Source organism: Coffea arabica, chromosome 11e (assembly GCF_036785885.1).
Source record: "Coffea arabica cultivar ET-39 chromosome 11e, Coffea Arabica ET-39 HiFi, whole genome shotgun sequence".
Classification (NCBI taxonomy): Eukaryota; Viridiplantae; Streptophyta; class Magnoliopsida; order Gentianales; family Rubiaceae; genus Coffea; species Coffea arabica.
Genome location: NC_092331.1, coordinates 37,930,315 through 38,002,403, shown reverse-complemented (window position 1 = coordinate 38,002,403; position 72,089 = coordinate 37,930,315). Strand labels below are relative to the sequence as shown.

Sequence of the window (72,089 nt, the reverse complement as noted above, 5' to 3'; positions counted from 1 at the left end):
TAGACGATGAAAAACAGGGATCGTACTTCTACAACCCCAGAGGAATCAGGGACTTGTTGTTGCTCAAGGGAGTAAACCCGAGCTGGCACCTTTGGCTTTGTCCCTTCTACCTTGGACTGTCCCGAGTTAGCCTTCGACGACTGGGTGGTTACTCTAGCCTCCCGAGGTAACACCGGACAGTTAGCTATTTGATGCTCTGCACTCCCGCAGCGCAAGCATTTCCTTTCTTTCCTCCAACAGTTGTCCTCAGTGTGGTTGGGTTTCCCACAAAATCCACAGGGTCCACGTGCAACTGAGGCCGAACTTCCTTGTGAGACGCTTCTCTGTGGGCCTCGTCCATTGTGACCACCCCTCGGCGGAGTCCCTCGCGTCATTCTCGGTTGCCTTCCTCCTCCGGCTCCTCTTCCAAACTTCGGAGGGGTCCCTTTATCCCCTTGGTTCGAACTACTCGCAGAGAACCCCCGTTTTTTCACCTGAAAGTTTCTTACTTGAAGCCTGGCATTTTCCACTCGCAAAGCTTTCTCCACGGCGTCACTAAAGATATTGATCTGGGCTACCGCCAGATCCTTTTGAATTTCCACATTGAGCCCTTGAATAAAACGCCGAACTCTCCTTTGCTCCGTTAAAATGAGTTCAGGGGCGAACTTAGATAAACGAGTAAACTGGCTCTCGTACTCAGCCACCGATTGCGTCCCCTGACGGAGTCTAATGAACTCGTCCTCCTTCTTTTCCTGGACTAGAGGGGGAAAGTATTTCGCATTGAAGTCCCTCACAAAGTTTACCCATGTTCTTGGGGTTTGTTCCCGGTCCCACTTCATTCGTATCACGTTCCACCAAGAACGCGCGGCCCCTTCCAGTTGGAATACAGCGAAAGTAACCTGTCTCTCTTCTGAATAGTGTAGGGCGGCAAAAATATCTATCATTTTCTCTAACCATTTTTCGGCCACGTCCGGATCTGGCCCCCCCAGAAATTTTGGCGGAGAGAACTTCTGAAATCTCTCTAGGGCCCGATCTTCACTCTCTACTACATGGCCAGGGTTCCCAGGTTGCTGGATAGGAGGTTGGCCCTGCTGTTGAACTACGTGGGCTAACAAGTCGGTCATTTGCTGCATAGCAGCAGCTATTTGGGCATTAGGGTCAACCCTAGGTTCAGGATTTGGTTCAGTCGTGGTATCCCTAGTACCCTCGTCAGTTGTGGGTTGCCTAACCCCGCGCCCGCGGCCTCGTCCACTACGAGTGCCTTCCATTACTCTAATGTCACTCTAAAGTCGAGGTACAAAATAATATTAAAAGTGCATATAAATATAGTCACATAAGCATGATCGAAGAACCAAAAATAAACAACACGTAAGATATGTATACACATAGAACAGTTATACACAGAACACATAACTGTGACAAACAGTCATACATGAGCAGTCAAGCAAATATATACAAAAGTACTCCCGTGAAGCCAAAAGAGGGTCTGTCAAAATACCCTGTACAACCTAGGCCCCAAAAGGTACAAAAGGTACAAAACAGCTAACCAAAAGCTTCTCCTAGGTATCCCTCACACGGGATCAAAACAAGGCTCAAAACCCTAATCTAGTCCTCGACGGAGCCAACCGACTCCCCCCCAGAGCTAGAGCTAGGGGCGCCTCCCTGACCTGGAGCTCCGCCACCTGGAACTCCCCCTGGCGCATTGGCGCCAATCACTCCCTGGATGAGTGCCCCACACTCATCGATAATAGCGCCGGACCGGTCTCTCACCTCCCGGACTACCCCAGTGAGGCGGTCGTTAACCACCTGCAACTGCTCTCTCAGAGCGTTCGTCCTCTCCTGCTCCATGGCCACGTCCCCCTGGAGCTCCCCAATCCTATCGGCCTGCATCCGCGTGATGCCCCTAAGCCTAAGGGTCTCAGTGCGCTCCCTGGCGGCGGCACATCTAAGCCTCCGTCGCTCAGCAAGCACTGCCACAACCACGTGGTCCGCGTAAGAGTAAAACTGGCAATGCCTACAGCGGCGGGTCCGGCTAGCGGTATACCACAGCCGGATCGGACCTCCTGGTCTCTCCTGGTAGTCGATAACCCGTGGGCGCCTCTGAGGTGGCTCGTCTCCACCCGCTCCACTAGTGCCAGCCATAACCTACAAAGATAGCAAAGGTTTATAGCTTAGACAATATATTCACACTTAATGGCGTCTAAAAGCAATCCCAAAAGTTCTAAGGACCAGGTTTTAGGTTCGCCCAGGGTATTTCTAACCTAGGCTCTGATACCACCTGTGACAGCCCCACCTTCCCCTAAGGCGTACCAAAGGGGTTAGCGGACTGCCTGCCCAGCTCTCGCCAGGACTACTAAAACGGTAAAACAGTAACTCAAGGCGTTCGGGAATCTACTAGCGCGCTTAACCAAACCAACAAACGAGAAACGGAAAAAGTGGAAATCCAAAACGTAAAGCAAATAGAGCATTGCCACGTCACAAACCACCAAGGCCCAACTAAAAACAGGTAACTTTCAACAATCCCCAAAAGGTATATATACAAGCCAAATATATTACATAGAACAGGAGTACACACACATTGTTACAAACCACATTCGTGGGTTTACAAGCCAAAAGGAAACATTTAAAATCCAAGTACAAATAAAGTTTCCAACTATTGAGGAGCTATACAAAATCTTTCAACTAGCTCTACGCAACTCATCTTCAAACTCAAAAGTCCAAAAGGTAAATCCCTGTAAGGAAAACAAAATTCACGGAGTGAGCTTTCGCCCAATGAGGTACCATCACCAAAATATACCAGGATCACATAAACACAAGAATATTCAGTCCAAATCGCACGTCAAGAAAGTAAAATCAACAACACCCAAGTGTAGGGAATAAAAGGATACGAATGGCTCTCAAGAGCCCTTTTCCTCTTTTGCCATGCTTGATCTTATCTCATTGACTCTCCGTCAATGTATACCAGGTAATCATGACCGTAGACTCCTCTTTACTCCAATTATCCGTCCACCTCACTTTCCCCTTACCGGGCCCGAACACCAAACAGTACAGAATTGGTATTACTCGAGTATACCGGAATCAAGGGTCTCATACCCAAAGATTCCCAAATACAGTCCCCATGGCTTGTCAAATGTCCCCGACCAAGTCCTTACTGGCTCGAGTCCATTGACTTCCAATGAGGTAGAGCTCAGAGTGAACAGTAAAGATTGGTATCCAAGCGATACCAAATCCAGTATAGTCAAGAATATTCAAGTCATATCATAAACAGTCAAGTAAGCTTAGTAGAATAACCAGTCAAGAAGGCCAGAGAGTACGAGAGTGGTAAAGTACACCCTCGCCTCACCTAGCTCAAACAATCATCACAACTAGCCCAAATCACAGAATTCAAGTACAAGAAAGCCACAGAATAACAAACATGTGAGTAGTACACTCACCAAGTTTAACAAAGAAATTTCACAAGTTTTCGCCCGACGTGAGCCTCGGATCACCGGCACGCCCTATAACAATCAAGAAAATACAATGAAAACTCAACCACAAGTCGAATACCTTTTTCTAGGAACTATTAAGGCAAGACCCAAATATAGCTTGGAAATGAAAAATACATAACATTTAGGGTTAAAAGTAGAAATAAACCCTAAGATTATTCACTTCTATCACATCTCAACCCAACACATAAGAATCCAATACCCTAGACACTTGGACAGCATTTCCCCTAAAATTTCAGCTTTTCCAACCTACAAGACAACCAATAAAAGCCATCCAACACAACCACAAGCACCCAAACAAGTCATAAGCCATTCAATATACTTCATTAGGGTCACAATACCCTTCAATTATAGCCAATTAGAAGGTCAACAATCAACTATAAAAAACCCCCAATTTGAAACCCTAAATCTGAAATTTTCCGCACAAACGGAAATTGTCCGCAATTAACCACAATGAACGCACAAGAGAGCTATAAAATGCCATTTAGAACCATAAATTCCAGCTCAATCATCTCAATCATGGAAAACAGAAAAATTCCAAGAAAAATCAGAAAATTAGGAAACTTCACTCCAATCCACCAAATCTTCCGGAAAATCACGTATATAACTACTATAAGGCACCAATTGGCCAAAATTAAAACCAAAAGATGAGTTCCAAGCAAGATACCTTAGATCTTCAAGAAAGGTTGAAGCTTAGAGGGTTTCCTTCCAAAATAACACCACCAAGGTCTTCAAACACTCCTAGCAAGATGATTCTACGGACTAATTCAAGAAACAATCGGTTGATTTTCAAGATTGAGCAAGGATTTGGAGAGAGAAGGTTAAGGAATTTTCCCTTTTCTTGCTAGAGGAATTTCGGCCAAGAAGGAATGAAGAATGAAGATGATTTGGTCCAATTTTTGACTTTTATGTAATAACAAGAAAGTTAGGCAAAGTTAGGTAGCTTGGTCCAATAACACTTTGACACTTGTCACTTTGTTTTGTTTAGAGTTATCCTCTTGTCCCTCATGGCTAATCCATCTAGGCAACCTCCAATTATCTCCTAATACCTAGTAACAACATCCCTTTACGCAAAACTTTAACCTCATGGGCCGAATTTCTCTCACTAAATGCACTAGCGGGTCCCACGTCCAAAATACGTTCCAAATTTCTCACAAACTACCCTATACTAGAAAAATTATTTTAAAACTATATTTATGGATAAAATGTTGAGAAAAGTAATATAATAAAGAAATTAAAAGAAAACAGGTGCACAGGAATAAAATAATAAATAAATAATAAATTTTTTTTTTTTTTCTGGGTTCTCACAGATTTTCAAAATGATGTCTTCTGATGAATTGTGGCATTTGGAACCTAGTTTCCAACCCCAACAACCATTCTCAATTTGAGTTTGTATAGAGTTAGATATGGCTTGATTTTGAAAACGTGACAAAGCTGGAAACTGAAAGCTTTTTCCTTTCTTGCTGGCCGAATGGTCAAACCTGTTTTGGGAGATTATATTTCAAAAATTTTAGTGTCATTTAACCATGAATTATTTTTAAATGTTTCTGGAACCTTGGTTGCCAAAATGGAGTGAATTGAGGTTGATTTCATTGGACAAAAACCTTTGGAAAGAAAGACAGAGTGGGTTGGCAGATCTGTTTTGAAAATTTCATGAAATTTAGTCGTTTTGTTAACTACTTTTCCATGCAAATTTTTGTCTAAATTTTGGTAGAGAATTAGTCCTCATATGGATTTCTAGGTGTACCAAATTTGGCATAATTTCAATGCCAATTCGATACCCAAATGATGCTCCAAAGATTGCTCTTCAAATCTGAAAATTCAGTGTTCAAGTAGTGAAAATCAACCGACTTTAAGTTGTTATATCTTGTTGCTCAAAACTCCGAATTTAGTTTCATTTGTTGTGTTTGAAACCTTGTTTGAAACTCTTATTGTGTTACGAATTTCAAAGGATGATTCACTTTATAGGAATTTTATCGAATTTCCAAATATCGCCGAAAACCAAGATTGGTTCTGTCTTGCTTGTTTAAATCAGCAACATTGAGCTGAAAAATGAATGCTTTCCGTTTAGAATCTTAGAAAATTATTTGCTAGGAACTTTTAGTACTTTAGATCTAGTTTCCAACGGTATAAATTTTTCCATTTTTGGATGTATCAAACTCAAGATTTGATTTTACCAAGTTTGTCGCGCAAAGCTGAAAATTCTTGATTTCTTAGGAAATGAGTTTTTAAGAACTTTTCATTTCCTTTTGATATTGATAGTTCATTTTGAATCCGATTTCATGGAGGATATGAGTTATCCCTTGTGACTATGAACTCTCACTTTTGAATCTTGAATTTCAATGGAGTGAAACTCTTTTGAGACATTGTTCTAAGTTTAAGCAAATACATTTCCTTCCTGGTAGGTTAAATGATTGTGAGTATATGTGAGTGATAATTGCTCACTATTTCTTTAGGCGCTCAAGAGGATTGAAGGAAACCTCGTAGCGGAACACTAAAGGACTTATTTACTCACTTATTTTGAATTGGTGAGTGTTCCTTGTATGTGTTTGTGACTTGAATAGTTTTGCTACATGTTTGCCGCATATTTCTTGGGTGTTTAAGTGTTAAGTGTTCCCTATAATTGCTCCTATGTAATTTTCCACCGTTTTATGGCGAGTGTGTACTTTATCTCATTCGACCTACTAAAATACCAAATTTCAACCGTTTAACCCTGAATTTCTACCGTTTACCGGTATATTTGATTACTTGTGCATGTTGTAAGCTCTTAGCTGACCTGGACCCTGCCCTTGGTTGCTAACCTGCTCGAGTTAGGACTGGGCTCGATCGGGTCGGTTGGAACCCTGGGCTACCATTTCGGTATACTCGAGTATTACCACTGCAGGAATAAGCCGATGGCCAGACAACCGGGGAAATTATTGGGGTTATAAGGTGCAGCTGACCGAAACCGTTCCACGTGAACACCGTAACCTTTTAATGTGTGTTTATTTCTATACAATGATAAATGTCTCATTTTAATATGCCAATGTGAAACCATGAACTATACATGTGTTATGCTTAGTTTACTTGATTTATTTGAACTGCTTATGTGTTTTGGAACCTCACTGGGCTGTTTAGCTCATTCCACGCTTTTGTTTTCCTTAACAGGGTTCAAGACCGAGAATGCTCACGAATAGTACTAAGTTGTTTTCTTTGGAGACTTTAAGTTATGTTATAGCAGATGGCTGTAGTACATATTGTGACGACCCCACCTCCCCCTAGGGCGTATCCCAGGGTTTGGCGGACCGCCTGCCCAACTCTCGCCAGGACTCGTTCACTCTTAACAAATAAAATAAGATATAACCTCAAGAATAAGTGAAGTAACAGTTCTCAAACTTGGAACGTGGACTTACATTCATATGTTTCCCAAACATTCAGACAATCTCAAATATAACAAAAGTTGTGAATTCCAAATACATTCAACCCTAACCGAGCACTAGCGCGAGTACAATCACAAAATTTCCAAAAACTAGACTATACTAGCCTGTACCAGTCTCACGTCTCACTCGTACCCCCTATAAGGAAAATAAATGGCGTGGAATGAGCTAAAAGTCCAGTGAGGTTCCCAAACAAATAACCAGGTATAGAAATCAGGGAAACGTTACATTTAACAATTTGCACGTTTTGCACGTCATTCAAGAAATAAACACTTAATCATTGGAAGGATACGTGCTCACTTGGAGCCATTCATTGAAGTCATTCATTCATTCATTCGCCAATCATTTTCCTTATCCCTCCGACATTAGAAAACATTTGCAAGTGAAAAATCCTCCGGTGTTCTTGACATTCATTCATTCATTTCATTTCCCGCCACTAGCCAATTCATTGACTAGTCTCCACCAATCTTCACGATCATACTCGAGTATACCAAAACACTGTCCCAGGGTCACCAACCGTCCGACCGAGTCCGCTTCTAGCTCGAGTCGGCTGGCAACGAAAGGCAAGGGTCCAATTCAACTAAAAGACTTACATTCATGCACAAGTAGCATTCAATCATTGAAAATTCAATTTGGTTTGGGTCGAGCGCGATAAAGTACACACTCGCCCATCGAAAATCCATTTAGTAATCCTTAGAAAGCATTTAACATTCAAGCAAACATTCATAAATAGTCACATAGTCGCTTATTGTACAGACACACAAGGAACACTCACCAAAGATTTAGTACTTGTCAAAATCATGTTCAGGTGTAACTCCTTGGTTGGAGTCCAAATTTGCGATACAATATCATTTAAAAGTTTGAAATCAACTAGGGTTCGAAACATAAGAGTTTCGCTTTAAACAGATCAAGTAAATGAAACTCATTTAGATAGTATTCATGTTACTTATCGAACTCTAGAAAATTCATGCTCGCTCTATTGGTGTGGCTAAAGAAGCGATTAAAACTTTGGAAGTCACATTTGAGTCTAAAAGACGAGGAAAACATATTCAAAATGGTCACTATTTTCATTTTTCCAAGGGTACGAGTTTCAGCTAGATTTCAGCTTATATACCTTTACAAAAGAAATCTCGAATACCATAGACAATCCAAAATTCGACCTCAAATCTTAGTTCAAGTCGCGAGTACAAACGCTTAATTCTCGAGTGAAAATTAGGGCAGCACGCCATTTGTGTTTACCTATTTTTCAGCCATTTATGGCTTCATTATTTTTCTCAATTCAGCCTCAAAATCTCACACAAATAATCTTACCATAGTAGCCTTTCAATAGGCTCAATGTCATTCAATTACAAAACAATGCTAGCAAATTGATCGGAACTAATGTATAAGACAAATAACAAAATAACAGGTTTGACATCTCTTAGCATTTCGGTCACAACTGAAGTTACGCTTATCGGATTGGGGTGTACTTTATACCGTTTCGAAGATAAGCCAAAGGGTTACAACTTTCATGAAGACAACTCAACCTAGTTCATAGTTGATCTAGGTCGAATTTGCAGATTACAGAACCAGAATTTCATTGTCAGTCTGGTTATCAGCCCTGGGTTGAAATGGCAATAACTCAAACTATAAAATTCCGATTGAGGCATTTTCAGATGCGTTGGAAAGCTGAGATGTAGGGATAAAATTTTTACATTTTGGCCAAATGCTGATTTGATATGGATCAAAGTGAAAAACGAAGCCAAAAATGTGAAATCTCAAAACTGCCCGCGGAAAAGAATATTTGGCAGTCAGGGGTATTTTGGTCATTTCATATGTTACAGTACTCCAATTGAGTTGAAATTTTACAGGCAGCTATATAACACCATTTCCTACAATGTTTATGTTTTGATCTAAGCCTAATTCGGCCTCTAACATGGACGAATGAAGCTGGTCAGAAGCAGGACAGAATTCTCTACTAAAGCTGGAAAATTCTTAGTTGGAAGCTAAAAGGCATATTAAGCTAGAAATCATTATATCAGCTCTCTCAAGTCTATAACAAAGCAGGATATAACCATCTCATGGTTTGGAAAAATATGAATCAAAGCTAGAAAAGTTTCACCAACTTCACAACCCATGAAATTTTTCATAGAATCTACCACAAACAAGCATTAAATCTACTAAAATGCAAGTTAAAAGTGAAGAGATGGTTTCTAAACATGATTACCTTTAAACTCTATGAAAAGAGCAACCATAAGCTTCCTTGTCTCCCCAACTTTCTCCACCAAAAGTCTTCTTCCTTCCTTAGAGTCACTTTCTATGGTTTGGATTACAAGCTTAGGATGAAATTTTGAAGATTCAAGTAAGTGTTGAAGTTGTAGTATGAAGTGCTCTTCCTTGTTTTTCCTCTCACCATTTTCGATCAAGAAAAGGAGAAATGGAGCATCTTGGTCAGCCAAAACAAGAAGAAAATGAAGACATCTTGGTCAAATTTTTGTTTTAGGAAAGTTAAAACAAGTTGGTCAAAGTCCAACTTTCATAGGTTTCATGACACTTGGCTTTTTCTAGACTTTTCTCTTATTTCTTTTGGTAAAAAATTGTGGCTAATTTAAGAAATATTGTAGGGTTAATTAACTAAAATAAAAGCAAGGCTAGTAAGGTAATAAAGTAGTGTTTAAGTGGTGCACTCATTCGGTAACAAACGGTACCCATCGGTTCCAACCGTTTTCCCTTAACTCGCACGTACTAAGGTTTTCACTTATAATTCACTAACTTATTATTATGACTTCTAATCACACACTTTTTCTTATCTAAAACTCACTCTTAATCACCAAATTTAGTACACACACCTCACCAAGTGATCACACTACCAAAATGCACCAAAGACACACCACAAACCCTAACTTATGCCCTTCCTTTAGAAAAATCATAACTTGAGTTATAAATATAAAACATTCATACAACTTAGCCTGTTAAAAACTAGACTTCAAATACTAATAATCTTTAGAAGACACCTCAAAGAAATTCAGCTCATAAGTTGGTCCAAATTGAGCCATAAGCTACTACAACATTCCTATGTTTACTTGTGCAGGGCAGAATTTTCAGTCAACTTTGCAAATTTTCTGGCATTTATAGAGATTGAATCAAACTCTGAATTTTATACCGCAGGAAGCCCTATGAGTCTAGTTTCAAATGCAACAAACGGAACTCAATTCTGACTTTCCTATACGAAGTTATAGCCAATTTCCCAAAACTGCGCAGAGCCTCCTGCGAAAATTTCTAAATTTTCTAATAACTTAAAGTTATGAAACTTTTGTTAACAAAATTCACTCCCTTGGCTCACATTCAACCAAAGATATAAGGCAAGTAAGTTCAAATGAGACCTATAAGGACAGGTAAAATTTCGGAGTCTCACACATATTCTTTTGGATTGTATTTAAACTTGAAAGTTAACTAATGGTAAGTATGAAATGTTTTGGAGTATTTTAAATATATACTGAAAATATTTGAAGTATTTCTAGCTTTGAATTATGGATTGTAGTGAGCACTGGCGAGAGCTAAGCAGGCGTTCCGCGGATACCCTAGGATTCGCCCTAGGGAGAAGTGGGGGCGTCACAGGTGGTATCAGAGCCACTTCGCGTGGTCTCTGCGCGGGGTGAGCTTGGACCAATGGGTGTTATGGTCTCTATTATGTGAATGAGTAAAGACTCGAGTACTCTTTTAGAGCGTAAGCTGTGAATCATGAATGTGATAGGTATAAACCCTTTATCTTGATACTTGGGGAAAATACGATATGTATGTTGGGTAGGAATCTCGAATGTGGTGATTTACTCTTGGGACCGGCCGGCTCAAGTTGTGAATTACTTTATTTCGGATTCTTGTACCTGAGTTCGTAAGAGTTGAGGGCAATGTTATGGACTTGAGATCTCCGTTTGTGGGGAATAAGAACGGGTTAATGTTTTGCGAGAGCAAGCGCAAGAGGTTAACGGATGTCTAGTTCGAGTAGTAAGAGAAATGAGAGATCGGACGAAAAATATCTTAATCGAGTGTGGGACAATATCGGCCAGAGAGAAGTGGAATGTTGTTGAGCTTGAGAAAGAGGTGGAAAAGATCGTGGCCTAGAGAATCCTAGTGTGAGAATGAAGTTGACAATGTTAGGGAACGGGAATCATCTAGTTCCAATTAATCTAGTGAAGCACTATTTTTGATCCTTTGTAATGGGATGATGGGAATAGGACTTAAGAGTTTGTATCTTGGAGATGCATGTACTTTTATTAATCACCTGTTTACTTCCGTTTACTGACCTTGACTTGGTATGTACTTTACTTGACTGTAACTTGTATTATGATCAAATGAACTCTAGTTTATGTTTGACTTGTACGGTGATAATGTTATTTGTGGAAGTGATTTCATTTTTCTTTAGAGTTGTTACTGGTATGTGTGTGTAGTTCGATTATGGTTTAGTATGGGGTTTATGCATGTGCATCTAGATTAGCTGCGAACATGAAAACTAGAGGACGATGAAAGGGACATTAGCCCAGACAATCCCGAAATCAAAGGGTAGATAATGAGTCTGCTACTGATCAAAACGCTGAGCCAAGGGTTGGGGGAGGAGATAAACAAATGGGATTAGTTTTAACTCGCATGACAGATGTACTAGAACTCTTAGTGGCCCAACAGGGCCAGGGGTTGGACAAGGAAACCAACGTGGAAACCAAGAGATAGGAGAGGATCGAGCTTTGGAGCGGTTTCAGAAATTTTTCCCACCCAAATTTTCTGGAGAACCTGATCCAGAAGTGGCTGAAAATTGGTTAGAAAATATAAGGAATATATTCGATTCCTTGAACTATACAGAAGAAAGACAAGTCACTTTTGCTGTATTTCAACTTGAAGGAGCAACTAGAATCTGGTGGAATGTTATAAGAAACAAGTGGAAAAGAGATCAAACTCCAAGAACTTGGATAAACTATGTACGGGAGTTTAATGAGCAATTTCTTCCTCCACTAGTCCAAGAAAAGAGAGAAGATGATTTTATAAAGTTTCGTCAAGGAACTTCGAGTGTGGCTGAGTATGAGACATAATTCACGAAATTATCTAAATATGCTCCAGAATTGGTGGCTACAGAGCGGAAGAGAATAAGACGGCTTATCCAAGGATTAAATTTAGAAATCCAAGATGCCCTTGCCGCAGTACAGATTGAAACATTTAGTGACGCTCTTGAGAAAACACAAAGGGTGGAGAGCACAAAATCCCAACTGAGAACCTTTCAAGCGAGGAAAAGAGATGTATCCGATAGTAGTCAGTACCTTGAAGTACCAAGAGAAAGTGGACCGCCACTTAAAGTTAGAAAAAGAGTGTATGGAGTAAGACAACCACTTCCTTCACCACCCATGATAAAGAAGCCTGAAGGAACTATGTTACGAGGAGCTCTAGTAGGACAGATACAATTAAGGGAAACTTCGCAGGCAAGTCAAGTCACGACTCCTTGTCTGACCTGTGGATATTGTGGAAGGACGAATCGTACCGAAGAAAACTGCTGGGTGAAGGGGCGAAAGTGTATGGGATGTGGGAGCACCAACCATAAATTTCACGATTGCCCAAAGAGGTATCCACGAGAAACTACTATTCAACAAGGAAATAAAACTATCCCTCAACAAGTCAATGAAGGAGGAAACCGACCAATGGCACTTGCAAGAATATATGCAATGATCACACAACAAGGTCCAGAGTTATCTGAGATTATGGAATTTATGAATTTCGAGGACGAAATTCTTTTAAGGAGGGAAGGTTGTGAGGACCCGAATTTTTTTTCTTATTTTTATTTTATTTTACAGGCTTATTTGATTATTTATTTACCCGTGTATCCCAAATAATTTATTTTATCCGTTTCAAGTCCATTTGTGTCCAAAAATGTCCCTTTTATACTTTTAAAACGTTTTGTTAACAAATTTAATTTCCCTACGACTCGTTTAGCGAGAAATAATGAGTACACATTTTTCGAGACTATGTTCGGTCCCACAGTGTAATAACCTTGGAGAATTAAGAATGATCAATAGTAGACTAATAAAAGTTAATTGAGGGATTAGAGGTGAGTGAGTTCCAATTAAGCTTTTACCGCGCGCGCGTCGAAAATTTCTCGAAAGTCACACCGCACGACTAATTAGAGATTTGAGGATTTAATATTAGACTAGTAAGTATGAATAATTACAATATTAGAGGATTTACATTGGAGGATTATTGCACAAGTGTATCAAATCCGAGAGAAAACGGTGGTACGAAACTCTCGCGCGACAACTATTCCTGGTTGACTTTTGGATTGATTAACCCTTACTTTTCTTCCCAAGCTTCCATGACAAGCTAAAAACCATCTCACACTCTCTCTTACCTCTCCATTTTCGGCCAAAGCAAGACAAGGAAGAAGGAAGAAGAGAAACTCCATTGTTTAGCTTCAAATCACTCACTAAACCTCCAACAAATCGTAAATAACTTGGAGTAACCTTCCATCTTGGAGCAAGGAGCAATCTTGTGGACTTTTCTTGGTGGAATTTCGGTTGAAAATTCTGGTTTCACCTAGGGTTTGAGGGGTAACCATCTCATCCCTTTAAACTCTTCATTTCTTCCAAGTTTTAGCGGTTAATCTCCGTGGGTTTGAAACCCTAACCGCGTATAGCTTAACGGGCTTGAGGACAACCATTTATCTTACTTTAATCCTAGGCTAGCGGTCTTGAGGAGGCTTGTAGGTAGCTGACTTGAGGATTAAAATGCTTGATTATTATTGTTTATGTGTAATATATGAGCGGATTACGGTTAGAAGGACGAGAGAAAGTTGGAAAAACTTTTGGGATTCAAGCTGGCCAAAATTTCTGGTCTTATTGTTCTATTTTCATTTCGAATTTTTGATGCTTGGTGGACTGTGAAATTGATGGATATATGTTGTATATTGTGTGTACAAAGTGTCTTTCAAAAATCGTATCATTTGGTTGTGCAAAACGTGAGTTTTAGGAAGAGTTTCAAATCTGGAAATTGATAATAGTGCACTCGGATAGTGCTTCTTTGTCCGAATGTAACTCTGTGTACAAAAGTAGAAATTGAGTGCCGTTTGTGGAATTCAAAACTAGACATTCTTAGCTTTCCAACGGTATAAAAATCTCCTACTAGTTCGTTTTGAGTGAACCGCAGTGAGTCGGCAAAGTCGGCTGTTCTGTTTTGACTATTCATACGAATGAAACTGGAAGCTGCATTTTGTGGCTCAATTTTGTTCCAATTGTGAAAAGATTTTCAAAATGATGTCTTCTGATGAATTGTGGAATTTGGAACCTAGTTTCCAACGCCACCAACCATTCTCAATTTGCATTTGTATAGAGTTAGATATGGCTTGATTTTGAAAACGCAACAAAGCTGGAAACTGGAAGCTTTTTCCTTTCTTGCTGGCCGAATGGTCAAACCTATTTTGGGAGATTATATTTCGAAAATTTTAGTGTCATTTAACCATGAATTGTTTATTAAATGTTTTTGGAACCTTGGTTGCAAAAATAGAGTGAATTGAGGTTGATTTCATTGGACAAAAACCTTTGGAAAGAAAGAAAGAGTGGGTTGGCATATTTGTTTTGAAAATTTCACGAATTTTAGTCATTTTGTTAACTGCCTTCCCGTGCAAGTTTTGTCTAAATTTCGGTAGATAAGTAGTTATCATATGGAATTCTAATTGTACCAAATTTGGCATAATTTCAATGCCAATTCGATACCCAAATGATGCTCCAAAGATTGCTCTTCAAATCTGAAAATTCAGTGTTCAAGTAGTGAAAATCAACCGACTTTAAGTTGTTATATTTTGTTGGTCAAAACTCCGAATTTAGTTCCGTTTATTGTGTTTGAAACCATGTTTGGAACTCTTATTGTGTTATGAATTTCAAAGGCTGATTCACTTTCTAGGAATTTTGCCGAATTTCCAAATATCGCTGAAAACCAAGACTGGTTCTGTCTTGCTTGTTTAAATCAGCAACTTTGAGCTGAAAATGGAATGCTTTCCATTTAGAATCTTAGAAAAGTATCTTCTAGGGAATTTTATTTCTTTTGATCTAGTTTCCAACGGTATAAAGGTTTCCATTTTTGGACATACCGAACTCAAGATCTGATTTTACCAAGTTTGTCGCGCAAAGCTGAAAATTCTTGATTTCTTAGGAAATGAGTTTTTAAGAACTTTTCATTTCCTTTTGATATTGATAGTTCGTTTTGAATCCGATTTCATGGAGGATACGAGTTATCCCTTGTGACTTTGAACTCTCACTTTTGAATCTTGAATTTCAATGGAGTGAAACTCTTTTGAGACATTGTTCTAAGTTTAAGCAAATACATTTCCTTCCTGGTAGGTTAAATGATTGTGAGTATACGTGAGTGATAATTGCTCACTATTTCTTCAGGCGCTCAAGAGGGTTGAAGGAAACCTCGGAGCGGAACACTAAAGGACTTATTTACTCACTTATTTTGAATTGGTGAGTGTTCCTTGTATGTGTTTGTGACTTGAATAGTTTTGCTACATGTTTACCGCATATTTCTTGGGTGTTAAGTGTTAAGTGTTGTCTATAATTGCTCCTATGTAATTTTCCACCGTTTTAAGGCGAGTGTATACTTTATCGCACTCGACCTACTAAAATAACAAATTTCAACTGTTTAATTGTGAATTTCTACCGTTTACCGGTATATTTGATTACTTGCGCATGTTGTAAGCTCTTAGATGAACTGGGTCCTACCCTTGGTTGCTAATCTGTTCAAGCCAGGACTGGGCTCGGTCGGGTAAGTTGGAACCTTGGGCCACCGTTTCGGTATACTCGAGTATTTTCACTGGAGTAATAAGGCGATGACCAGACAACCGGGAAAATTATTGGGGTTATAAGGTGCAGCTGACCGAAACCGTTCCACGTGAACACCGTATCCTTTTAATGTGTGTTTATTTCTATACAATGATAAATGTCTCATTTTAATGTGCCAATGTGAAACCTTGAACCATACATGTGTTATGCTTAATTTACTTGATTTATTAGAATTGTTTATGTGTTTTGGAACCTCACTGGGCTGTTTATCTCATTCCATGCTTTTGTTTTCCTTAACAGGGTTCAAGACCGAGAATGCTCGCGAATAGTACTAAATTGTTTTCTTTGGGGACTTTAAGTTATGTTATAGCTGGTTGTTGTAGTACATATTCTTTTGGGTTGTATTTAAGCTTGAAAGTTAACTAATGGTAAGTATGAAATGTTTTGGAGTATTTTAAATATATATTGAAAATATTTGAAGTATTTCTTGTTTTGAACTATGAAGAATTCTAGGGAGAAGTGGGGGCGTCACACCACAACAACTACAATGCATTGGGATGCCATTCTTGCTAACTTTGTTAGATTGTTGGTTCTCATAAGGCCCTTTCTTCTTTTCTTTTTTGGCCTGCCAGGTATTTTCTTAGAAAAGGAGGGCTTACTAGGTCAAATTTAGGGTCAACCTATTTGCTTTGATCTGGAATAGGTACAACAAGGTTCATCTAGGCTCTTTTGTAGGTTTCCACAGTATAACAATCATCAACATAATTAGCTGGTTCTCGATCGCTATTCACAATAACAACACATGCATGAACAGATGGGATCCCAATCATATCCCATTCCTTACACATACAGGTTGTGAGAACCCTAACTTAAAAACAAATTTTTCGTAAATCACTTGCCTTGCCCTATGATTAAATCACTTAAAATGTGTCCTTGCATTGCATTCTACTTGCAATATAACATTTCCCTTGTATTGCATTTCATTACTTTTACTTGAATTAAAGCATTTCCTTGACTTGGTATTATTTTATTTCACCACATACTCCATGACCAAATATTTTTTTTGTTGTGGTTGGGACTTTATATGATAGTTTAGGGGTGTTAGTAAGACAATGGAAACAATCGGAGGATAGAAACATGATTTGGCAAAGATTAGAGAGAGAATGGCCAAGATTGAGCCATGTGGCAAAACACCAACCATCCAACTTATTTGACCAAAGAATTTGAGGAATTTTAAACCAAACTTGGCTCCATTTTTCTTCATGTTGGCCGGCCCTCTTAGCTTTCAAGAGAAGGAGAGAAAACTCCATTTTCATAATTTGTAAACCTAGTTTGATCTTGAGAGAAAAATCAAAAGTGAAGGTCTTGAGTTAGAGAGTGAACTACTTCCAACCCTAGTGTGTGATTTGCAAGCTTGAAGCTTTTGGTTTGGTGGTTGTTTTGGGTGACTCAAGCTTCTTATAAGAGAGGTATATGATCTTTAATCCTTGGTTTTATGGTGTTATATCAAATATTTAAAGCTTTGAGGGTAAACTAGAAGTTGTATGGATGTTGCTTATGGTTAAATTTCTTGAACTAATTAAGTGGTAGTTGGGTTGGTTGGTTAGCCTACCATGTGTTTGATTAATTGTTAAAGCTTTGCTTATGGTTTATTTGATGTATTAACATGATTTGGATCCTTTTTGAGTTAAGGATAACACTTGGTATGATGTTTAAGTTAGTCTTCATGAAAGGATGAAAGTTGGTGAAACAAATGAACTAGTGGACTGTTTTCTTTTCCCTTGGCTGACCGGTTCTGAAAGGGGAGGTTTCTCTGTGATTTTATGGTTCATGTGCACCCTAATTAAGCCTAAGAAACTTGGCTAAACATTGGTTAAGTTTACGTGTGAGTTGAGATGGAAATTAAGCAAGAAAAATGGTTGTTTTGGGTAAGAAATGGACTATTTTGGTTCCTTTTTGGTGGCTAGACTGTTTTGACTCTTTTAATCATTTATGTGTATTGCATTTGAGCTCCAATGGTATTAGGTAACTTGATCCCCTGTATATGAACTTTAGGAGGTTGAATCGAATGAATTTGAGCCAAAACAAGTGAAGTTAGCATCAAGAACTAGTGTAACTTTGCTAGGGTTTTAGGGCTGATCAGAACCTGAAAATTAGCCAACTTGCCCGAACTACTGGTACTGATAGGAGACGAACTAGAGTGTGGATTTGGTACCGTTGGAAAGTCCTTCGAGTCTAGTTTCCAACGCCACTAACGGCACCTGATTTCAACCTTTCTACAAGACTTTGAACTTGAATGAAAATTTTCTTTTGCCCAACTTTCTTGCACTTGTCAAACTTGTTTTCACATGACCTTTTACTGCATTTTGGGCCTAACTTGCATGGTGAATTGAGTAGATTTAACCACTTATTTAGTCACCTAATGAGCTCACATTTGGGTTGGAAATGAACCTAGATTGTTAATGATTTCACTCGTTGCCCTAGGAATGGGAAACGGAGGTGATCGTAGCCAAAGGACTTGACATTTGATTACTGCATTGCTTGACAGGTGAGTGTTCCACTGCCCGTTAACTATCTATGTGAAATACTTGAATACTTGATTTGCGACTGGTCGAACCAAACATTGTTTTGACAAAATTGAGGCGAGCGTGTACTTTATCATACTCGACCTCCTTTGATTTCACTGAGGCTCTATATACTACTATCATGAGATATGATTTCTCTATATTTGACTGTATGTGAGTTGTTTGGGTGATACCCCATCAACTACTGTGACTGTTTGGGTACCCAACCTCATAGATGAGTCGGTTGTATCGAGCCAGCAAGGGCTTGGTCGAGAAGGCCGATAAACCCTGAGGACTGTTTACTGAATCTGGATCCGATATACTCGAGTATTACCTAATTACTGTTTGTGGTGTTCGGGCCCGGAAAAGGGGTTGTCTGGTGGACGAAAATCGGAGTAAGTGGTGTTCTACGGACATTACATTCTTTAAATGCAAACGTTGATAGAGAGTCAACGGATTCTTGTTATGATCAATCTCAAGTGGATTTGGCTTTTGAAAGCCACCTGTATCCTTGAATTGAACTATGATTTAGTTATTATAGTACAAAAAGGTGGTTACTTGTTTATATTACGCCTTTAATTGGTTATGTGCTTACGTGTTTATTTGGAACCTCACTGAGTTTTAGCTCACCCCACTCCTTTTGTTTTCCTTAACAGATCGAGGATGGACTCATGGTCGAGAACTTTCATAGTTTAACTTTTATCTTGAACTTGTACTTTGGCTTGTAGCCCTTTTGTTTAGAAGACCTTTACTTTTGACTCTTGTAAGCTTGAATTTGTAAGTTCGACGTTTGTCTTGTAAATTAAGTGTGGAATGGTAAGTTTGATATTTGGCTTTATATTCTAAGTTTGGAAAGTTGATATGGTGATTGTATTTCCATTAGGGTTTGTACTCCTTTCCTTGAAGATATTTCATTAGTTATCTTGAGTTACTAGTTCTTTATCCGACTGAGCCCCAGTGAGAGTTGGGCAGACAGTCCGTTGATATCCTAGGGTTCGCCCTAGGGAGAGGTGGGGTTGTCACACAGGTACCTTCATTAATTGAAACCATATATGTCTTAGCTGGTTCAGCAACTTCCCATAGCCCACTGCCTGACTCCAAACATTCAAAAAAAAAAAGCACTTGGTACTTGTACTCTTCAATTTTCTCCACTATTCTATGATATATTCTAGACCTTACTTTTTTAATTCACTGTCTTTTCTCATGAAATCTACATATGATCTGTCTCTTGATACCCTCAAATATTGTCAAAATAGGTTCTTGCCTTGCTTCTTTGATATACTGATTAAAACATTTGCAAATATTGTTGCTTAGAAGCTCACACTTCGTTCTAATGGAGAAAGTGTGCCTTGCCCAAAGACTAGTAAGAATAGTTCTTAACCATTCATGAGCTTCTGGTGAAATTGCTTGCATTTCTCTCATGGCTGCTTCAAATCTGTCAGGCACATATGCTCTAGTAGCAGCTCACATGATGTTTCTTAGCTGCTTACCTTTTAACTTTAACTTAAAGTTTGCATACATATGCCTAACATAGTACCTGTGCTCGACTCCAAAAAATTTGCTTTCTATTGTGTCAATCAGACCTTATACAAAAGTGGCCCTATACAAAAGTGAACAAATAATAAATATTAGATTCTGTACAAATACATAATCATATATATTAGAAAATAAATTAGTCTAACCTTCTGTCTGTCAGATATGAAAATTCAGTCCCTTTCACTCGGCTTCCCAATATGGTCCGTAAGTGTTTCAAGAAACTAGCCCCAACTATCTTTGCATTCAGACTCTACCAGTGCTATGGCCAATGGGTACATCTGGTTGTTGGCATCTCTACCAACTGCAGCCATCAACTGCCCTCCTAGTGTGCATTTCAAATGACAAGCGTCTAGTCCTATTACAGGCCTACATGCTGAAATAAACCCCTCTTTTTGTGCAAAAAACATTACAAACATCCTTTTGAAGATGGGATTTTGATACATGGGAAATCTTTCAGTCACTACAATAGCAACTGAGCCCAGATTCTTTAGTATTAAAGTAGCACAGTAGTCCCACAATCTCCAGTATTGTTGTTTATGTTCACCTTGAATCACTGTTTTCGCTTTACTCTTGGCCCTATAAAGTTGTTGGTCACCCACATTAACGTTGTATTTCTTCTTCATTGCTTTCTTAAGTACCTCAATTTTCAAAGATGGATCATCAGTAATGTCCCTAACAAACATTTGAGCTAACCATCTTACATTAGCACTCTTATTCTTATAGGACCTTGGACACTTATGAGGAAGCCCTTCTAACATTTTTATTTGAAAGGTACTAGTATCCCCACATTTACTAGCATGTATTCTCCAGTCACAGTTCATACTACATTTAGCTGTTACCCTATCACTATCATTCTTAATAGGCTTCAGTTCAAACCCATTCACTATAGAGTGTTGTCTTAGTGCAAGCCTGAAGTCTTGCATAGTAGTGAAAATATGCCCAACCTCAAGTTCAGCCTTCTCCAAGCCCTCCTCAATATTAAACTCAGGAAACTCAGTAGGTTGTTCATCATCAAATGAGTTTAATGCAACGTGCAATATTTCATCATCACTAACATTGTCCCTTTCCACCATTTTTCCTTTCTCCCTATATGCAAGATAAGCCTTATACTCATCTCCAATTAACTTCCCGTACTCTCTATAATCTGAAAATTCATGATGATGATCCAGGCCCTCTAAATTTTCTCCCTCATATATTGGGTCACAATAATCACTCAACTTATCACCATCTAGGAAAAATTCAAAGTCAGAATTATCACTTGATTCTACTTGAGAAGCATGATATGTTTCATCAAATATGTCACTTATATTACCCTCATGCTGAATAGGTTGATCAGCATTTTGAACTCCGTTACCATTTTCCAAAGTACACATGATTGTATAGCTAGAAAATGCAACAAATAGACTATATAATACACATATATAATCAACAAGAGAAGTATTAAAATCATAAAAGTAGTCCCCTAATTAACAATTCAAATCACATATGGAATTAAAAAACCAACTTTAGCAGGTAACGCCATTTTTTTAAATAGAAAATTAAGATATTAGTTAGAGAAAGTTCGATCATGTAGTAAGTGCCAAAAATTGTGGTTCAATGACCAAAAAAGAGCAAAAAAAATTAATCATCTCTTGTAGTACTATTTTTTTTTCAATGTCAAATTCTTTTGCTTTTTTATATTTCGAAGAAGTTAATACTATTAGTAGAGTAGTATTTCTTTTTCAAACATAATCCAAACTAATTATGTCTTCAATTTCAACAACATTCTACTTTTACCAAATCCCAACTAAATCCAATCAAGTCAACAAGCATTCCGATGGCAATGGTGTTAGGAACATGGTACTCCCTCCGTCCCGTTGAAAGTGTCATTCTTTTCTTTTTTGGCTGTCCCAAAATGTTTGTCATGTCCTATTTTTAACTACTTTATACTCTGAAATTCCCTCCATACCCTTCATTAATTATGCATAAAGAATACTATAGCTTGGCCCCCAAAATGCTATGGGTCCCACAATCATTGGTTTCAAGACAAAGTGCATCTCTTTTCTTGGTTGTAGGACAAAGTATATGGGTCCCACAATCATTGGTTTCAAGACAAAGTGCTTCTCTTCTCTTTTCTCGGTTGCAGGACAAAGTGTGTATCTTCTTTCCATAATTTTAATTAGAGATCTACAAATTAAAATTCACATCTTTTTGTATGAAAAAATAAAAATTCACATTGGCACAAACGGAGTAAGAGAAGTAGCCGACACCTATTACTCAATTAAAATGATCCAGGCAATGAGGGAAAAAAGGCATCAGCATACAAGATTCAGCCAAAAACATTCAGCCAAAATGATATCAAGGCCTTTATATGGAGTACATGCTTTACAAAAGTCACTTTACTAAAGTGAGCAAAAACATTTACTATAATTTACAAATTGGTAAGCACTTTTACTACTCCAATCTTTGCACAATTAAAGTACTTGCACCATCAAGTTCAAAAGGTTTGAATTTTTAGACTTTAAGTCCTTGCAAGTAAGATGAGAAAGAACTTGAGTTAGTCAAGACAGCAAATAAAGATGCAGATAATTGAGAATATCAAAAGAATCAATCTAAAAAACAATAAAATATGAATTGTCATATCCAATAGCTCAACTTATACATCTAATAAGTAAACAACCATAGATACGCATTAAGTAAACAAGAATAACTTACCAATTTCCATAGATACGCATCATTATGAATTGCCATATCAATATTCCATAGATACGCATTAAGTAAACAAGAATAACTGATCAAAAGAAAGATTGAGTCCTTTTATACATTTTGCAAAATCCAAGCACTTATACTGTCGAGTACCAATAAATAAGAAGATAAAGAATATAGGTAAGTGTAAACTACCATAAATATAAGATGCAAAATCCAACCACTTGTACTGCTATTTACTTGTAAAACCTGATTAGTATACTTCAATACCTATATAAAGAAGAAAAAAAACAAAAGTTAGTGTAAACAACCATAAACAAAGAAGTAGGGATCATAAACTGTAAAGCACAAACTAGTTTTGCATATAAGTGAACCTATCCAATGAAACCATCTTCATGCTTGTATATGACTTCGAACTTGGTTAACAAGTTCTTTTTCACATTCAATTTGTAGAGGAAGAGAACCATCTTTCATTAAACGATGTTTTCCAATGTGCGGCACTTTGTAATTGTTTCCCCCTAAGTTCTTCATCACCTCTACCATACATAATTGTAGTGTTAAGAAAACATTGTTAAGGCTTTCAGTTGATAGTTGATCAAATGATTTTTCGACAACAAGGATTAGCTCATGGAAAAATAAGGAAATAGAAGAATCAGCCAAAGGGTCCAATGAAATTTTTTTAAAAAAAAGAAATGGAAAAAAGAAGGGCCAAGTCCTATGGTCCAAAATAGCCATAAGGGGAAAGGAGAGAGAGGCCGACTTTTGTAAGGAAAAAAATGGAAAAGAAAAAAGCGATAAGGATGGAATTATTCTAGTTGTCTTACTTTGCAAGTAAACTCTGATGATCTCATATTGGTAGAATTAAGAGCAAGACTGGCCTCGTTGTCGGAGTGTAAGGGACTAGTCTTCCCTTTTTTTGGCTCTTCGCAGACATTGATTTGTCGTTCGCTGTATCATTCCTAATATTAATAAAAAGAGGGCTGGCATCCCCACCCCGTGGACGGGGCTTTGCCGAAAAAGAAAGAAAAAAAAAGCAAGACTGGCCAATCTAGGCCTATAAATACCCTCAACCATGAGCTAAGTCTATATTTTTCTTTTCTCCAGATAACGAAAAGATCCAAGGACGAGAGCAAGAAGAAGAAGACTGCACCATAGAAGATATAGTGGTTTCTTCAAAGCTTAAAATTGTCATTTTTATGAGAATGTATCTCCATGGTTAAGTTATGCCCCATGTAGTTCTATGATCTTGCCTAAGAAAGTTATTCATGAATCTCTACGAATTTGTAAGTTCAATATGTTGTTTTTGTTGGATTAAAACATTTTTTTCAAGAAAAGGATAAAACCCTAGTTTTCATAGAGATGAAAAGAAATTGCCAAAAAAAAAAAGAAAAAGAGAAGAAAACCATGGCCGAATGGATAAACCAGCTAGCGGAGTGTCAATACATGGCTGGAAGCAGTTGCCATTTTGCAACATTGCCGCAGCTACCCACAGCTAAAGGACGACACCGTCTTCTCCTTTGACAACTAGACATCATTCACGGCGCACCTGGTGATACATGGTGGTAGTGACAGCCCATGAGATAGATGGTTTTAAATGTTGTCAGTTGTTTATCTCAATCCATAACTTTTGGTGAATACAAAACAAATGGATGTTACTAATATCCTCTGATTAGATCTTTTCAGAATTGGAGCAAAACAGGTTCAAAGGCTAACATATGCTGAAATAGCTGTCGTACGCACATAAAGACTGCATCGGCCGTCCGACAACCATTGAGTAATTTCGGACGCATGAAGAACCCACTCTCGGACGTCCGAAGATGATAAGCCAAGTCCTCTAAGCTCATTGACCCCGATCGGACGTATAACACCTGAGTACCGGACGTCCGACAAACGTTGCGTCACTTAGGACGCAAAACATTGGAGGCACCGGACGTCCGAACGAATTGAAGGAGAATTTCCAGTTTTGCATCATACCTTTGGACGCATATTCTGGAGGTACCGGATATCTTAAACATTTCAAGAAAACTTCTTGAACTCTCTACCTGCGTTCGGACGCAGGAAACTAGCCTACCGGACGTCCGATACCACCAACGGCTAGTTGACTCTTCAATTGCCTTCTGTCCGTTGGTAGCATTAATTGAACAATTTTTTAGTCTCTTATAAATAGAACAAAGTCAACCACTTAAAAACAACTTTGCACATTGAGACTACATCAGATCTTGAGTGATTCAAGTGTGAGAATACTCTTTAAAGAAGATTTGTACCCTTAGTTGTGTAACTTTCGATAAGCTTTTCAAGTGTGTTTCTATTTCTTCAATAGTGTAGCTTTGTGAGGGTTATTCGAGTGATAGTAAAACTTCCTTGCTTGATCAAGTGCGGCTTGGCGCGAGGAGGAAGTGATCCTTCCTTTATACACAAGAGATTGGTTGTAAGTTGATCAACTTGAAGAAACTTGCTATATAAAGTGGTATTCAAACTCAAGTAGAGTTTGAAACTTGGTTTGCTATTCTATCCTTTTACTTACTGTCTTGCAATATAAATTGTCTATCTCTTCTACTCCCAAGCACTTGTGCTTTCTCATCAATTGCTCCATTGTGTGGTCCTTTAGAAAAAGAGGTCAAGTTCTTATAAAGTGACTCATATCTTGGCTAATTTTTAAACCACCTAATTCACCGCCCTCTTAGGTTGTTTTCGATCCTTATAATTGGTATCAGAGCTTGGTCTCCTAAAGATTAAGCTCAATCGGCTTTGGAGTGAAAATGACAACCACCAATGCCATATTTTTTGAAGGACAATCCGTCACTAGACCCCCAATGTTCAATGGATCAAATTATGTGAGTTGGAAGGAGAGGATGATTATTTTCTTACAATCTATTGATATTGAGTTGTGGTTTATTGTCAATGAAGGTCCATATGATACCTCTATTATTGATGAAGTTACTCATAGGCCGAGACCAAAAACAAGGAGTGAGTTGACTGGTGATGATAGAACTCATCTTACCTTAAATGCCAAGGCTATGAATATATTATACAGTGCTTTAGATTCAAATGAGTCTATTAGAGTCAAAGGCTGTAGATCTACAAAAGAGATTTGGGATAAACTCAGAGAAATCCATGAAGGAAGTGAGAATGTGAGAGAACAAAAGAAATCCATTCTAGTCACTAAGTATGAATTCTTTAAGATGAAACCTCATGAAAACATTGACAAGATGTATTGCAGATTCAATGATCTCATTAAGGACTTAGAAGTACTTGAAAAGGATTACTCTCTAGGTGAGAAAAACAGAATAATTCTGAATGCTTTATCTAAGGATTGGGAGAGTAAAGTGACTGCCATTGAGAAAACTAAAGATCTAAATACCTTACCCATTGAATCTCTTGTTAATTCTCTAACATCTTATGAGCTGAAACTCAAGTCCAAGGTACAGGAGGAAGAAGATACAAAGGTGAGAAAGAGTATTGCTCTAAAAGCCTCACAAGATGAAGATGATTCAGCCTCCTTAGATGAAGATGGCATGGAAGGTGATGACAGTGATATTGCACTCATCACGAAAAGTTTCAAAAGAATACTCAACAAGAAGAGATTCAAAAAAGGTGGACTCAGCAATTTATTCCCAAATCAGTTCAACAACCTGAGAAACAAAGGGAAGTTAGAACTCAACAAAAAGTAAACTGATAAGTGCTTTGAATGTGGTCAACTTGGACACTATGCAAATGAATGTCCAATAAAGAAAAGGAAGGAAAGCAAGGTTGAACGAAAATCAAAATTTAATAATTTTCAGATCACCTGGAATGACTGCAATTCAGAAGGTAAAGTCGAAGAAGAAGAGGAGTCTGCCCAAATGGCTTTCATGGTCATTGGTGATGAAAAGGTGAACCTGGTGAACATTATTAAGGAATCAAAGTGGTTCATAGACAGTGGATGCTCAAGACAAATGACTGGTGATCCATCACAGTTCATCAAGCTCAAGCCAAAAGCAAGCGGAAATGCAACATTTGGAGATGATAACAAAGCCAAAAATGTTGGAATTGGTGATGTTGGTAAGAATGGTCAAACCTTTGTTCACAATGTTCTTTTAGTTGACAATTAGAGCTATAACTTGTTAAGTGTTATTCAATTGTGTGATAGGAATCTGTTTGTGTTATTTAAAAAGCATGAATGCCTTGTTCTTAACTCAAAGTTCAACACTGTTTTCAAAGAAAAAAGAGTAAATGACATTTATATAGTTATCCTTGAAAAAGTTGATTCCTCTAGCCTTAGTTGTCTCAAAGTAGCAAATGAGAACCCTTGGCTGTGGCATAGAAGGCTCTGTCATTTCAATATGGATCTGCTAAAAGAAATTTCCAAAAAAGGTCTTGTTAGAGGACTGCCAAAGATCAAATTTGAAAAGGACAGAATTTGTGATGATTGCCAATTTGGAAAACAAGTCAAAGTGTCTTTTAAACCCAAGAAATATGTTTCTACTACAAAGCCTCTAGAACTTTTACATCTTGATTTATTTGGTCTTACACAAACTACCAACTTAGGTGGCAAAAGATTTTGCTTTGTTGTTGTTGATGATTATTCTAGATACACTTGGGTGATATTTCTTGCATACAAAGATGATGCTTTCAAAAACTTTGTTTCACTATTTGCAAAAGTTCAGAATCTGATTGGATTGAAAATCATCAAAATTAGAAGTGACAATGGCTCAAAATTTCATTTTTGTGGCTTTCCAGAATTTTGTAACAACAATGGTATTACATATGAATTTTCAATTGCAAGAGTTTCCCAACAAAATGGGATTGTTGAAAGAAAGAATAGAACTCTTCAAGAGGCTGCTAGAACCATACTTAGTGAGCGTAATTTACCAAAATACTTTTAGGTTGAAACTATAAATACAGCTTGCTATACCATGAATAGAGTTCTTTTAAGACCAATCTTGAACAAAATCTCCTATGAGCTGATGTTTGATAAAAAGCCTGTAGTTGGATACTTTAAAGTCTTTGGTTGTAAATGCTTTATTTTAAACATCAAGGAACATCTCGAAAAGTTTGATAAAAAATCTGATGAGGGAATTTTCTTGGGATATTGTGAGAATAAGAGAGATTTTAGAGTCTACAATCGAAGGACTTTGGTTATAGAGGAAGCTATACATATCACTTTTGATGAATCTAATGGTGACATTTCCATAAGTAGTGGTGAAAATGATGATGCAGGTATTCAAGAAGAACTAAAGAAACTCACAATCACTGACCAAGGCGTTGCTTCACCAAAAAATGATTCAAAGGAAGATGAAACTCAAGACAGTCCAGCAAGGGAAAATAGTGACAGAGACACTAGTACATCTAACGATCTTCCAAGAGCTTGGAAATTTGCTCAAAACCACCCAAAGGAGCTCATCATTGGTGATCCATCCAAGAAGGTCAGAACTCGTTCCTCCTTTAAACAACTAATGGATAATTTTGCATTAGTTTCATACTTTTGAACCCAATAATGTTGTTGATGTTTTGAAAGATGAGAACTAGATTGTAGCTATGGAAGAGGAGTTAAATCAATTTGAAAGGAACAAGGTGTGGACATTAGTTGCTAGACCAAAAGATCATTCTATCATTGGCACAAAATAGATTTTTAGAAACAAAATGAATGACAAAAGTGAGGTAGTAAGAAATAAGGCCAGACTTGTAGCCAAGGGATATACAAGAAGAAGGAATTGATTTTGATGAATTATTTGCACCCGTAACTAGGTTGGAATCAATTAGAATGTTTTTGGTTGTATGTTTCAAGAACTTTAAATTATTTCAAATGGATGTTAAAAGTGCTTTCTTAAATGGATTTATTGATCAAGAAGTATATGTTGATCAACCTCCTGGTTTTGAAAATAAAATTTATCCAAATCATGTATTTAAACTCTCAAAAGTTTTGTATGGACTAAAACAAGCTCCAAAAGCATGGTATAAACGTTTGAGTGGTTTTTTTTTATTGAAAATGGTTTTAAAAGAGACATTGTGGATACTACTCTTTTCACTAAGCAAAATTCACGTGATCTTTTAATTGTGCAAATATATGTGGATGATATTATATTCAGTGCTACTAATGAGAGCTTGTGCAAGGATTTTTCCAATATCATGCAAAAAGAGTTTGAAATGAGCATGATGGGAGAATTAAATTTCTTCCTTGGACTCCAAGTGGTTCAAACCCAAGATGGAACGTTCATCAACCAAACAAAATACACCAAGGAGCTGCTCAAAAGATTTGGAATGGAGGATTCAAAGCAGGTCGGAACACCTATGTGCACATCTATCAAGTTTGACAAGGATGAAGAAGGTACAAAAGTTGATGAAAAGAAGTATAGAGGTATGATTGGCAGTTTGCTTTATTTAACTGCTAGTAGACCAGATATCATGTTTGCTGTGTGCTTATGTGTTCGTTTTCAGTCTTGTCCAAAAGAATTTCATTTAAATGCAATAAAAAGATTTATGGTATCCTAAGTGTCATGAACTTCCTTTGTGTGGATTCTGTGATACTGATTTCGGCGAATATAGGGTTGATAGAAAAAGTACAACATACATATATAACTTTCTTGAAAATTGCTTAGTATCCTGGTTTAGCAAGAAACAAAATGCTATTTCATTATCTACAACTGAAGCTAAATATGTTACCACTGGAGCTTGTTGTACTCAATTATTATTGATGAAAAACACATTGAATGATTTTGGATTGATGTATGATTGTGTGCCTATGTATTGTGATAACACTAGTGCAATAAATTTGACAAAAAATCCCATCCAACATTTTAGGACAAAGCACATAGACATAAAGCATCATTTCATTCGCGATCTTGTCCATAAGGGTGAAATTTGTGTTCAATATGTCTGTTCAAAAGATAAAATTGCTGATATTCTCACAAAAACCTTACCACTGGATCAATTTGTGTCTTTGAGAACAAAATTGGGCGTTTCAAAAAAAATACTCTAAAAATTCTCTGTCACTCCTTATCAGACGTCCGATGTGTTAGAACGGACGTCCGACAGTGTTCTTGATCATTTTCTCAAAAAGTTTTGGTTCAGACGGAGGTATCAGACACTCTATTTTGTTCGGCCGTCTGACACACAAAAATTGCATCTTATAAGAAAACCCTCTGCGTTATTCCGTTCATTCCTACCCTTTTGTCTCGGACGCAACTCTTCATATTCCCTCAATTTCAAAATTCAAATTCATCTCTTCTCGGAACAAATACCAAGAAATCAATCTGACCGACACCTTCACATACCTATTGCGAGTTTATTGCGCATCATAACTTCCCCCAACCGCCAACTGCACTATAAATCCCAATTCTTACCCGAAACCCTAACCACAAAAATTTCTTCCTCTGTGGACAGTTCGTGCAGCCACTGTAGTTTATACTGCACTCCTCATCATTTGATACTTATTTGCATCACATTACACAACAAAATCACACTGCATTGTAATCATGGTGAGGATTAGAGGAGGATCCATGTGTGCTGAACGCACCTTCAAGTTTCGTGATGAGAAGGATGAAGATGTTCAAGTTATCGAACCATCCATCAAATCACCCAAAAAGAAAACTGGAAATTGTGATGGAAAATGAAGCAATCTGCAAGGAAAAAGCAGAATGCGCAAACCAGAGAGCCATCGGTTGAACCATCCGATGAGCAGATGGAGGAGCATCAATCTGAAGGGCATCCAGTAAGTGGCAATGAAGAGGAACTGGAGCAGCCTACCAATGTAGATGTAACCACCATGAAATCACCCAGAAAAGGAAAAGGAACTGCCAAAAGGAAGAGCATTGCTCAACCCAAGGGAAGGCAAACTACTGATCCCTCTGGGAAACAGCAGGACGAAGAGAAAAATGTTGAGAAACAGCAGACTGATGAATCATCTACCAGGAAGTCACCAAGGACAAGGTCTGGTGTACAGGGTACTGCACCAACTACTCAGCACAGTGGAAAAAGAAAGCATCCAGAAAATGAATAACCAAAGACCTAAACTGCTGTTGAACCAACTCCCCTACCCAAGTTCACCGATGATAAAGCCAGGGAGAGGTTTGAATGGATCTCGCAGAAAGGTTTCATCACTCAAAGAACCATCATTCCCTACGAATTCCGTAAGCTTGACCTTGAATCTGTTCTCAACCTTTTTGAATTCCAAAAATGGACCCATCTTTTGACGATTCCAAACACCTACTATACTGACATGCTTCATCAATTCTTTGCAAGCCTTAGAAATGGTAAATCATTTACTGATCTCATTTCACATGTCAATTCTGTTAACATAGAGGTGAATCCTGAAATTGTCAACTCTGTTTTGGAAACCAAAATTGAAGATGGTTTTAAAGGCAAAATTGTAAATTTCTTTTCTTACGAAGAATTTTCCTCTGTATACCATCACTTTTATGTTGCAAAATTGATGACCTATTTTCAGTTTCACTTTAATACTCCTGTTGAGGCACGATTGAAAGATTTTAATCCTCAAAACCTGATCATTTTTACCATAATTTCAAATCTGTTGGTGCCCACTGATGGTCACAGAACTGATGCAAAGAAAATAGAACTTTATCTGTTCTACTGTTTTCTTGAAAAAATTTGAATTAATTTTGGTTTTGTCATGTGCAAATTTCTGCTCAAAATCAGCACTGACAGCCGTAGGAAACTGTCCTATGAAAAATTTCTAACTCCTATTTTTACTCATTTTGAAATTTCCTTTACTGGAAAATCTCCAAAAGAGAGTGCATCAACTGTGTTTTCAAAGGTTTACTTTGAAAGGAAAAATCTAAAATTTTTTTTAGGGCCATTGGTGCTACAAAGAAACTGTCTCTGAGTCTAGGAGAAAAAATCTTCATAAAACTCCTGTAACCCCTAGGACTCCTCGAGACCAGTCTATGTATGTGACACCCTTCACCATTCATCCTAGAAGGTCAACCTCTATGCATACTTTATCCAACCTTGAGGTCATTTCTCTGCTTGATGATCTCAAACAACATATCCTGCTTCTTGAAGATGGCTTGATGATGACCATGACTTCTGATCAACAAGCCACCTTCGTTGCCAAAAGGAATCTGCTTGTACCTCCCATTCCTCCATAAAATGAAAATGCACACCGAAAGGAGCCTAGAACTGAGCCAACCACTGAGATTACCCCAGAGTACCGTGCCTCCAGTTCTCAACCACAGGACAAGGGAAAAGCTCCGGCAACTGAAGAAGAGACTGAAGAGGATGATGATGATGAGGATGAGGACACTGAGGAAGAAGACCCTGCCCAGTTTCGTCTAGCTAGAAGAAGGTCTGGATCCTCTAAGATCACCATACATGCACTACTAGGCTACTGCACTTCATGATTAGAATAATAGTTCATAGTAAATTTTTGCATCTTTTGCACTTAAAAACATTTGTTGTGCTCTGTCTTAAGGATTTTACTCCTCCACTGATCTGTAAAACTATTTAATTATCCTTTATGTTGAATGTTGCTTATTTCAGCTTATCTGCAAATATTAGTTTCTGGTTGATGATGCTCTGGTTTCGGTTCTTGATGGATGATGTTGCTGTTCTGCTGTGTTGCTAAATTCAGTTTCGTGTGCCAATGAACGACCACATTGTTGGTAATATGGATAATTTTACTAGTTGATTCAATGATGACAAAAAGGGAGAGATATGGATATGACATGTAATCTATATGTAAGGGGGAGTGAACATTATTCTGAAGGGAAGTTGTAATTACTCCTTGAATGCATTAAGTTAGGGGAGCTGTACCTAAAGCCTTTTTACTCCATCCATTGTTTTGTCATCATCAAAAAGGGAGAGATTGTTTATCTCAATCCGTAACTTTTGATGATTACAAAACAAATGGATGTTACTAATATCCTCTGATTAGATCTTTTCAGAATTGGAGCAAAACAAGTTCAAAGGCTAACATATGCTGAAATAGCTGTCGGACGCACATAAAGACTGCATCAGCCGTCCGACAACCATTGAGTAACTTCGGACGCAAGAAGAACCCACTCTCGGACGTCAGAAGATGAAAAGCCAAGTCCTCTAAACTCATTGACCCCGATCGGACGTACAACACCTGAGTACCGGACGTCCGACAAACGTTGCGTCACTTCGGACGCAAAACATTGGAGGCACCGGACGTCCGAACGAATTGAAGGAGAATTCCCAGTTTTGCATCATATCTTCGGACGCATATTCTGGAGGTACCGGACGTCCTAAACATTTCAAGAAAACTTCTTGAACTCTCTACCTGCATTCGGACGCAGGAAACTAGCCTACTGGATGTCCGACACCACCAACGGCTAGTTGACTCTTCAGCTGCCTTCTGTCCGTTGGTAGTATTAATTGAAGAAATTTTTGGTCTCTTATAAATAGAACAAAGTCAACCACTTAAAAACAACTTTGCACATTGAGAATACATCAGATCTTGAGTGATTCAAGTATGAGAATACTCTTTAAAGAAGATTTGTACTCTTAGTTGTGTAACTTTCGATACGATTTTCAAGTGTGTTTTTATTTCTTCAATAGTGTAGCTTTGTGAGGGTTATCCGAGTGATAGTAAAACTTCCTTGCTTGACCAAGTGCGGCTTGAGGCAAGGAGGAAGTGATCCTTCCTTTGTACACAAGAGATTGGTTGTAAGTTGATCAACTTGAAGAACCTTGCTATATAAAGTGGTATTCAAATTCAAGTGGAGTTTGAAACTTGGTTTGCTATTCTATCCTTTTACTTACTGTCTTGCAATATAAATTGTCTATCTCTTCTACTCCCAAGCACTTGTGCTTTCTCATCAATTGTTCCATTGTGTGGTCCTTTAGGAAAAGAGGGCAAGTTCTCATAAAGTGACTCATATCTTGGCTAATTTTTAAACCACCTAATTCACCCCCCTCTTAGGTTGTCTTCGATCCTTACATGAGTATTATGGAAATTTTTGTAATAGGTGAAAGACTCAGTTTACTTTGAAAATGCATACCTTATTGTGAAGAGATCAAAATTGAGTACTGTTTAATTTATGAGAAGCTAGAGTCACAATAGTAATTTATGTAAAAATTGATGGTCGAATGTTTTATGTATGAAAAATGGCATATCCTTAGCCTGTTTCCTGATGGAAGATTGACTTTTGACCCAAAATTTTCAGTGATTGGTTGGATGAATTTTATGACTGTTTCGTCATGAATTTTTTTTTGTTAAGTTTGAGTCTTTTTTTTCTTTTCAGAATCTTTAGATTTCAAAAACGAGTTTTTTGCTCAAGTTATGTGGATTTTACTGATGACATGGCAAATCTAGAAATTTTCTTCTTTAAACTAAACTTATATTTTGAAGTAACAAACCCCTAAGATCTTATAAAAATCATGTGAAACTCATAGGAAATGTTTTATATAATTCATGTCGATTTGAATCAAAGTGGTTTTCTCAATTTCCATGGTTTTAACGACGAGAAAAACAAGAATTTTTTAATGGAATAATTCTGTGAACTTTCTTTTGAAGATCTACCTAAGCATGTTAGTGAGGAAAAGTCATAGAGATTACTATATAAGTTATGGTTATTGGCAATGTTAAGGATCGTATCTTATGGCAGAGTACATATGCCCATCTATCGGAAGTAATTTAGGGTTCAAGTGCAAGTGAAATACTATGCAGGCAAGGCAAGTATCTCTTGTTATCCAAATGATTGTTGTGCAATATGATTTTTGAAAATAAAGAAAGGAATCTTTCAACGTTAACGCTGTGAGTAGTTTTGCTATACTTGATTTTCCAAAGCGATTTCCATACTATGAAGAAAAGTATCTATGTTTATGTAAAGCTATGGTTTTTCTACAAATGTTACTTGATATGTAAATTTGGTGTGTGGAAATTGATCTGCTTAAGTCGTTTCCAGGTAGAATATGGATTGGCAATAGGGATCATAGGGGTTTTTGGTAGAATCTGGTTCCAAAAAGTATCCCTAGGTATTGTTCCCATTGTTTTCGGCAAGGATGTGAGCAGGTTGAATGTCGACTTCTCCATCCAGCATCTCGGATAGAAAAGGGACAGTCGAAGTATACTTCGCAGCCTAAATGATGGTTGATATGCCTGATGAAACGCAAAGACAAATTCCTGCTAAGGAGGTTACGGATATGCTAGGTTCAGCTGTGGCTTCTAGTACGATGGAGCAGCATGCAGTCATGGGTGAGGGTTTGAGACTTAGCCTGATGGTAAAAGAGGGAAGTGAGGAGGTAGATGGTATTGCAGAGCAGAGGTCGAGTGCAATTGCAGGAGAGTTGACAGGATCTGATGAAAGGACAACTGAGGAATTGCATATCCAGAATTTGCAGCGGGGGAGTGGCGCTGCTGTCTTAGCTGCGTCAAATCCTCTTGATAGTTGCACACCAGGATTGGTGATCAGTTTGTCTTCTTCTCTTTTGAAGGACATGACTGTTGTTCCTGAGGTGGGAGGAGAGAAGAGTAATATATGCGAAGGCCTTATCACAGCGGAGTTAGGTGCAGCGGTGGAAGAGGAAGAGGTGGTTACTGCAGAACAAAGCGCAGGAAATCTGTCTCCGCAGGGTAAGATTGGAGCTGTACCGAGGGATGTTGGCTAGCTCTTTGGTGGTGGATATTTTTAATTTAGATCCTATTCTCCAGCAAGTTCAGGAAAAAGTGCAAAGAGATGAGGGATGTAAAATGATTGTTCAATCGAAGCACAGAGGTACGCGAGTGCCATTTCCTACTGATCGATCTTTACGCTCTAAAGCAAAACTGTCCAATAATTCTTTTGCTACATTGTCTGATGATTAATTTCTTATTTTGGAATACTCGGGGTATCTCGCGTGCCCTAAATTTTCTTAGGTTAAAGAGTTTAATTGCTGAGTCCTCAAGTCAATTAGTTGCTATATGTGAACCTAAGCTGTCTTTGGGAGAGATTCATTGGATACGGTCAAAGTTAATGATGGATAAATGCATTGCCAAAAGTGAGGGTTCTCTATGGGTGTTCCATCAAAACTCACTTATATGTGAACAAACGGGTGAGTTTAGTCAACATTTGTCGCTTAAAATACAGGGCTTGTTTGGAACCTTGGTTTTTTACCAAGTTTGTATAAAACTAGTTTTTTAACAACTTTTGCTACAGGAATTCTAAAAAACTTATCAAAGTTTTTAACCTACACACTTCAAAAATACACAAAAAACTTTCCCTTCAACTTTTCTTCTTTTTCCTCCCCCACTCAACCCACCACGTCCTCCGTCGCCGGCCACCACCGCTGCGGGCGCCGGTCACTATTCCGGCCTTCCTCTTTTTTTCTCTCTCCCTTACCCCCTCTGCACCTCTCTTGGTGCTCTTTTTCTTTTTTTTTTCTTTCTCCCTCCCCCCTCCTCTTTTCACCTCTGCCTCCCCCTCCCCTTTTCACCGATCTGGTCGCTTGACCAGATCGCAGCTAGGGGAAGGAGAGGGTGGCAAGAGAGGGGGAGAGAAGGGGTGGCGGGAGAAAGAAGGGGAAGGGGAGAGGGAGAGGGAGAAGAGGGATGGCAGGGAAGGGAAAGGGAGGGGTGGCGGGGAAGGGAGAGGGGAAGAGAAAAAAAAGCAAAAAAAAAAAAAGAGGGGTGGCGGGGGAAGGAAGGGGAAGGGGAGAGGGAGAAGAGGGATAGTAGCGGAGGGAGAGGGAGGGTGGCGGGAAGGGATAGGGGAAGAGAAAAAAAGCAAAAAAAAAAAAAGAATCATCTGTTAGTTACTGCCATGAAAGTCTCGGGAGAGGGAACAGGGCTGGGAAAGGGGAGGGAGAAGAAGCGGGAAGGGAGGAAGGAATAGAAGAAAGAAAGAAAATGAAACGGAAAAGAAATTTCATCTTACAAACATCCAAAAGTTTTCTTACAAAAGTTTTTCTACAATTTTTACAGTGATCTACAGTAAAGTTTTATACAAACACCCAAAAAACTCACATTCCAAAGAAGCCCACAGTCGCAACTGGTATATGGCCCTATGGTCTTTTCATTTGTGCATGCAAAGTGTAACGAGCAGGAAAGAAAGTCGCTTTGGTCTTTTCTATTGCTCGATAATCCAGTGGATGCACCGTGGTTTCTGGTAAGGGATTTCAATGTCATAGTCAGTGATGAGCAAAAGCGAGGTGGTTTACCTTTTTGTCTGGGGGAGGGCTTGGATTTTATTTCTTTTATGGCTACGACTACTATACAAGACGTTGGATTCTCGGGTTCAAAATTCACATGGTGTAATAATAGAGGGGGAAGCGCGCGTTTCTGGAAGAGGCTAGACAAAATGTTATACAATCAGCATGCGTCTTGTTTAGATTATAATTTTAAGGTGCAGCATTTGGGGCGAGACCCCTCGGATCATGCTCCCTTGTTATTGACGGCAATGTCTAGGCTGGATAATAAGCTACGATCCTTTTGATTCCTGAATGTGTGGATGTCTAAACCGGAATTATTGGATATTATTCGACTATGTTGGGGTGGATCCTTTTTGGGCCCTCCTTTGCAGAGACGGGCTTTCAAATTGCGGGAGGTAAAATGTCAAGTGCAATTGTGGTCTAGAGAATCGTTTGAAGATATTTTTGAGGGGGTAAGGAAGGCTGGAAGGGAGGTACTAAGGGTGGAGGGTCTTTTTGACAATGATCCTTTTGAGCCAAATTTAATTGCACTTCAAGAAGTGCGGGCGGTTTTGAGAAACTCGTTAATGATAGAGGAAGGATATTGGAGGCAAAAAGCAAGGGTTAAATGGATTTGGGAGGGGGATAAAAATTCAAAGTATTTCCACTCTGTAGTTGCAAAGCGTAGGGCGAAGGCAGTTATTCATCGGATCAAATGTGCAAATGGGGATTGGATAGCAGATGATAGCCAGATTGCAGCAGAGGCGGTTGAGTATTTTAACTCTTTATTTTTAGCTGAGATTTCTTCAGGATCATGGGATACACTAGACGTGATTCCCCATATGATTTCTCACACACAGAATGAGGAATTAGTGAAGGTTCCGGAGATGGAGGAGATTAGAGAGGTGGTGTTTGGGATGGATGGGGAGAGTGCAGCAGGACCAGAAGGTTTAACTGGGAGGTTTTTTACCTTTGCATGGGAGGTGGTGGCAGAAGATGTATATGAGGCGGTGGTTAGCTTCTTTTGTGAGCAAGAGTTGCCCAGGAGTATTACGGCAACATGGTTAGTACTTATTCCCAAGGTCAACTCTCCTCAGGATTTTAGTCAGTTCAAACCGATTAGCCTGTGCAATTTCCTTAATAAAGTGATCTCCAAAATTTTAGCAAATAGATTGGCCAAGGTGTTACCTAACATCATCTCACCTCAGCAAAGCGGTTTTGTGAAGGGTAGGCAGATTTTGATAATGTTCTGTTAGCTCAGGAGCTTATAATAGATATTAGAAAAGCTAGTAGAGGGGGTAATGTTGTGTTGAAAATTGACATGGCCAAAGGCTACGATAGGGTTTCATGGCCATTTTTTATTCAGGTGTTAAGAAGGTTTGGTTTTTGTGAAGCTTGGATTGATATGATTTGGAGGCTAGTTTCGAATGTGTGGTTCTCAGTTATTGTAAATGGGTCGCCCCAAGGCTTCTTTAAATCTAGTCGTGAGATTCGTCAAGCAGAACCAATCTCACCAGGCCTTTTTGTTTTGTGTGTTGAGGTTCCCTCCCGTAGTCTAAATTCCTTGAGTGGTCGGCAGGGATTTGTGCCTTTTAGGGTTCTGAAGGGATGCCCGATTGTCACGCACTTAGGCCTTGTTTGGATTGTCTGTTTCCGTCGAAAAATTACGTCGTTTTCCGTGATCACATTTCCCTATTACCTTTTTTCCTCACATACATCAAATTGCTACAGTAATTTTTCCATGAAAAATCACGGAAAATGCAATCCAAACACAACCTTAGTTTATGGAGACAATATCATTATCTTTTCAAGTGGCATGAAAAGATCGCTACAATTGGTTATGAAGGTGTTGGAGGATTATACGTCGATATCGGGACAAAAGGTGAATCACAATAAAAGTGGTTTTTTGTCCCATGCTAGACTGTCGGATTTACGAAAGCGTATTGTGGCACAAGTCACTGGGTTTTCGATCCCAGTCCTTCCCGATGACGTATTTAGGATTCCTACTATACTCGGGAAGATGGAAAAAGAGCTATTTTTCAGCGATTTGTACTTCAGTTGCAAGTAGGGTGTTGTTGTGGAAGGAGAGACTATTGTCATCCGGTGGGAAGTTGGTGCTGATACGGAGTGTGCTGGCGTCCATGCCGATCCATACTTTTGCTGCCTCCAACCCTCCTAGAGAGATATTTGGCATGTTGGAGCAAATTTTTGCTGATTTCTTATCGGGTTCTTCTGATTTTGGAACGCGGTTTCATTGGATTAAATGGAGTCAGCTATGCAAGCCTTATGAGGAGGGAGGTGTGGGTTTTCGGTCTCTGCAGCATGTGTTTGATGCCTTTTCTTTGAAATTATGGTGGAATTTTAGGCTGCGACAATCTTTATGGGTTGAGTTCATGCACTTGAAGTATTGACCAGATGTGCATCCTTGTTATTCAGATTTTTCTCCAGGGCAATCACCCACTTGGTAGAGGATGTTGAACGATCAAGTGGTAGCGGAGAAGCTTATAAGATGGATGCTGGGCAGTGGCTCTTCAAGTTTTTGGCATGACAATTGGTTGGGGACAGGACTGCTGTGTAGGCAGGTGGAATCTTTTCAAGAGCACTCGGCTGCAGACTTTGTCATGGAAGGCAGGTGGGAGGATTTGCAGCACTTAAATAGGGTGTTGCTGTCGGGATGGGTGCAGCAGGTGATTGGTGTGGCTCCACCTACTTCGGCGAAGGCGGATGAAATGATCTGGGTCGCCAATAATTCGGGTGAGTTTACTATTTTGTCGGCATATCAGATAGTGCGTAAAGGTAGTAATGTTTCCAGAATGTTTGCTTCTTTGTGGCATCAAGCTTTGCCATCAAAAATTTCCTTCTTTATGACGCTATTGATGTGTGGTAGGTTACCGTTGATGGATGCGTTACACAAGTTTGGGGTACTGGGCCCCTCTAGATGCTTTTGTTGTAGTCTGAACAGGTCCCCATAAACTATTAGCCATATTTTTTGTATGGGGGAGATGGCTAAACAGGTTTGGGGTTGCTTTGAGGGTCTCATTGGCGGGATTAGAGAGGCTTTCATAGTTAGACATAAGGTGATGAGTTGGTGGGTAAAACCTGCCCTTACTTCTTACCTTGGTTTTGTTCTCCGCACTTCGCCATCTTTAATTTGCTGGAATTTATGGAAGATGCAAAATATGAGGATTTTTGAAGGTAAGCTAGAGTCGGTAATGCATGTTTGTGATCGGATTTTCTTGGAGCTAAGAGTATGTTTCTTTCTTCAGTTTCAGGAGATATCAATGCCTTGTAATTCACAGACTGGTTTTTTTGATATGATAGCTAGGCTGCGCAACAAGGTTCTCATATTGGAGGTTTGTTGGAAATGTCCAAGTCAGTCGGTGGTGAAATTGAATACCGATGGTTGTTCAAGGGGTAACCGGGGAGGAGTGGCGGTGGGGGATTGTTTAGGGATTATGATGGGAGATTCCTGCTTTGGTTTTTTGTGTTATTTTGGGGAGACTACAAGCCTTCATGCAGAGTTGAAAGCTCTTCTTTTTGGTGCTCGATTAGGTGTATCCCGTGGATTAGTTAAGTTGCATCTGGAATCTGATTCACTGGTCTTGGTCCGTATTTTTTAGGGGAAGGTTAGGTGTCCATGGCAGTTGCAGAGGGAGTTACAAGATCTGCTGCAATATAGACGGTATTTTGAAGCCATTTCTCATTGTTTTTGAGAGGCAAACAAGCCGGCGGACAGATTGTCTACTGTTGGAGTGGAGGATCGATGTACTACAATTTATGAGGCCTATATTGAATTACCTAGGATGGTGAGGGGAGATATTACTTTAGATGCATCTAGTTTTCCAAATTTTTGTAGATGCAGGAGGTAAGGGCTGGTGTTTAGAGGTGGTCAGGGCATTCGATCTTGTAATCCTGTGGAAGGCTTAGATCCTGACTTTGTAATTTTTCGGTTACATTAATAAAAAAAATAATGTAAATTTGGATCATATGTGGTATAATTTATGTTTTTATGATATGCAAAAGATGTGTTAGTGGTTAATTTTTGAAAGCATGTTTATGCTCCTTGACTACCCTCCTAGTAGGGCCTAAATGCTAAGCTGATTACTCAGTTTATCCGTTTAGATATGAAAATTTGAGTTATGACGGAATAAAGCCAATGCACGAACAAAGTTTATAGCAAGAGTTTTATGACACTCGCGAAAAGAAAGTTATTTTTTTCTTATTGATGTAAATCTGCCCCTGCTACTTAGCATGGGATTGCAAATTCTTTTGGATTTCAAGCTGCGGTTCAAAATGAACTTTGACGGTGCGGTCTTCATAGATTTACAGGCTACAGGTGTTGGAGTTGTTACGCGAGATAATGAAGAAAGATTCTAATGTGGTATGTCCAGATTGATTTATTAGCATTATTCATCCTGAAATTGCTGAAGCTCAAGCTTTCAATGAAGCATTGGACATGGCTTGTATAAGAAGATATCTGTCAGCTACCTTTGAAGGGGATGCATTTAATGTTATTGAAGCTGCTAAAAATTATGCAAAGAATTAATCCTCAGTGACTGGTTCTATCACAGAGGATGCTTAACACGAATCACTCTCTGAATAACATTTATAATATGAGTTCAGAATGGGTGCATGTGGTTACATGTGGTATTAATGGAATACCTATAGCAGCTTAATGCTCCAAATTCTCTTCAAAGTAGTTTTAAGGCAGAATTTTCAAGTACTTCTCAATAAAATTTTTCATCAAAGGAAAAGAAAAGTCAATTTTTCATCAAAGAATAAAAAAATTAAAGCTCGCTTTAAGGGACATGAATGCCAAGAGTGCCACATGACAAAAAAAATGCATTACAGTAATTACCCTTCTCTTTTTGTACAATAAGAGTGCCATGTGGAAAAGTAAATACGTTACCATAATTATCCCTCTCCTTTTTTCCCTCTCCTTTTATATAGTAGGTAGACATGACCCTCTCTTTTATATAAGATAGATATGACCTTGAAATCAACTTTTAATTTTGTTGTAGAGTCCTAGACAACTAGGTTATAATTCGAACCTTAAATTTATGATACATGTTAAGATTCACGTCAGTCATTTTTTTTTTTTTTTGGGTGTGAGGATTAACAGTTCAGCTCATTTTGTTTAATTTTCTTGTTCCTTCCATGCACTTAACTTTGATATTTATTCCATATTGTTTTTCACATGATTGCACTGAATGACTTTTATTGCAACTAAGAAAATATTTTAATTGTGGATTATGAGGATATTACTGACAAAAAAAATCATCAAGAAATCTATATTCTTTCACTTTCTGTTAACTTTCCCTGCATTCAAAGACTACCTTAATCATCAAGATTTCATTTGCCCAAGGAAGAAACAACTTTTAGGCATAGTTATTAAACCCAGCCCGAGGAGGAACCCGGTGAAAGAAATGGGTCAACGGGTTATTGATTCAACCGGTGAGTGAGTGGTCCAACCTGTAGGTCACTACATATATTTAAATATTATGTTTTATAATTTTTTATGTCATAATAAATATTCAATTAGTTTAATTTATTATAGATTCATTAGTTTTTATAAGAATTAACAACCTAAATTTAATTAGTAATCCATCAAATTTCAAGTATAAAATTTTATTTAAGTGTAATTATCTAGTTTATTTATGAATTTTAAGTGCAAAAGTTTATTAAGAATAATATTTGCCATTAAAATGATTTGTGTAATATGTTATTTTTAAGTCAATTTCATAATTTATAGAGTTCAGGGAATAATAAAAATATTATTAAAAGATTCCAAATAAATTTTGTTTTGGAGAATTAAAATACTAATAAACTCTAATATATAATATAAGAACAAAATAAATAACAAATGGTTGGTTGGTCTAGTGGTAATGGTAGTCTACTTCTTTGCATCAGGTCATGTGTTTGAATCTCCATTCTAGCAATGTTTATAACATTTTTTCATAGACCGGGTTCCTTATAAAACCGACCGGTTCAATCAAGTTGATCGGTTCAACCGTCGATCCGTTGAAAAGTCAACGGATTCAATACAGAAACGATCTTATTAAGAACTCGGTCCGGTTTCATGCCCGGTTCACCGGGTTGACCGGTTGAATTGTCGGACCGGATCGGGTTTAATAACTATGCTTTTAGGTCTATATTTCTTCGATTTAGGCAGCATTTTTTTTAATCTTTTTTTTAGGCAACTTATTGCTGCATTGTTTCCGTCCCTGCATCTAATCCAAGAAAAGCTGCAAAAAAATTACACGAATGGGAAATGTATCAACATTCATCAAACCAGCTAGTCAAAAAATTGTAAGAAGACAAATCAATATCAAATGAGGGAAAACGATTCTGGTGAAGTATGCCTGAAAACATAGTATACAACATAGTACTTTATTCTCCGTACAAATTATCCATGTCTATGAAGTTGATAACTAACTGTTGATTTAAACTGACTACAGGCTACATAAGTTAGTGATGTGAAGATGGCAAAGGGGTGTTCGAAAGAAAATGGGAGAAGAGAGAAAGGGATTGGTCAGGTGCGAACATCGGGACTTGGTGACCCGCTCCTCTCACAGTCAGGAAAGTGAGACCACCCTCCACATAGGTCTCCACCCACCCTGCCACTTGCTGCTTGTGGTACCAGGCTCTCCATTCTTCTTTTACCTTCAATCCCATCTCATTGATGCTGTACCTTGTTGATGTTACTGGCACTCTTCCATCTGTATCGCCACTGGATTTCAAGTGTTGTCAGGGCTAAAACTTAGTATTCATGAATCACAAATTGTAAGTATAAACTAAAATTATTGCACTATCAGCAAAGATCTTGACTCCGTTATTGATTCTATTCATACCATTATTAACATGTTTGATGAATCTCGTAGGATCATGAGACCTAAATATTGGACACAGAGTCGCATGTTTGCCTTTAAATGCAGGTTTTGAAATGACATTTAGATACTTATATGGATGAAATTAGGGAGAAGGAAACGAAAGATTCAAGATTTCGTACCTAAAATTGTTGATAAATAATTACTATTATCAACTTAGAGTTTTACAGAATCTACGATATTTACGTATCGTGATACTTCTAACTGGCTAGGGAGTACAACAATCCACATCCCAGTGCTAACTCACAAAGGTAAGACTGATATCAAAGGGATTGGGGCAGGCTAGGGTTTTATTTCTTTTACGATATGAAGAAAAAAGAAAAAAAAAAAGATATGACAAACATCCAAATAATATTGTTTTCATACATTGAAAATTATTACGTAAAACAACATTATATACGTGTAAAGGAGTGATTTGGCTGGAGAGATGGTTTCTAAAGGAGTGATTTATGGTCCAAATATTTTAAGACCTAAAGCTATGTGGTTAGACTGAAACCAACCAATATATATTGGAACGCAAAACTGCAATTATATGTTCCTGGATTTGGTTCATCTTTTTAATTTGGCAAATAGGTAGGTTAGGGTGGAAAAAGAGTTGAGAGTAAGGTAACACACCTGAACACCCAAACACGCAATCCAGTATTTAAAAGCTTCCTAATGATGGGTAATACAGTGTCCGGAGCGTCATTCCACTTTCGAATTATATTGCTGTGATCACAAACACAAAAGACAACAGATGAAACTCCTCTCACAAGCCCCAAAAAGGAACAAAAAGCTTATAAAGAGAAAGGGCAAGATGCAATTTCCGGAATCCTTAAATTTGAAACTTTGTCATTATATTGGTCCCTTAGCATTTAACGTCTCGAATTTCATCTTGAGCATTGACCATGCACTGTGAGTGTAGTTCAGTTTGACTAATCAATTGGTTCTTATGACCAAAATAGACTTATCATACAAGCCATACCTTTCATACACCAAAAAAATATATTAATCTTGTATATACTTATAATATATTACACTAGCATTCTTGGATACATGTCACTTAATTTGAACTTGAATTTGCACTTCATGTTTTGCATATGTGGCACTCTCAGCATAAATAACAAATATAACAGATCATAAAATGTGGAAAAGTCTCTAGTGGTTGAACCAATATGTGGAAAAGCCCCCTATCATAACAAGTCATACATTCCAACCCTCATGATTTGAACTAATATAAAACAGCGAAGGAAATCATCAAAAGTAATGGGAGCAAACGAAATGATACAATTACCCTAATATATATATATATATATATATATATATATATATATATATATATATATATAAACAATAAAACGCCCTCTAACAACCATCCTAATTAAGCAAACTTATGAAAAAATCCCCTGTAATTAAGTCTACATGTAGAACAGCCCCCCTATGGTGGCTAATTGCCACAATCACTCTTAACCTTCTGCTGCCACCCTCCCCTCCATCACCACCCTCCTCTATCTCCTTCCTCCTATCCCTTTCCCCTCTCTCTTCCTCCTATCTCTTCTTCCCTCCCCTTCATTACCACCCCTTCCTCTCCAATTATGGCCCCTTTCCTGCACCCTCTCTCCTCCATGCGAGGAGCGATCTGGTCACAACCCCTTTCCCACACACCTTTCCCTATATCCCACGACCATATTTGGTCACGGGAGAGAGAGAGTGGTGCTAGGAAGGGGGTGCAAGGAATGAGAGGGAGGGGAGTATAGGGGTAGGGAGGGAGAAGGAATGGAGAGGAAGAAGAAAGAGAGAGAGGGTGGTGGCGATGCAAGAAGAGGTGGCAGCGAAGGTGGAAAGTAATAGTGGCAAGAGATGGGGGTAGTAGTGGAGGAAGAAATGGATGGTATTTTATTTATTATTTTATGTATAGAAATAAGGTGAGTTATATTTGGAAGTTTTTATTTATTTATTTTTTGTGTAAAAATAATGTGAGTTATATTTGGGAGTTTTTGGAGTGTTTGTAAGATTTTTATTGAGTTCTAAGAGGTATAATAGTTATATAAGCTCAAAATCTGTTTGAAAAAAATTATTTTTCAGCACAAATACTTGCAAAACAAGTGCGAACATCTCAAATCCATTAATTTCGATGATAACCGTCGCTATTTCATATTAGTTCAAACCATAAGATATTGGAGTGTATGATTTGAAACTAATTATTGTAAGACATTCACAACAAAAGAACATTGTTAAGCACTTGAGTAATCACATAATAGTTGCAAAATGCTAGTTAATCTTCAGAGACAACAAAGACAGATCAAGGGTACCATTAAAATTTGTCACACATTCAACAAAAAGGAAGCTCCTGTTGGGATCTTTCTGAAAATTCCAAGTAAATGCTTGACCTTGAATATTGTCCTCATAAATGCTTTTTTTACGTACCAATGACTTTTGCACAATTATATAAATGATTTATGTGATTTTCTATCTTTAACCCTTTCTTAATTCGACATAAGAAGTGACCTATGCATGATTTCTATGAGCGAATCAATACTAGTCCACAAACTTGCATGGGGTATAGGGATAGGACAATTTGGTGAGGTTGGCATGCAGGGCCTTCTGAACATCTTCTCTGTTGAGATACGCCTCAACGTAATCTTCCGTACACGGATCGTAGCCCGATGGCAATTTGTGCCAAAGATCCTGAAATCAGATAGATACATATAATCACATTTTGTTTGGTTTAATTTGTGTTCTTGTTTGAATAAAAGAGTATTGGAGGAAGGACTTTATATGAAAGATTTCACCGATGGTTGCGAGTGGTAAAGAGCTGCTTTTTCGAATGTGAAAAATACTCAATTACCTTTTAAAACAGGATTAATTCCACAATACAACCACATAAACTTTTGAGTTATACTGAGTTTGCACTCCCAAATTTTATTTTATATTAGTGTTACTCAGTGTTATCAAGTTCACCAGCATTGCATCTCAAACTTATGCTTCCGAGTGCTTGGCACTTTAAAGGTGCATTCCAAATTACCATAATCCAACACAGAGCAATGGACGTATATATAGGAACGGTATGCATGTCAACTACAAAACTTTTCTTTTCAATGCTAAAAAATAGTATTAGTATTTCAAAATCTCAGAATAATGAGTCAAAGAATATATCTTTACCTATTTTAATAGAAATAAAGGTTGTTGACTGATTTTGAACATTGTATAAACTTTAGGGTGTAAATGTAAAGTGCTCAATACGAAAGTCCAAGGTGCAAAACTTGAATTGCTACAGTAATAGGGTGGAAAATCAAAGCAGTCCAAAATTATTCTCAATGAATAAAACAAGATAAAACCTGATACCTATGGATACTCGACTCGATGGTTAATCCAATTAGACGATTAATGGGTAATCCATTAGGGTTTTGTTTTGATGAGGAGTTACCAACAGATAACTCAAGAGACTTTGATAAGAGAATCCTAAAAATCCGATACCCGATACATATACATATGCATATAGACATATACATATGTGTAAATGTATAAGTGTGTGTATGTGTGTGTATATCGACAAATTAATACGCCTATAAAACTTGTTTATTCTTTTTAATTTGTATTCAGCTAGCAGACATTTTTATCTTGTAAACTATTATTTGTCATGCTTTCTATACAACTTCTTGCTGAAAAATGTGGGATAGTTGTTTGGATCCCCTATTGAAAGATTGCTAAATTTATCTTTCATAAAATGTTCAATTTTTCTGGCTCTATCTAAGGATGGCAATGGGGGCGGGTGCCCGCCCCGCGGGGGGCTCATGGGGTGGGGGTTGGGGCGGGGGCGGGGGCGGGGGGGAATTTTTTCCCCCCGCTTAGAAACGGGGCGGGGGGCGGGGGTATACTCCCCCGCCCCGCCACCCGCAAAAAAAAATATATATATATATATATAAATGACTATATATTATATGTAAGTTAATTAGTTATAAACTTATGATAATGATATTATTAGTTAGATGTATTATATAATGTATATTAGTTTATGTAATATAATTGATATTATCAATTATATGAATAATTATACATGTCTACTAATAGAATTTATTAATTAGTTATACTAAATTTACTAATACATTTATACTAAATTTTTAATTACACTTAATAGAATAACACTTTTTTCTCAAAAAAAAGCACAAACACAATGATGAATTAGTGATTGCATTTGTACTAAAAGTGAAAATTTGACTATTTTAGTTATATTTATTTCATCATATTGGATTGTATTCAAATAACTTCTGTTTGATTGTTTTTATGAGTTTCAATTGTAAAATTACAATGAATAATAATTTGGTGATGTGTTGATATTTTAGTACTTGATTATTTATTAAAATTTAATTATAATAAAATTTTATTAACCCCGCGGGTGCCCCCGCGGGGGAAGCGGGGCAAGGCGGGGCGGGGGCGGGGGGAGCGGGAGGCGGGGGACGGGGGGAACTAATAGGCAACGGGGCGGGGGACGGGGGAGGGGTCCCCCGCCCCGTTGCCATCCCTAGCTCTATCCAAATTTAAGAAAAATTGAACATAGTGTGTTGATCTAACATGATGTGTATTTAATTTGATAAAAGCTAATTCTCTTTTTTTTTTTTGAATTATTCAGATTAAAGGATACTTAATTGGTAAATCGAACCTGAAATGAGAGAGTTAGATAATAAGAGTTAAACCCATAAGATTACCCGATAGTGTTTGGTAAAAGATTTAGATATGCGGGTTAAGATTTAATAAGAGAGATTTTTAAGGATACAACACCTATTGCCATTCCTAAATATAGACGAAGCCTCGCAATAATGGAACAGATTAACTGCGTGAATATTTAGACCCCACGTCTCCCCTAAAGGTCCTTTTGTTTTAGACCATGAATTTTTGCAGGGAGATACTACCAAGAAAAAAAAGAAACAATAGGAGGCTAAAGAGGGCCCAAGAAGCCTCAAGCACAACGGCCAAACCTATCAAACTTTCCTCTAAATCAGAATCTCTAAGTTCATCAAATTCTTCACAAACCTCTAAACGGGCAGGACAGCAGGCCATTACCATAGAAAACTTCACAATTAGCCCAAACCGATTCCAACCAATTCCCATTCCCAATCTAAACAAACCTCGATCCTTTTTAACTGCCTTCAATCTCTGGGGATATATTTACTAGGATTATAAATTAACATGGTTTTAAACTTTCTCCATCCAAAATCATTTTTGTCAACACTCTTGTTTGTTTTATTTTAAAGGACAAACAATTTATTTTATTTTAAAAAGACAAACAAATATGATTTTCCCACTTGGTTCGTTACTTGATGAAATTTTCACGGACCAAACTTAATAATTCTTCCTCTTGATGTAGAGTAGGGACTTCATATTTTTAAGCAAATGTTTAACCCTCCCAAATGACTATTCTCAATCTTTTCAAAGTAGAAGTTCAAGTTCAACAAACAAACCCAATTCTTACCACCGTTACTAGTCAAACAAGGCTGTACAAAATGCTTGGTCTTCTTCCATCACAACATATATTCAACCTTAGCATATTCAAGTGTGGTTCCAAATGAATCCCAAGACCATCGAATAAGCAAATTATCAAGCCTCACACTTTCTACAACCAAAAAACTGTATCAATAGCAAAATTGGCTTCCATTACCAACAAAGATGAATATTTCAAATAGCTTAAACAGATTCTACAACTACTAGACCAATCATAAACAAAGAACCAACCTAAATTATTAAAAAAATAGGCAGGCTAAAAAATCTTTAGACATTGAGGACAACCATAATAAAGTCCAACAAAACGAGGATGACTGTTATGAAATTTTCTCACTAATTTCATAAAAACAAACATTTTAGTAGTAATTTAATAGTAATACCAGAAGTTACTGTATAAATTCAATTGTCATTGTGCAAACACAATAAACAAAAGTGCACTATATAGTGTAGCAAGAACTAGAGTAACCACTATACTCTAAGCATTATAATGGGCACGGGTGTAAGTGAATCTAATCAAACTAGATACCCTAATATTCAAACTTGTTTAATTATCTTAACAAGTTTGAAATTTTGTTCAAATTTGGCTTGTTTGTTTATCAAAACCAAAATTTGAACGAAATTTTTATCGAATTTGGATGTTATCAAACATAAAATGATATTTAAATTTGGCTTGATTAGTTGGCAAACCAAATTCGAATGAGTTCTTACCAAACCAAGTTTGATTTGAATATCAAGTAGTTTGGTTCATTTTTCAACCCTAATAGTGGGTACTGTAGCAAAACAAAAAATTTTGTTATAAATACCTCTCAAACACTCTAGACTAGACACAATAATTTTGAACCATTTTAAACTTTCTAGTTGAAAGTTCTCCTTTCCCTCTCTCTAGAAAACTCTTGTATTCAAGAATCTTGATTTGGGTTCAACTTCAACCATTGTAAGCATTCTTGTTCAATAAACTTCATTGGCCTCACATTACAGTGTAAGATCTGTAGGATTTGTAGGATTATTGAGGTTCTTGGAGAAATTCAAGATGGCATATTGTTCTATATTTTGAGTCTAACCTACTAGATCTATACTATCTTTATTATAATTTGTTTTGGAAAATATAATGATTCACTATGGATCACAATGGATATTGTATCGTAGGGAAGGGAATTACTAAAAATCAATTTGTTTAAGTCTTTCCCTTATATTGCTTCATACAGGATTAGGGACTTGAGAAACTAAACAAATAGATAAGAGATAAAGGGAAGAAAGTGGCAGATGGACTACCTCTGGGAAAGGAAGCCTAGGCGGTTAAAGCAGTAATGTCAAAAATAGTAAACAGAACTATAAATAAATAACAGAATATAAAGGCGGCTTAGCCGACCAAAGATAGATAAAATAAGATTGAAAATTTATTGAATAAGAATACTTACAATGTTTGTAACTTGAATCCAAGTCAAGATTCTTGAATACAAGAGTTTTCTAGAGAGAGAGAGAGAGAACAATTTTTAATTAGAAAGTTTAGAATGGCTTAAAATTGGTGCGTCTAGTCTAGAGAGTTTGTGTGGTATTTATAGCAAAAATTTTCATTTTACTACAGCACCCGCAACAGTGTTCAGTGCATTTTTGTTTGCTGCATTTGTATAGTAACTACCAAATTTGTACTGTAACTTCCGGTATTGCTATTACATTACTATTACAATGTTTGTTTTTATGAAATTTGTGAGAAATTCTATAACTGTCATTCTCATTTTGTTGGACTTCGTCATAGCTGTCCTTAGAGTTCGAAGATTCTTCTGCTTGCCTATTCTTTGATGATTCAGATTGGTCCTTCATTTGTGATTGGTCTAGATTTTACAGCACCTTTTCAATTGTTTGATATATTCATCTTTATTGGTAATTGATACCAATTTTGTTGCTGATGAGGTTTTTAATTGCAGAATTTGTAAGACATGAAGATTTGCTTGTTTTGATGGTGTTTGGATTCCTTTAGGACCTTGCTTGAATATGCTAAGGTTGAATATAAGTTATGATGAAGGAGGACTGCTATTTTGTATAGCCTTGTCTAACTAGTAACAATAGTAAGGACTGGGTTTATTTGACGAACTTAAACTTTCTAGAAGGATCAAGCTATTAAAATGATTGAGAAATAGTGTAGCAAAACTAGGATCTAGCTGTTTGGGGATTATACTTTTGTTTAAAAATTTGAAATTCCTGCTCTACATTGGGAGGAAGGATTTTTGGTTTTGGTTCATGCGAATTTCACTAGGTAACAAACTAGGCGGGAAAATCATATATGTTTGTCTTTATGAAATAAAACAAATAAGACTACAGGAAATTAGGTAAGCTATCCAGGAAGCTTTCTATAGCTTTTTAACCAAAACAGAGCAACACATCCACTTTTTTTATTGGTTTGAAATTTGGGCACAAGAAAATGAGATTGATAATTGCTTGTTCTTCTCTATAACCTTTGTTTCAAAGAAATGACAAACCTCAGATGGGGAAGTACAAGCAGAATTTCCTCCATCAAAGCCTATAACAATTAGACGGATAAGGGACTTGGGAAAGCTAAATGAACAGATAAGAGATGAAAAGAAAAGTATCGTAGATGGGCTATCTCTGGGAAAGGGGCTTAAACGGTTGAACCAACCATATCAGCAAGTAATATAACTGAAAAATAGATAGAGAAATGTAAAAGGCAGGTTAGCCAACCATAGACAAAATAAGAAAGGAGTTCATTGAATTCTTACTAAGTTTGTAGCTTGAATCCAAACTTGAAACTCTTGATTACAAAATTTGAAAGAAAGAGAGAGAGGAGAGAATTCTTCAGGTTTAGAGAGAGACATAGTTGAAGAATTGGTGTATAATTGTTTAGAAGCCTAAATCTCTTATTAAAAATTTAAAATCTTAATTTTAGATTTGAAGGGAGGATTTCAAGGTTTGGTCCATAAGCATTCCACTAGGTAATGAACGAGGCTAGAAAGTCTTTTTTCTTTCTTTGTCTTTTTGAAGTAGAATAAGAATGAATGTTGGTTTATATGACTCTGGAATTAAGCTATTTTGTAGTCTCAATAGATGTAACCTATGGGATTAAAACGGGTTGAGAAGGAGCGAAACTGATTAAGGTTGGCTCCCCAGTCAGCAGGTTTGATGATTTTTAAAATTTAAGCACATGAATGGGTTTTGTACTCTTCATTGTTTTTTTCCTTCTTCCTTGTGAATGGTCTGAAGGAGACTGACTAAGAGTCTTCCAACATTTGTTTATAGTATTCCTGTATTTTGATTAGATATAAAAGAATAAAATTACAATTTAGAGGTAGTATTGTATTGGTTAAGGAATTGGAATTATTATACCAAAAACCAGGTTTTGTTTGTGTAATTGTCATATCAGCAAAGGTTTTGATGCATTGGTTAGGTAGGGGTTTAGACGAAAAAATAGTTGAGCCATGGCTATTTGTTTAGTTGGTTAGGTTACAATAGTTTTTTGTTTGGATGATTGGATAGTTCCTGCCTTGATATGGGTCGATGTTCCCCATGTAAGATAACCCACCATTTCAGCCCATTGTTTAATCTCAGTTTCTTCTACTACATCAAACCAAACATCTAAACAAATTAAAGCTATTGTAACTCAATCATCTATACAAACAGCCATAACTCAATCATTGCCTTCATCTAAATCCCTACCTAGTCACTACATCAAAACCTCAACTTACTTGATAGTTACACAAACTGAACTTGACATAATAATCCCCATTCATTAGCGAACACAATACTACCTCCAAATTTCAATTTTATTCCTTTATCTATAATCAGAACATAGGAATACTACAAAAGAGTGTTGGAAGACTCTATCAGTTTCCTTTAGACCATTCACAAGGAAGAAGGAAAAAACAATGAAGAGTAGTACATTACCTATTCACGTGCTCAATTTTTGAAAATCATTAAACTTGCTGATCGGGAACCAACCTTAACTAGTTTCGCTCCTTCTCAACCCTCTTTAATCTTGCAGATTACACCTATTGGGACTACAAGCAGCCTTGTTCCAAATGTTTTTCATTCCAGAACTACATGAACTAACATTCAATCTTATTCTATTTCAAAAAGACAAACAAATATGATTTTTCAACCTATTTCGTTACCTGGTGGAATACGAATGGACTAAAACTTAAAATCCTCCGTCTCTAGATGTAAAAAAAGAATTTCAAATTTTTAACGAAATATTTAGTTCGTCAAACTATTATATACCAATCTCTTTACACTACTTCTCAACCTTTTCCCTAGCTTGGGTCTCTGTAATGACCCTAGATATTTTCACTAGATATTTCTGAGCAGAAATGTATCTGCCACGCTTTCCTTTTCAGGTAGTTAGTTAGCATTTCAGATACTTAGTTAGTCAGCTAGCTGTTAAAAGGCATGCATGCATGCATGCTCATTCTGTTAAGAGATTGGTTAGTCGCAGAAGGATCTAGAGGGAGCATTCTGTATAAACAAAGCCTAAGGGGACGTAAAGACCACGCTATCAGATACAACCAATTCAGTTTCCTTCCTTGTTGCACTATCTTTTCCTCTCTTCCCTCTCACACTTCTCCTCCTTCCCTACTTTCTCTCTGCTACACTCCTCTACCTCCTTAGCTTATTCAGATCCCAACTAGTAGTACCATTACCAGTAGTATCAGAGCTTCCGGTCCTTGGACTAGGAAGCTTAGATCGACATATCACAATGGCGGATAGAACAAGGATGAAGACAATGGAGGAACAGTTCCGCAGGCAAGAAAGCAAGATTCAAGGAATTCTGGAATCCTTGGCAGCAAACAAGCAAAGCATGGAGGATAGGTTGGATGCAGTGAGTGTTGAGTTGAGCAATAAGCTAGATGCGTTCATGTCAGCCATCTCTCAGCAGCTCTCCAGTTTGAACCGTGGAAATCAAGAGAAAGGAATATTAGGCTCTCCAGAGGGAAGTCACTCCAGAAGTTCAGACATGGGGAGTAGAGAACAAGGAGAAAGGAATGCTAGGAATGCCTTCTATGCTAGCGCGCCTAAATTGGAAATTCCAGCATTTAGGGGGGACAATTCGAGGGAATGGATCAGGAAACTTCAGAAATATTGCCAGCTTCTGCACATTCCCAAGGAGCAGTGGATGGAGTTGGCAGAATTCCACTTGGAGGAGAAAGCGGCAGTGTGGTATCAAGGATTCAGATCTACTAGGGGTCACAAGGTGGATTGGATGGAGTTTTCTGGAGAACTGTGTAAGAGGTTTGGAACCTTAGGACAACTGGATCCAGTAGAGCAATTCAACAAGTTGCAACTCTCTTCCACAGTCCTAGCATATCAAGAAAAATTTGAGGAGCTGTTATCAGAGGTAATGGTTCGAGCCCCACACCTTCCAAAAAACTATTATATTTCCTGCTTTTTGAGTGGACTGCCAAATGAATTGAGATCAATGGTGAAAACTCACGATCCTAAGACATTATCCAAAGCCTTTGAGTTGGCCAGACTACAGGAAAATGCCTTTGAAGCCTACCATAGGAAGCACAAACCTCATCAGAGGGCCATGGCCTAGGGAAACACCACACAGACTGCTGCTCAGCACACTGTGGCACCTACCAAACCTGTCATTGTCAATGCTGTCAAGAAAACACCTCAACACTTCAAGAAAATCACACCAGAAGAACTGCAGTACAGAAGGGAACACCATCTTTGCTACAAGTGTGGAGAAAAGTTTGGTCCAGGTCACCAGTGCAGGCAGAAGGAGATCCATCTGATTGTAGCAGTAGAAGATAGGCCTGAGGATTTGGAGGAAGGGGAGGTAATTGAGTACCAAGGGACACAGTCGGCCAAAGGAGTGGAGATGGCAATACATGCACTGACAGGGAAGATGACTTACAATACCATCAAACTGCAGGGGCTGTTCAAAGGGACCCCCCTGTCAATCCTGGTGGTGGGGGAAGTACTCACAGCTTTGTCAAAAATACTGTGGCTCAACTCTTTCCAGGGATGGTTCAGTCTATCAAACCCTTCAAGGTCAAGGTGGCTAATGGGGAGTACTTGACCTGTAGTAAGATGATTCCAAACATGAACTGGGAAATGCAAGGTAAACAATTCACTCATGACATGTTTATCATTAACTTAGAGCCTTAAGATATGATCATAGGAGTGGATTGGATGGCTGCACACAGCCCCATCACCTTTGACTTCAGGCAGTTGAACATGACATTTGATAAGGAAGGGGAAAGGGTCTTGCTACAAGGGGAGTCTAAGGAGGCCGTCCTCAAATTTCCTAGAGATAATGCTGAGAAAGAGGGACTAAGCACCAGAATTTGGAAGCATGCCTGCGGGCTGAGGATGAGTGGAACTAAGGTACACACTATAACTCAGTTGGATATTACTTTTCAACAGTCCCTAGATGCTCTAATTGCAGACTACAAGGATGTATTTGGAGAGCCAAAATCCCTCCCCCTTTCCAGAGACTGTGACCACCAAATTCCTTTAGTACCAAATGCCAAGCCATTCAAGTTAGCACCTTATAGGTACCCTCACAACCAGAAAAATGAAATAGAAAAACAGGTAAAAGACATGCTTAGTAGTGGCATTATTCAGCTCAGCCATAGTCCGTTTGCATCTCCAGTTCTGTTAGTTAAAAAGAAAGATGGAACTTGGAGATTTTGTGTTGATTACAGACAACTAAATGACCTGACTATCAAAGATAAATTTCCAATACCTATCATTGATGATTTACTCGATGAGCTATATGGTGCTAAGCTCTTCACTAAGATTGATCTAAGAGCTGGTTACCATCAGATCAGAATGTACCTTGCTGACATTCCAAAAATAGCCTTCAAAACTCACCTTGGACTGTATAAATTCACAGTCATGCCATTTGGCCTTACCAATGCACCAGTAACCTTTCAAAGCCTGATGAACCATGTATTCGAACCTTACTTGAGCAAATTTGTGCTAGTATTTTTTGATGACATCCTTGTGTACAGTCCGGACCCAAACACTCACCTTTTACACCTCAAAACTGTCCTAGAAACACTCAGATCTCACTCCCTATTTGCCAAGCTTTCCAAATGCATCTTTGGACAGTCTCAAGTGGAGTATTTGGGACACATTATCAGTGGAGATGGAGTACAGGCAGACCCCTCAAAAGTCAAAAGCATGATGGACTAGCCTACACCTACATCAGTGAAAGCTTTGAGAGGATTTTTGGGACTTACAGGCTACTACAGGAGGTTCGTGAGAGGTTATGGACTCATTGCCAAGCCACTTACTGAGTTGCTGAAGAAAGAAAATTTCCACTGGAGTGAACATACTGAGCTAGCCTTCCAAAAGCTTAAACAACTGATGAGTAGCACACCGGTCCTCACACTTCCTAATTTTTCCTTACCATTTGTTCTAGAAACAGATGCTAGTCATAAGGCTATAGGAGCTGTACTCATGCAGCAATGAAGGCCTATTGCTTATCTCAGTCAAGCCTTGCGGCCTAAGAACTTGGGGTTATCAATATATGAGAAGGAGCTGTTATCCCTTATCACAGCTGTATCTAAGTGGAGGCATTACTTGTTGGGAAACCATTTCATTATCAAGACAGATCACCAGAGCTTAAAATACCTATTGGAGCAGAAGATAACTACCCCCCTTCAGCAAAAGTGGCTTACTAAATTGTTAGGATTGGATTATGAAATACAGTACAAAAAAGGGAAAGAAAATCTTGTGGCCGATGCACTGTCCAGAAGAGACTATGAAGGAGACAGTTCTACACACAGTCTCTCAGTCATGAAACCTGCATGGCTGTCTGAAGTCCTGGAAAGCTACCAAGGGGATAGTGCAGTGACTAAGCTAATTGAAGCCTTGACTATTACACCAGATTCTCTCCCAAATTACTCTTTTGTTGGGGGATTGCTCAGGTATAAGGGTAGGGTGTACATTGGAGCGTTAGGGAACTTGAGACAGAAGCTGATAGCCTGCTTCCATGACTCTCGCCTTGGGGGTCATTCAGGAAATCTGGGAACCTATCAGAGGTTGAAGGGACCATTCTTCTGGCCTGGGATGAAGAGGAAGGTAGAAGAGTAGGTGCAGCAATGTGATGTCTGTAAAAGGAGCAAGGTAGAAAACTGCAAGGCACCAGGTCTACTGCAACCCCTTCCTGTCCCTGAGCAAGCATGGCAACATTTTTCAATGGACTTCATAGAAGGATTACCCAAATCTCAAGGATATGAAGGGATACTGGTGGTCATCGACAGGTTCACCAAGTATTGTCATCTTGTAGCACTATCCTCTAAGTATACAGCACAGTCAATAGCTAACATATATTTTGATAACATCTACAAATTGCACGGATTACCTCTGAGCATTGTATCAGACAGGGACAGGCTGTTTACTAGCATGTTCTGGCAGGAGTTGTTTGGGAAGCTAAGTACTAAGCAGCACTACTCCACTGCCTACCACCCTCAGACAGACGGGCAGACAGAAAGGCTGAACAGATGTATAGAGACATACTTGAGGTGTTTGTGTTTCCAACAGCCTCACAAATGGAAGTCCTTACTAGTAGCTGCTAAATGGTGGTACAACACCAACCATCACACAGCCTTGAAGATGAGTCCTTTTCAGGCTCTGTATGGTTATCCACCCTCTCAATTAGGCCTCAATGCCTTAGAGACTCCAGCAGCTGCTGTGGAACAATGGCTAGGGGATAGAAGGAAATGGAATGAACTGCTGAAGGGTAATCTAATCAAGGCTCAGAATCGAATGAAGCAGTTTGCTGACAAAGATAGAATTGAAAGGAGTTTTCAGGTAGGAGACTGGATCTATTTGAAATTGCAAACTTATAGACAAACTTCAGTAGCAGTCCGGAGAAATCTGAAGTTATCTTCCAAGTATTATGACCCTTACAAGGTCCTTCAGAAGGTGGGGAATGCGGCCTACAGACTGGAATTACCTGCTGGTTCTTTGATACATCCTACCTTCTATGTCTCCCTGCTTAAACCATCTGCAAAGAATCATGTTGTGACTCAGGAGTTACCCTTGACGACTATGGATGGACAGATTAAAATTGCTACTGAAAAGGTGATTGCTACTCGTGAAATCATAAGGAAAAGACAGAAGGTGACTCAAGTGTTGATCAAATGGGTGAACCTAAGCACTGAAGACTCAACTTGGGAGGATGTCACGGTGATACAATCACAGTTTCCAAATTTCCAGCTCAATCCTAGTGACTAGGATTCTTATGGGGGAGGTGTTGTAATGACCCTAGATATTTTCACTAGATATTTCTGAGCAGAAATGTATCTGCCACGCTTTCCGTTTCAGGTAGTTAGTTAGCATTTCAGATAGTTAGTTAGTCAGCTAGCTGTTAAAAGGCATGCATGCATGCATGCTCATTCTGTTAAGAGATTGGTTAGTCGCAGAAGGATCTAGAGGGAGCATTCTGTATAAATAAAGCCTAAGGGGACATAAAGACCACGCTATCAGATACAACCAATTCAGTTTCCTTCCTTGTTGCACTATCTTTTCCTCTCTTCCCTCTCACACTTCTCCTCCTTCCCTACTTTCTCTCTGCTACACTCCTCTACCTCCTTAGCTTATTCAGATCCCAACTAGTAGTACCATTACAGTCTCCCAGTGAAAATTTAAGTTTGTCAAATAACAACTTTTACTACCACTACTGGTCAAACTGGCCTACACACAGCGGTGGTTGACCTTTACAACAGACTATATCCAACCACAACATTCAGCCATGGCTCCAGAGGAACCCAAGAGCCATCAACCAGTCGACTAGAAGGTCACACAATTCTTGCAGCAAAAAACTCTAGCAGCTGTGAAATTGGTATCAGTCACTAACAAAGACGAATATGTCAAACAATTAAAACAAATTCTACAACAATTGGACCAATCAAAATCAAGATACTAGCCAAAATCATCAAGGAAAATAAACGGAAGAATCGTCAAGACTTTGAAAATAGTTTTGACGTATGGACTCCAATATAACGACAATGACTGTTATGGAATTTATTCACAAAATTCCATAAAATCAATATAAAATTATATTATGTAATAGAAATAATGAAAAATACTGTAGAAATCTGGTAGTTACCGTGCAAACATAGTAGACAAAATGCACTTTACACCATAGCAAAACACGGTGCACTGTGCACTATAGCGGATACAATGACAAAATGAAAAATTTTATTATAAATACCCATCAAACTCATCATTCTAAACACACCAATTCTTTAGCTAAATCACTCTCTAAAACTAAAGAATTCTCTCCTATCTCTCTAAAATTTTGTAATCAAGAAACTTCAAAATTGGATTCAACCTGCAAACTTCGTAAGATTTCAATAAACTCCTTTTTTCTTATTCTGTCTACGGTTGGCTGAGTTCCATTTTACATTTTTAAGCAAAATTGTTCGAAAAGCTTAGTTTAATTTTCCAACAATTAGACTTGCTTTCTTTGCAAATATTGAAGCTTAAGCACAGAAATATAAAGGTGCAAGCAAATACTTACATGTTGAGTGAAAAATCGAGGTGCCACGATGAGTTTTTGAGCAGCCTTGTTCAAGGAACTGAGGCAAACGGGAGCATAGATGTTGTAAATGTCTATGCCTGAATAAGCTTCTAAAAAACCTCTAATATGCATAGTACATTGACTGGTCGAAATGTTGCTTTTGAAATCACAATCTTTGTATATGTTCCGGTGGAGTTGGTCGGAGATAATTGCATGAGTCCAAGCATAATCGATTAAACCTGGTTGATCAGTTGGGTCATTGATTACTGCATTTCCCATCTGTTCGTCATCAACGAAAGTCACATTATTTTATTTTATCAAAGTCTATTTAGGGTAATTCAGTTGAAAGTTAAGAAAATGCTTAGAGAAAAAGTTAGAAAATCATGTAACTATTGCCATTGGCGGAGGTTGAGGAATGGGGGCAGCCACCTATGTTTGCAAAATAAACAAGATTGTATGTATAGATGCTAACATTGTATGCTCCACGAAGTTTATTAAATTATTGCACTATTCTCCCCAAATTGTTTAGTAACATTTTTTAACAATTTGATGTAAACCAATGTAGTACATATCTAATTGATTAATTTAAGTAGAAATATGACATTAATGTTGGACAAAAAGATTATAATGTCGCCAACTAATATGGAAATGAAGAGAGTACATTTTGTATACCAGTATTCCCTTCAGATTAATTGAATATCCTTTCTTAGCTCCTTTATTCTTTTCATGAATAAGATTGGCGAGCTGAGGAACATAGTGACCTGTGACACGTAGAGGATATATATTAGTTATGGAGCATTGAAACAAAACAAAAACTTCAAGTACAAAATCCATTTACAATTTTTCCTACTACAGGACATCAAATTATTTCCGATTGGCATTGAGACTAAATTGGCTTAAAATGAAGCAAAAACTTCAAATGCAAGTCTCCATTTTAAATATCTACCTTTTAGAGGAAAACAATTATCCCTCGCTGGCCATTAAACTAAATTGACTTAAATGTAAAGCATGCCAAGTAAAGTGCATTGGCATCAAACTATCAGTATTCAGTTCCAAAGACCGTTCATATTAAGCCTTTGTATCAATCACGAAGAAGCAACAATGGAAAAAAGAAGCAGCAGAGGGAGCAAGGAGCTATATATGATCAATTGGCAGAGTCCATAGGCTGATTGGATTAAACTGAATGTAGACGAAGTCTTGGCCAAAAATTCAAGAGTAGCAGTCTGTAGTAGGAGTAATTAGAGATGTCTTAGGAGTTTGAAGGGGCTGACTGGAGGGGAGTATTAAGGGACCTAGGTCGTTTGCGGTTGCAGTACAATTGCAGAATATGGTTAAAACTTTCAATAGACGAGGTCAGCTCACTGAGATCAGCCCAAGGTCAGCTCGGCCGATCTCGACCATTGAAAGTTCTCTGCGTCTGCGGTTGCCAGATCTGGATCCAGCATTAAGTAATCCTGGCCATTGAAAGTTCTCTGAGTCTCTGGTTGCCAGATCCGGATACAGCAATAAGTTGGGCACTGCCAAGAACCATTGTGGCAGAATTCTGGGCCATGATATGTGAATTAAAATTAGTGTTAACGATGGGGTTTAGAAAAGTAGCAGTTAAGTCTGACACAAAGGAATCGACTTAGTTGAAAAGACCAGGGTAGAAAGCCCCCATTTCAAATTGAATACGATTGTAAGAAGCTGGATAGCTCGGAACTGGGAATGCAAATTTTGTGCACTGCATGAGAGAGGGGAACATAGTAGCTGACCACTTGGCCAAAGAGAGACTTGAGAAGTCACCTAGACTTGTAATTTAATCAGAGCCTCCGTGGTCCCTTCAATCAATTTTAAGTGCTCATTTAGTGGGATGGACCTCACACGTTCCATTTCGTACAATTTGGGGATAAATTAGCAATTCATCTCCAAATTACACCAATTGTATATGATTTAGACCAGATAATAACAAACTAATTCTACTAGAGTTACGCGTGAATATAACCTGTTTACGCCCAAATCCAATTTATCTTTACACTCTTTTGGACACCTAAAATGATTTACACGAAAATTTCACTCATTTACACCAGGAACAAATTTATGCAAAATTGTACGAGATGCAACTTGTGAGGCTCCTAATCATGCCACTTATCTGTTAATTTCCTTATAAATGGCCTTCCAAAGTACCAAAAAAGAAATCTCAACTCGATAGTAGGCAAATGGGTTTATTTTTCCCTTTATAAGCCAAACTATTACCTTGCTACAAATGTAGTCTATATTGCTTCTTTTGTGGTTCAACAAGGCAAACATTATTTACATTTTTCATATGCAAATTTATATTTAAATTTAGTTCTGGGTCTAATTATATCAAAATGGTCAGAGCAAAGGTTAAAGTGTATCATATAAACAAAAGCGAAATGATAAATAAGAATGCAATGTTGAATATTAGTCCTAACTATTCTTTAACTGTCTAAATTAGTTTGCGTAAGATCATACCAGCATAGCTCTCTCCGGCAATGTAGAAATCGTGAAGCCTAAAGTTGGGGAATCTTTTGAACCATCCGATCAGAACTGCATGAGAATCTTCAGCTGTAATTGAGTCACCGAGCTTCTCTGTGTCCCCTGACTTGTTTGAATATGAAAAGCCCACCCCCACAGGTGCTTCCAGAAAGAGAATATTTGCAACTACACGATTGAATGTAACAGATAACATCAGCAGAGAGTGAATACATAACGAAGTTAAATGCACTATCTCATATTCGTTTGGTTACTTCTCGTTACTTTAAATCACAAATTGAAAGGTAAACGTCCAAAACTAGAGGTGTCAATATGGATAAATGGTTCATAATTGGTTTTGACTTAATGGATGGTAGATAAAATTTATCCAATCCATTTAGATCCATTTAATAAATGGATCTAAATGGATGGATCTAAATGGATTAAATAAAAACCAATTATCCATTTATAATCCATTTAAATATTTTGATTACTTTATTTTTGTATTATCATTTCTTGTAATATGGAAATACTTTTTTATGTACTTGTAAATTTTAGGTGTATTTGGATGAGAAAGAGTACAAAATACGCCATTCTCTCATGGTCGTAAAAGGACTTTGGATAGCAAAAGAACTACAATTAAGCTATCAAACATTAACTGATGCAGAAACTTATCACGCGACTGAAGGTGCTTGCAATCCCCAATTCACAAGGGAAGACGTAGTTAATAATAACGAACACTACAAGGAATTTAAAGAACACTACAAGGAATTAAAGAAAAGAATAAAATTCAAACTGGCATATTTTATGATGTCCAGTCCAGCAGGCACATGTATGCACGGCACAGAGAGAGAGAGAGAGAGAGAGAGAGAGAGAGAGAGAGAGAGAGAGGCCACCAAGGCCAAGGGGAGCTGCTGAGGCCTCACCAGGCATTTCCTTTCCGTTTCTTTTATTTGGTTTTTAAGTAAATGGATATATGTGGTTTTTGTGGATAATCCATATAAATCCATTTAATTTAATGGTTTTGCTTTGGTCAACCATTTAAAACCAATATTATAAATGGATAATCCAAATCCATTTAATTATGGATTATATAGATGGATAAATAGATCTCAATCCAAATTGCCACCTCTATCCAAAACCTAATTGAAATTCGAATTTAATTTGCACACACACACATAAACTATAATCTTTGCATAGGCTTTTTTTTTTTTTGGCAAAAATGAGGTTTTTTTTAAATGTGCTTTTCAATTATCATTTTATCTCATATATATCGCATTCCAAAAATGCTATAGTATTATTTTTGTAATCGTACTCTTGAGAAACAAAAATTGCACTGAGTTTCTGAATCTTATTCATCAGGTTAACTAGATTTCTACTTATTTAATAACCAAAGAAGCTACGCATCGTATCATCAGTGCACGCCAAACATAGGGAATAGTTAATGATACAGAATAATTTAAAAATTTTTGAGTTATTCTACATGGTAGGCACAAGATAAAAAGTGAAGTAAACGTCACTTTTCCGCTAAAGTACTTTTGTTTTTTTCTTTGATGAAAGTGAACACAATTCAAAAGTGCAAGTGGTAATTTTACAGTTCCACCATTTATTTTGTTTGCTTTATCCTAGGGACACAGATTTAAGGGGAAAAAATTATTTACCTTGGCTTGACTATTTTTTGGCTTAAATTACTTTTAATCCCCGAAGGAATTTTGTAATTTTAATTTGCACCTAGGTGATTTATGTAATTGTGTACGGAAATCAAGGTATAAATCATACAATAAAAATCACATTAGAGAAGGAGAAAAATTTTGAGACACCAAACAAGATATATGCGCTAATTAATGAATTAATCTTGATTAGCTTTTTTTATTATATTTGTAATAATAAAACATTTGAGTTACAAAGTCAATATTAAGAAATTTGAAATATTAGGAGTGAAACCTGCATGCTGCTTGACTTTTTTTTATCAAGCTATTACTCAATTTTTCTTTTATTTTTGTACAAGGTATTGATTTTTTTTTTTTTTTGGGGTTGAAAACGACAGGAACGACAACCGGACAAGTGGAATAATAACCACCGAACAATGGGAAAACTAACAATAGCCACACTACAATTCCCAGCTAGGAGATTCAGAATGTAGACATCCTATTTCTCATGTATCAACCTTGGTATTTTTACAACTAGATCAATGCCTATTGTTAGTATCAATCGATTTTTGAAAAAAAAAAAAAATTCTAGCAGAGGACGGATGGAATTTGCTAGATAGGAAGGGAGGAAAGGAAGACTTGAACCCAAAATTTCTAAATATTAAAACCTCAACATTATCAACTGATTCAATATTTAAAAATTGTCCTCACTGTAATTAGACATGTCAATAGATCGAATCTTTTTTAAATCTAACCCATGCCCAATATACTTGGGTAGGGTTGGCTTTAACTTCTTAAGCCCAAACCTTAATCAGACTTAGATTCTATTAGAGAGTCATAGGTTTAGATAGAGTTTAAATTCCTATGATATAAATATATATATATATATCAGTAAATTTATAAACTAATCTAATATTATATGGCCCCTGGATTATGGATACAATAAGAATTCATAACTGTTAGGTTATAGGATATGCTCTTAAACTAAGAAAACACCACCTACATAGAATTAGTTGATAATAGTTTTTTCTTTAAGTTTAAAATATTGCATTCAACTTCTTAAATGTTAATTTTATTATTTGAAAACAAAAATTGGATGGCATTTATATTATTTTTAACCTCTACATATTTTTAAAATATTTTAATTTTAGTTCTTCAATGTATGTTTAGAAAAATAGCTATGGGTACCTATTAGGTACCCGAACCCATAAGGGTCAAAATCGGGGTTTATTTTTTCAAAACCATAAAGGTCCAAGTCTAGATCCAAATTTAGGTTTGACTAAATTTGACGGGTTTGAATTTGGATCAGAGAGATCCAACTCAAACTCTACCAATTAACATGTCTAACTGTAATTTTAAGAAATGACAAGTAAAACCTCTATAAATTAATACCCTTGGGACCATACAAATTCTATTAATTTAAAGAGGTATTAGCTAATTGATAAATTAATAATTTATTAATTTATTAAGTGTAGTTATAATTCTATCTAAGGAATATAAGCCAATGCATATCTACTTGATGCGTAAGTATAATTTATTTTATTAATATCTTCAATTATGAAATAATTGACATCATTTTTCTATAATCAAGATGTCAAAATGATTTAGGAATACTAAATGATAGATATCAAAAAGATAGATATCCATATGCATGTGTGATGCTTTCTAGTATACTCATTCTTTACACATTTGTGATTAGTCATAGTTGATTTCGACATGATTCAATTAGATTTAAGTTTTAAAAAAAATAGACTCATATTTTAGAAAAATATAATTTTAGTGAATTATTAATTACTTGATGCGTAAGTATAATTTATTTTATTAATATCTTCAATTATGAAATAATTGACATCATTTTTCTATAATCAAGATGTCAAAATGATTTAGGAATACTAAATGATAGATATCAAAAAGATAGATATCCATATGCATGTGTGATGCTTTCTACTATACTCATTCTTTACACATTTGTGATTAGTCATAGTTGATTTCGACATGATTCAATTAGATTTAAGTTTTAAAAAAAATAGACTCATATTTTAGAAAAATATAATTTTAGTGAATTATTAATTTATGATATAAATGGAACTAAAGGACTATATAAGGTTTCCAAAAAAATTATTATCTTATTATTTTATCGAAATTATTAATTTAACTCGTTAGCCCAAGTTGGGATTAAAAAATTATTATTTAATAGAGGTTATTAATTTATCAATTATTATTTTATGGGGGTTTTATTGCATAGAGAACCACATTAAGCGTTTCAAATGAGGGCCAAAAAATAAAATCGTTATGATCTACTATATAAAGCTACCATTCGGCTCCTGAGAGTAAGAATGAAATGAAAAATGAGATAAATCCAAGGAATTTGTTACCCTTATTCCAAGAGTATTTGTTGTAAATAAGCTGTCCGTTGTTCCGGACAAGAAAGGGACCAAGTTCTTGCATAGCACCATAAGCAACAGAAGAGCATCCTGGTCCTGAGGAACATAATATAGTAGCAAACAACATAAGTAATTAATATGCAAACTAAAGTATCAAATATTGGCTAACAGATTAATAAATTGTTTGGGATCCAGTAGGTTTTTTTAATTCTTTATTCTGTACTAATATATATATATATATATATATATATATATATATATATATATAATTTAGGCAAACTACAGTAAACCAGCAGTAACCATGAGTTATCTTTGCCATTTTTATTGTTCTACTTTATGCCCAATATGTTATCCTATTGCTAATTGCAAACATATAAAAAAGCCATCCCGCCACATGTTTAAATTCGACAAATTTCCCCTCATTTTGATATACTAGTGTCTCCATAATTTTATTACCCTAGTAAATCAATGCAATAAAGATAATTGTACCCAATATAATATTGAAAGACAAATTTTATATATATATATATATATATATATATATATATATATATATATATATATATATATATATATATATATATATTGTATCGTTTCGGTTGCATTCTTCGTCTTCCTTGTCGATTTCTTGTCTTCTTACTTTTTCGTTTTACTTTACCTTCTCCTTTCTCTTCTCTTTTTTTCCTCCCCTCATTCGCTTTGTGTCCTGTGTGTCCTGTAAAGGACCATTAGTTGGCCCCGGGGGTCCAATAAGTTGGCCCCTAGTGAAACACTTTGCAGTCAAAACAAAAGTAGAGAAAAACAAAAGCACAAAGAAAATGGGGAAGTGTCCAAGTCTTAGGCCCCATTACATTACAAAAAAGGGAACATTCCAGCTAATATGGGGTTGACAATAATCATTCCTACTACTTTTCAACACCACTAACACAATGAAGTGAATTATTTTATTTCACAGATTTACTATAATTTCATGTTATAATTTACTCAAGTCATAACTACTGGTGCTAGCCCAATGGTCAGGGAGGGATTTAAGGGTCTTTTTCACTATCAGATTTAGAGATATGCTCGAGGTAGGGATGGAAGGATATTAAAATGAAAAAGGAAAGACATTACTCATGTCATACAACGATAGTTTATGGAGCAAAATTCTTATCATAATACTTTCTCAAATTTGTAAAGGATATTCTTTCTTCCTTTGCCAACACATTCATATTATATATATATATATATATATATATATATATATATATATATATATATATATATATATATATATATATATTATATCATTCATTGGATTAAAGAAGAGGAAGATGAGAAGGAAAGCTAAAAGCCATGCCGGACACAAACAAATTCTAAATCTGTGCACTCTTCAGCAGCTTTTGTGCCTATGCCCATGATGCCTATGATAACCATTTGATCAATTCCAAGAAGTACACATGCTGCTGGATTTTTAATATTTTTTCCTATGACGCATTAGTTGTTTGATTTGGTTCATTTCCCCATGAAGAAGATTGACCTGTATGAGTTAAAAAACATATATGCATGAAGTATAAAAGTATATCGTAATGGCATTTAAGGATGATTTGGTTCATAGAATTTTGATGGCATCCGTCGGATTACTACTTTTATGTTTTTTGTTAACATGGAAATTTTTTTGATATACAATTATTGATCCCAACTAAGAGTCAAGGACTTTAAATCTTGGTGGGATGGGAGGTTAAGGATTCAAACCTTATCTCCCATTAATAAGTTATTATATGTAATTTCTTCTAAATTAATATGAATGTATAGTGCACCCATCTGATTTGATAATAGTTCAATCCCTGTCAGTTTCTCTAGACCCCATTGGGTCTCTCTCCCCCCTAAAATAGGCTAAAGTAGGAGTAGATTAGATTACCAGTTGCTGTCTAATAAAAAAAACTAAGAGTCAAGGACTTTGAACATGTGAATAGTTTAGTTATGAAATTGATTTATGAAAGGGGCTATTTTTCTTTATTGAGATATTAATACCCTTAATCTCACTTAGGCTCAATTCATCATTAAGTGCTATAATATACTAAACCTTTTCTCTCATATTAAAGACAGAAAAGAAAAGAAATGTTGCTGCAGATTTTTGTTCATCTTCAGCCCAATCCAAATCTCTGATGCTGAAGATAAGATAAAATTTTGCCGAATTTCAGAATAAGTTATTGAAGAAGTTCTGATCGCTATAGGAATAACAAAGAAAATCAACCTTTTATTCATGCCCTACTCTTGGACCTTTAAATCAAGGAAATAGTTAAAAATAAGCAAGAAATTAATTTAAATGGTATGGAGAACCAGGATATGTGTTTTGCAACCAAGAGTATAAAACTATTGGGGTTAAGTTTTCTTGCCACATCAGATGTTTAGTAATTAGAAAAGTATAAATTGAATTTATGATATTATGGCTAATAGCGTCTACTTAATAATAATGCATGAATTTAAAATGAAGGGTCTAAACTTAGACCCTCCATTTTAACTCATTTAACTCTCAAGTGCACAGAGCCACACACATCAATGTTGAGATTACTTATTAGATTATCATATACACTCTCCCCAAAAAGAAAAGGAAAAATTTCAAAAGTAGTAGAGAAAATGGCACATATGACAAGCCATTTTTCCTAGGTGAAAGCAGTAGAATTCTACCAAACAGGATTTTTTTGTCAGTAACAAGATAACAAATTATTAGACAGACATTAAAAAAAGGGTAAAAAGAAGAACTATTAGAAATTCAGAACTTTTGACATTGTACTTTGTAGATAAGAAAAGAAGAGTAACAGAATTATGTCATAAAGCTCCATATAAAATAACAAAAATTGCTGGTCACAAAATCCTCCATTTTTTGTTTTAATTGACAAACCCCGTTCACGAGTGGCAAACACCGGTCACGAGAGGAATGTTAGCCCAAATTTCGTTTTTTTTTAAAAAAAAAACGGAGGAAAACATAAGCCTTGCCTCCAAAAGTGCAAGATTTGCTTGGCTTTTTACATTTCCTGAAAGTCTCGAACTCCACCATAAAGGAACAAAAGTTTGTAAAAGCAACTAGTATATTTTACAAAAAGAGAGGTTGTAAAGATAAACAGTATTAGCCCAAAAGGTTAAGGTCCCGTTTGGATTGCATTTTCCGTCATTTTTCATGGAAAAATTACTGTAGCGATTTGATGTATGTGAGGAAAAAAGGTAATAGGGAAATGTGTTCACGGAAAATGACGAAATTTTTCTACGGAAAACAGCAATCCAAGCAAGGTTTAAAGTTTTCAAGTGCTAATGCTTCTCTTCTTCTTTATTGACTCTAACCACATACATACAAGATACTACACCTAACCACCACCACCCTCCCCCAGTCTTCTTCACCAACCACCACCCTCCTCCCCCATCTTCCATCCGCTTTCTGACCGCCACCATCACTACCCAAAAAGATGCAAGAAAAGCACACAAGACGAAAGAGCATACAAGAATGTCTAGAAAAGAACGAGGAAAGTTGACAAAATACTAACCTCCATTTAGCCAAAGAACTAGAGGCCTATGAGAAACATCATTTTGGGCTTCAAAAAACCAGTAAAAAAGTGCCTTCTCATCGTTTGGCCGGAGTTTGATGTAACCAGCAAAGTGCTGGAAACCAAACTGCTCAAGTGGTTGCCCTGGCAAGTATACAACTTTGTCAGCTTCTCTTTCTCTTTGGGACTTATCTGCTCCCACAGTCTCCGGTAACACATGTACCAATGCCACGCAGCTAAACAACAAAGTGTACCAAAAAACAGCCATTGAACGAAGTTCAAGAGAAGCCGATGGGTAAATTTTATTTACTATCTCCTAAATCTACTTGAGAAGCAGGATGCTGGAAGTGAGTGTCGATGAACAGAGTGTTTTCTGGCTTTTTATGGTCCTGAAAGGCGTTGGGGGAACCAGATCACGTGAGAAGTGTAACTTTTTCTATATATCATAGGTGATGTGTTATACATTTTCCCCTATATTAGCATACAAATCGTATAAACGCGAAAATAATTCATTTCAACGTTCTACTTATGTTATGCTAGAGGATATTAATATTCTTGAGTAAATTTATTTGCGCCCAATTGAAATTGGACTAACTCCATTTTGTACTCCTAAACTTGTACCACTTTTCTAAATTTTAGACTTTTCGCACCATAGACTTTTAATATTGTCACCTTTAAGTCCAATCAAAGGCAACATCAGCAAAATTAATGGCATGAGAACCCTATAAATCAATTATAATTTTCCGAAAATTGTCAAAAGAAGTTAAGGAGTTGCAACTAGAACATAACAATATATTATCATTAATTTGCACCAATTTTATTTCATTAATTTTACCTATATTATTAGATTAGGACCATACAAATTAATGACAATGTGTTCAAAGTTGTCAAAAGCAGCCAAGGGATCATAGTTAGAATAAAACGATTCATTGTCATCAATTTACATTGTACTTTATCTAGTTAATTTTGTTAACATTATCATTAAATGGATTTAAATACGGGCAAATTTGAAAATTTGGGATGTAAAGTATCCAAAATTGAGACTTTTTGGCGCAAAAAAAAAAAAACATGCATAGAGGAAGCAATTTTAACACATAAAAATATGTGGGAAGAGGAGGAGACTAAACACACAAACAAATACTTAATAATTTTATCATCTCAAAATTCAATAATAACAATATTAAGTCATAATATTTTGCTTACAGAAACTCACAAATCTCAATTTAGAAGTTTTTCCTCAAACTCACTCTTCAAAACTCAACTCAATTTTCAAGTAACAACGTGCTAAACTAGTTGAAATTATCGATTGCTAAGCTTCATAAATAAATACAATTACAAACCAAAACTTCCTTGGAAAACTGATTTCAAATTTCCCAAACTAATATGGAAAACAAATAGGACATCAAAATAAGAAACTAAAATAATTAGGAAATAAAATAGCTTAGGTTAATTTATATCATTGCTTCCTTTACACTAAACTCTTCATTATAGTCATCTCTAATGCCATCTCAAGTTTGAATTTCCATGAAAAATTCAGTTGCAGTGAACATAATATTCAACCTTAACTTATGAGTGGTCTTCAACTTCGTTTTCATACGTGGCAATGGACGAAAGTTGTACTTCTTGAACAATTTCTTTACTTGATCACTTTTATCAAAAATTCAAACAAGTTCGCCCATGCTTATTGAATAACCCATTATTTAATTAATCCACATCATAAAAAAAAATTTCCCCCAAAATTACAAAATTATACTTTCCACCATCAAAAGTTCAACTTCGTCATGAACTTCTTTTGATTCGTCCATACCAACAATCACTTTGGTTTTAGCAATGACACAATTTTTGACAAATTTGTCCATTCCATAATTAATCTCGACTACCTCCAATGTTTGTTTTCTCTTTTCAAATAAATTATCAATTTCAATAAATTCAATATTTTTGACCATGCTGTGATCTTTAATCAATTTCAATTTCACTAGAAACATCTTTTTTTTCTCAACCACTCACGAAATTTCATTTTGAATCACAAATTTTTCATCTTCATATGCACCCAAAATTTCTATAATTTTTTCTTTCTTTGCCTCATCAAAAAATTCTTTTTCTTTTTCAATGTCACCAATTTCTTCTATACCATGACCACAATTAGAATCATTGGAATTGTTCAACCCTCCCTTGCCATCTTTGCATGTATGAATTTTTTTTACTACATGCAACTGGACTTTTGTATTAAGATAATGGAATGCCTAGCAATCAATTGTCTATTTCTCTCTATCTGTTTAACTGCACTTCTAGATAATTCCATGCCTTCTGCAGGTTTTGTGAACCTCCATTGGAGAATATCCAAAACCCTAATAGCTTGAAAGAAAATGTCTTTATCATTCAACTCCAAGTCTCAAATTCATTTCTATCATCAAAGATAAAAACTGCACAATGTTGTAAATAATATGGATCCATGTTTCAGATTTTAATCTCTACTTAATTAGGACCAATGTTGTGTCCTAATTTGCAAGAACAAATCTTCCAATTCCGTACCCTAATTTTGTGAACAAGCCCTAAGATCAAAACCTAGAGGTCTGATACCACTTGTTGGCACGAAAAGAAAAACACGCAGAACATAAGCAATTTTAACGCATATGAAAATATGTGGGAAGAGCAGAAGAATAAATACACGAACAAATACTT

At 37.0% G+C, this 72,089-nt stretch overlaps 2 protein-coding genes across 2 annotated transcripts; one reads left to right on the top strand and one right to left on the bottom strand.

The window, feature by feature from the left end:
• The first annotated feature begins 36,841 nt into the window (after positions 1-36,841).
• On the top strand, positions 36,842-38,589 carry LOC140021274 (uncharacterized). Its single transcript, XM_072072038.1, has 2 exons — positions 36,842-37,584; positions 38,334-38,589. The coding sequence occupies exons 1-2, from the start codon at positions 36,842-36,844 to the stop codon at positions 38,587-38,589; spliced, it is 999 nt and encodes a 332-aa protein (XP_071928139.1).
• Positions 38,590-42,876: 4,287 nt separating this feature from the next.
• On the bottom strand, positions 42,877-69,837 carry LOC113719676 (serine carboxypeptidase-like 35). The gene is made up of 8 exons (XM_027244946.2): positions 69,408-69,837; positions 65,878-65,982; positions 61,854-62,042; positions 60,051-60,139; positions 59,379-59,657; positions 45,939-46,075; positions 44,024-44,116; positions 42,877-43,251 (listed from the first exon to the last, which is right to left on the bottom strand). Exons 1-8 carry the CDS (start codon positions 69,673-69,675, stop codon positions 42,990-42,992), a joined length of 1,422 nt encoding a protein of 473 aa, XP_027100747.1. The 5' UTR covers positions 69,676-69,837; the 3' UTR covers positions 42,877-42,989.
• Between the last annotated feature and the right edge of the window lie 2,252 nt (positions 69,838-72,089).

Excerpts from the sequence above, each read along its gene's own strand:
- LOC113719676 (XM_027244946.2), bottom strand. The coding sequence starts at position 69,675 with ATGGCTGTTTTTTGGTACACTTTGTTGTTTAGCTGCGTGGCATTGGTA. Across the intron at positions 62,043-65,877 it reads CAAATACTCTTGGAATAAGG|TTGCAAATATTCTCTTTCTG; the intron begins GTAACAAATTCC and ends TCAATCGTGTAG. Across the intron at positions 43,252-44,023 it reads TTGCGTGTTTGGGTGTTCAG|TGGCGATACAGATGGAAGAG; the intron begins GTGTGTTACCTT and ends CTTGAAATCCAG.
- LOC140021274 (XM_072072038.1), top strand. The coding sequence starts at position 36,842 with ATGTCTAAACCGGAATTATTGGATATTATTCGACTATGTTGGGGTGGA. Across the intron at positions 37,585-38,333 it reads AGGAGTATTACGGCAACATG|TGGCATGAAAAGATCGCTAC; the intron begins GTTAGTACTTAT and ends TATCTTTTCAAG.